Source organism: Mauremys reevesii, linkage group 7 (assembly GCF_016161935.1).
Source record: "Mauremys reevesii isolate NIE-2019 linkage group 7, ASM1616193v1, whole genome shotgun sequence".
Lineage (NCBI taxonomy): Eukaryota > Metazoa > Chordata > Testudines > Geoemydidae > Mauremys > Mauremys reevesii.
Genome location: NC_052629.1, coordinates 84,185,378 through 84,246,325, shown reverse-complemented (window position 1 = coordinate 84,246,325; position 60,948 = coordinate 84,185,378). Strand labels below are relative to the sequence as shown.

Genomic DNA, 60,948 nt, shown 5'->3' with positions numbered 1-60,948 from the left:
AGGACTGGAGGAGCGCTGGTGGTGTTTGCCTTGTCTCCATAGGGGTTAGGGGATCTATATGGATGTTTTCCTTTCCCCCTAAGAGCTCAGGCAAGAGCTGGGTGTGAGTTGGCATCTCTCTTTGAGCAGGGGCGGCTCCAGGCACCAACACGCCAAGCGTGTGCCTGGGGCGGCAAGCCATGGGGGGTGCTCTGCCCATCGAGGTGAGGGCAGCAGACAGGTTGCCTTCGGCGGCATGCCTGTGGAGGGTCCGCTGGTCCTGTGGCTTCGGCGGACCTGCCTGCCGTGCTTGGGGCAGCAAAATACTAGAGCCGCCCCTGCCTTTGAGAGTTAGGAGGTGTGTTGGGGGGTATTTTTACTTGTTCCCTACCAGGGTCACGGGGAGTTGTGCGTAAGGGTTGCCCCCTAATGCAGGGGGGCAGTTGTGTGGCTCCCCTTGCCCCTTCTCACAGTTAGGGCGGGAGCTTGTCTGCCCGTCCCCTGTAAGGGTGTGGGTGGGGAGGGGGTATGTCTCCTTGTCGGGGTTTGGGCTGGAACGGGGAAGTGGCTCAGCGACTCGCCTCGCCTTAGGGTGAGGGAGGCGCTGCGCTCCGGCGGCCTGAGGCAGCGCCCCGGCGTCAGAACCCCGCGCTCCGCCCCCGCTGACGAGATCGATGCGCGACAATGCGGCAGCGCCACTGACTTCCTGATGCTCTGGCGTCCGAGACCGACGCCGGTCTGGGAGCGGGATGGAGCCGGAGCGGAGGCTGCGAGCGGCTCCCACGCGTGGCAGCCGGGGGTCCGGGTGCTGAGTCCCGCCGGCGTGCGGCGATAGCACGTCTCCCCCTGGCGCGTCGGGGGCGGCAGCCATGGGCTCCCAGGACGTGCTGAGCGAGACCACCCGGCTGGCCTCCTCCAGCGCCCTGCTGCAGGTACACCCCGCTCCTCTGCTGGGCGCCCCCCACGCCCGCGGGGTCCCCCTTCAGAGCAGGCAGACGCGGAAGGAGGGAATCTTCTCTCCGGTGTAAGAGCGAACTCCTCCGAGTGTAGGATACCGCTCCGCGTAGGAATGTGCTACTGGTAGCGCTTATTGATACGAGTAGATTGTAAGAAACTGCTATTGTATTAAACTGCTACCTGCTGTAGCAAATGCCTACGGATAGCAGGTTCTTGCACTATAATGTATGTGAAATTGCTACGCGTAGGAATGTGCTATCTGTAGCAGTTAGTGATATGTATAGATTGTAAGAAACAGCTTTTGTAAAAAGATGCTACTTTATTTGTACATGCTTGAAAACTGTTATCATGTTTCAGTCTTCCCTCATAGGTCATGTTTTCTATGGACCTTAAATTTTCATGAACTTTATAAGTGTACTCTCTATGCTATTATCTCAATCGTTAAGATTTTGAATAGAAACATATCCAGAACTGATCCCTGGAGAACCCCACTTGTTATGCCCATCTTATTTATCGTTATGTCCATCTAGGTTTCCTTTCCATAGTTTGTTTATGAGAAGGTCATGGGAGACAGTATCAAAAGCCTTACCAAAGGCAAGATATACCACATCTACCACTTGTAGGCTTGTTACACTGTTAAAGAAAGCTACCAAGTTGGTTTTACATGTGAGACTGCTTGAAATACCTTTTTTTAGCAAACTAGGACCTGTTACTGCTGCAGGTAGCACGGTCCTACAGAAAGCATTTTCACATATACATGTGTATGAAACTGCAAACTATAGGGATGTGCTGCCTGTAACACTGCAATGCGATGAAGCTAATTCCTACAGACAGCAGTTTCTCACACCATTGGTAAGTGAGACTGTCTGTAGGAATTAGCTACATCAGATGGCCTTAGTGAATTCTTAGACGTTAGACGTTCCTGAGAGCTGCGAAGAGCCGTACCTGTTAGCCTTGTGGTGTTCTGAACAACAATTATTAGCTATTATGCTAACAGAAAGTGAGATGGATTGGGTACGAGCTAAAGATATGACAGTCTTAACTCCTTTGCTGACAAAACATGAAAATAACCTTTTCCTTACATATGTTTCTGGATGGTACACAGCTGTGGCCAGCTCAGTTAGGGCCCAGCTAGTCCTGATAAGAGGGCTGAGGGCCAGAAGCTGGATAAGTCTCACTCTAGCCCTGGGGTGAGTGGGAAGGGGACAAGGTACTTGAAGTGGAGCAGTGCTGGGGAAGGGCAAGGGGAACTGGGGAGTTCCAGCCTGTTAAACCCCCAGACTTCAGGCCTTGATGAAGACCTATGTAAAGGTCTTGCATCCGAAGAAGTGGGTATTCACCCACAAAAGCTCAATCTGCAAAACGTCTGTTAGTCTATAAGGTGCCACAGGATTCTTTGCTGCTTTTACGTAAAGGTAGTGGGGCTGCAGAGGGGCAGCCTGGCGATAGGCAAAGGCAGCATTGACCCCTTGCCAATGATGGGTGGTCATGGCAGACTGCAGTCTGCCCCAGTGAGCAGGTGCTAGATGATGACTGGCAGTAGCCCCTGAGGCAAGGTGGGTTTAGAGGGTTGGGGGTTCCTCTGGGAGGGAAACCCGGAATAAGGGGTTACTGTGGAGGCAGCACCCGAAGGTAAACGGCACCGGAGTCCAGCAGGGACACGGGTGCCAGTGTCAGGCGAGACACTGGCTAGTAGGAGGCGCTCAGTACACTGGCCAGTCTGAGGTGCTCTGTACACTGGAGAGCTAATTTCCCGAGACAACCAGCAGGAGGTGATGCGCTGGTGAGTCTTGACCTCGCTACAGTGCCATTGGATTAGAGGAGCTTTTGTGGCAAGAACCACCAGTAGAGCAACATTTGTGTAATATAATATTATAAGCATATTTTCATAAAGAATGTAGAGTATAATGTCACACCCCACATGTATGTTTGCTGATCTGCAAATAGTAAAGGAGCATGCACCTTTGGGTGCAAATGCTCATGACAATAGTGCAGAGCCATGCAGGCTCCATGATTCTGTGTGAGATGGCAGACAGAGAGGAGGGCCAGGCAGGTTAGTGGGTTTAGAAAAAAAGGTGTAAACACTATGTATACATTTATGTATGGGATACTTATAAAATTAGTGGATGATTAATCACATGAATTATAAGAAGTTGGATCCCAAGGCCACAACGACCCCTGTCTGACCTGTTTGGTACCCAGCATACACTGCCAAACCAAAGCTTCCCAAAATACAGTGGGATATCTATTCATGGTGCACCTCACTCTGAATCTATACAAGTGCTTCTGGTGAGTACCCAGACTGCTGAGGCAAGGAGTCCAGGAGGCATGCACACAAGTGACATAGTAACTGTAGTGACTCTGTGGTGACATAACTTGAGTTAACCCAAACTTAAAGTGTACATATGGTCTTAGGTATATTAAATGTTTGGGAGTATGAGGGTAGACTAAGATTCATTCAGGTGTTTAAGCTCAAGGCATTGAAACTGGCCTTACTACACCCTACAGGCTCAGGAACAAAGACACACACAAAAAATATAATTTATTTATTAAAATTTCTTGACTTGAGGGTGTATAACTCATGATTTTAGAATTCTTGTGGTTATAAAGGTATGTTGGGGTTGTAGATGTGTGTTCATTATATTTTGAAAGGAAATATTATGAATGGGTTGAACAAAGAATTAGATCAGTCCCTCAGGATAAGTAGATTGGCTATTAGCCAAGATAATCAGGGATGCAGGCCCATGCTCTGCATGTCCCTAAAATGTTCTTTGACTGCCGCATGCTGGGAGTGAACAATGGGATGGTTCAATGAATCATTGCCTGGTCTGATCATTCCCTTAGAAGCACCTGGCATTGGCCACTGTCACAAGACAGGATACTAGATGAGGCGGACTATTGGTCTGACCTCCAATATTTACCCCATTGGTGGATTGACTCAAAACAAAGTTTTGACAATAGGCCAGAAATTCAGTCAGCGTGGAAGTCAGATGATCCAATGGAATAAACATCTGCTCTAAAAATGAGAAGAAAAAATTAGAATTAAGAATTCAGGGTATCCCAGGAGCAGATAAGACAACTTGACTTGGAGACTCTATGCATTCAGATACAGTGATAAGGGATTCTTGGTTTCTGAGGGGATATATGTAAAATGTTTCACTGAATTAAGTCTTGGGGATTATCTATACTGGCAAGTTAAAGCGCTCTAACTTGCTGGTTCAAGGGTGTGAAAAATCCCCCCCAAGCGCAGCAAGTTTGAGCGCTTTAAAGCGCTAGTGTAGACAGGCTTGGCTGCCTGTGCTTGGAGCTAATTCCCTCATTGAGGTGGATTACCAGGAGCACTGGCACCTGTGACAGCGCTTTGAACTTTGTAGTGTAGACATAGCCTTAGTAGGTTAGATCAGACAAAGAGGAGATTCATTGACTAGGCATTGGGATGCCTGTGCCTTTAAGAACCCAGCCCTGGGAAGCCGATGCTGAGAGGTGCTGTCTGTGAGAGAGGGAAATAAAAAAAAAAAACCTTTGCCCCCCACCATTTTAGCAAACACTGGTGTCTCAGTCCCACTGGGGTAACTGCTACTCCCTCTGCCCCTGCCTGTTCTGGGTTTTGTCCTCTGACACCCTCTGCCAGCGCCTCACTCCTGGGCTTAACTCCGCCCCCTCTCCCCCTCATCCCTGATTTTCCCTTTAGCCCCTCTCCTAATCCTGCCTCCAGCTGCTTGAACCCCCTGACCAGTCAATTTCCGCCCCCTGCTCTGATTCGCCTCCTTTGCCACTTTTTAACCCCCGTAAATAGCAGTCAGCAGGTTTTTATGGCTAATAAGGGCAGGGTGAAGGGCAGTGGCTTCAGCAGATGTTACTGAGCATGCTCAGTTCATGTGACCATACAAAAAAGCCACTTTGCTCAAATAAAAAACCCTCTTTCCCCTGCCCCCCAAACTATTTTGGCAGACACTGGTGTCTCAGTCCCACTGGGGTAACTGCTACCCCCTCTGCCCCTCCCTGTGCTGGGTTTTGCCCTCTGCCAGTGCCTCATTCCTGGGCTTAACTCCGCCCCCCCCCCATCCCTGATTTTCCCGTATCATGACAATTGACAGAGCACGGAGACCAGCTAGGTTAAGTTGTCCCCTCCTATTTCCATCCCTTTCTCTGGCTTGGTTATTTTCATAACTGAGGTTTGTCTTCTTCAGACACTTGAGTTTTGCAGATTCTCTCTTGTGTCATTTGTGCCTGGCTTCCTGCTGTGCTCACTGCCTGCTGTTTTGTGTTCCTACTTATTTCTGGGTCTGCTACAGATGAAAACAAAGCTGGTCTGCAAACAGTGTCAAGGCTTGTACCTTGTCCCATAATAGGTTACTGGTGAGAGAATACAATTAAGCAACATAAGACAAAAGCTAAATAGATAGCATCATGGTTACTGCTCAGGAGTCAGGACAACTAGGGTCTTTTAGCACTGTGACATCTTATGCAATCCACTTCATCTGTGAAGCAGAGAAAATGCTTTCTTCCTTGGTTAGTAAGTTTGTGCTTACAGTATATTTAAGGGGGGACAGAGAGTCCTGTGGCACCTTATAGACCAGGGGTCTCAAATTCAAATGACCACGAGGGCCACATGAGGACTAGTGCATTGAACCGAAGGCCACATCACTGACACCCCCCCTTGATGCCTCTGGCCCTGCTCCCACTCATTAGGCCCCACCCCTTCCCTAACCCAATCCAACCCCTTCCCCGAAGTCCCCACCCCAACGCTGCCCCCAGGGGGTGCAGAAAGTGTGTCTAGGGTGCGGCGGGGGCTCAGGACAGGGAGTTGAGGTGCAGGTGGTGTGCAGATTGCAGCAGGGGGTTCAGGGCAGGGCGTTGGTGGGTGGGGTGCAAGAGGGTGAGGGGTGCAGCAGGAGGCTCAGGGCAGGGAGTGCAGGAGGGGTGCGGGATGCATCAAGGGGCTCAGGGCAGGGAATTGGGGTGTGGGATGTGGCAGGGGGCTCAGGGCAGGGGCTTGGGGTGTGGGAGGAGGCAGGGGGCTCAGGGCAGGGAGTGCAGGAGGGGTGCGGGATGTGGCAGGCGGATCAGGGCAGGGAGTTGGGGTGCAGGGTGCGGGCTTCAGCCTGGCGCCGCTTACCTAGAGCGGTTCTGGGGTGGCAGCGGCGCGCACCGGGATAAGGGCAGGCTCTCTGCCTGCCTGCCCTGGCCCCCGGCCCCACGCTGCTCCGTTCCAGGAAGCAGGTGGAACCCTGTTCCTGCAGCCCATGGAGGAGTGGTGGGGGGGCTCAGGGTTCCGTGCGTGCGCTGCTCTTGCCGCTCCTCTAGGTACCTCCCACGAAGCTCCCATGGGCCACGGTTCCCTGTTCCCAGCCAATGGAAGCTGGTGCCTGGAAGGAGGCAATGCAGGAGCCCTCTGTCTCCTTCCCCCTCCCCCGAAGGGGCGTGCTGCCAGCTGCTTCAGACAGCGGCGCGGGGCTTGCGACGCCACAGGGGGCAATCCTGCGGGTAGGCAGAGGGGCGGGGGCGTGGGGAGCTTGGCGGGTCACATGCCCAAGAGCCCCTTGGGCCGCGTGTTTGAGACCCCTGTTATAGATTAACAGACGTATTGGAGCATAAGCTTTCATGGGTGAATACCCACTTCGTCAGATGCATGACATTACACCTCCATGTAGTTCTTCCCTATAAGTAATTTTTCCTTTCCAGGCTAACAATGCATTTAGCATGTGAGTTGTTTCCAATGTATATTATTTCTAGATTAAATTGATGCTGTGTGGGTGGTTCTCAATCTTCGCAGACTACTGTATAAGCAACAAAGAATCCTGTGGCACCTTATAGACTAACAGACGTTTTGCAGCATGAGCTTTCATGGGTGAATACCCACTTCTTCGGATGCAAGTGGTGGAAATTTCCAGGGGCAGGTTTATATATGCAAGCAAGAAGCAAGCTAGAGATAACGAGGTTAGTTCAATCAAGGAGGATGAGGCCCTGTTCTAGCAGTTGAGGTGTGAAAACCAAGGGAGGAGAAACTGGTTCTGTAATTGGCAAGCCATTCACAGTCTTTGTTTAATCCTGAGCTGATGGTGTCAAATTTGCAGATGAACTGGAGCTCAGCAGTTTCTCTTTGAAGTCTGGTCCTGAAGTTTTTTTGCTGCAGGATGGCCACCTTAAGATCTGCTATTGTGTGGCCAGGGAGGTTGAAGTGTTCTCCTACAGAAACAGTGATGTAGATGAGTTGACGTGTCATACCCTGGTTGAGAACCACTGATTTAGATAGCAAATAATAAAAATTATTGTCAATGGGCTTAATCCTGTGAGATACTGGACACCTCATGTGAGCAGAGCACGTATGCTCATCAACTTCAGTAGGAGCTGAAAGAATTCAGCACCTTTCAGAAGGTGCTTAGCCCTGCACAGGATCTGGTCCCTTGTTAAGATTGATATTGGCCCATATTTGAAAGTAACTAATGCAACTTATTCTGTGTGTTTTCTTCACAGATATTGTTTCGGGTGATTACTTTTGGCTTAAATGCATTTACTCTCCGCTATGTATCAAAAGAAATGATTGGCCTTGTGAATGTAAGGTAATGAAGAATAGAATTGATGGTGAATGATTCCAGTATAGAAGTTTGTCACATTGTTCCTTGTCTAAATACAAATGAAGTACTTGGGCTTTCCCTAATGCAAATTTTTTAAAAAGCGGGTGCATGGTAGCATAATGAAGATGCTGGTGTCAGTACACTTTAAAGGCTTGAAGTAAGATTATATGCCTTGTATTTAAAAACAAATTTTACCCATGTTGCTAGTAACATTTCAGAAAAAAATAAAATCTAACAAAGTACTTCTTGGTATTTTGTGGTGTTTGCTTGTTGGATTTCTCTAAATTGGAGCAAGAAAAGTACACCTCTACCCCGATATAATGCGACCCAATATAAGGCGGGTTCGCATACAAGGTGGTAAAGCTCTGACACGCTGCTCTGAGCAGCATGTTAAGGGTGCCGTGCCAGGCCAGGGCCGAGGGGTTCAATAAGGGGCAGAGGCTCCCCCCCCCAGGGTCTGGGGGGCAGGAGCTGTGGGAGGGCACTTTTGGGGGCAACGCAGTCCCAGAGTGCCCCAGGGGATTAGTGGGGGGCCGGGAGTAGCCTGCTCTGCTTCCCTCGCCCCAGCCCCAGCCGTGTTGCTTAGGGGAAGGGATCCCGTTCACACTCACCGGCGGCGGGAGGCAGGGCAGCCCAGCCCCAGACAGCTCCACTCTGCCAGCTCCCAGCCGTGGGGCTTCACTTCCCGCCGGGCAGGTGAGTGCAGGACCTTTCCCTAGCCGCCCCCCAGCGACATGGCTGGGGCCGGGGCAAGGAAAGTGGAGCGGGCTGGGGCTGCGTCGCTCCGCTGCCAGTGAGTATGGGGGGGGGCATCCTTTCCCCAACCTCCCTGCACTCACCGGCAGCAGGAAGCAGAGTGCTGCAGCTGGGAGGTGGCAGAATGGAGTGGGCTGGGGCCGGGCTGCTCCGCTTCCCGCTGCTGGTGAGTCCCTGTCTGGGGGCAGGGGGAAGGAGGGGGTGGATAGGGGTTGGAGCAGTCAGGGGACAGGTGGGTTGGGTAGCGGGTGGCGTCCTGGGGGTGATTAGGGACAGGGGTCTCTGGAGGGGGCACTCAGGGAACAAGGAACGGGGGCGCAAAGCAAGTTTGATATAACGCGGTCTCACCTATAACGCGGTCTCACCTATAACACGGTGAGATTTTTTGTCTCCTGAGGACTGCGTTGTATTGGGGTAGAGGTGTGTATCAATCCATTTCACTTCCTGCCTCATGGACTAGCAGGATGACTAAGTGAAATGTTTAGAGCTGTTTCCAGTGGCATTAGAAACATTACTGTCTGAATTTTGAACTGTACAATGATGTGCCTGTAATCTTGTGATAAGAGTAGCTTTATAATGTTCAGTTTTGAAGTTATAAATGAGTAACTGTCTAGTAGGTTCTTAATATTCAATATTGAACATACAGGTACCTCGTGTTGGCTTTGGCAAATCTTAAGCAAATTGGGTAGAGTATTCCCTTTCCTCCCAACTTCCCTGGGACTTCCTAAAACCTTGCCTGGTAAAGATTGGAGCATCAATTTGAAAAACACTGCTGTAATCTTATTCCTTTCCTGCCCTTCGGAACTGTATGTTAACAATGTAGCACATGAGGGGGGAAAAATACAATTTGCCTATATTTGTATTAAACCATATATCAGGACACCACATCTTCCCCTATTGGGGGCAAGTTGGTCAACCCTCTGTTATGCACGATTTTTATTATAAGATCATCTATTAGAAATAAGTTTTTGTTCTATGGTATTTAAACTATGTTTATAGGTAAAGTAGCTTTGTCAGATTAGTTTTTAAACGTTCGTTTAGCCGTTGTAGTGCTGTACATGAAGACAAGCCCTCAAATGAATCACTTTCTTTTTATTCCCTTTCTTTAGGCTAACACTGCTTTATTCTACAATTGTTTTCTTAGCCAGAGAGGCATTCCGTAGGGCTTGTTTGAGTGGCAGCACAAAACGAAATTGGACCAAAACTATTAATCTTTTGTGGCTAACGTAAGTTTCCTTTTGAGATTCTTATTTATTCCAGTCTCTGTTTATAAAAGCATTCATTGTCAGATGTCTGAGCACATATAAAGATGAAAATATGTATTTACCTAACTAGACTACTGTTCCAGGATGTAGCATATTATGATCTCCTCGGTTTCAGCCTCAAGACAAAGACTCAAGGCATTAGATTAAATGGGATTAATGAGACTTACTTCCCTCTTTAAAAGTGTTTTGAGATCTACTGATGAAAAGTGCTGTATGCGAGTTAAGTATTATTGTTTATACTGTGCTCTTAGTATCCATGGACTTGGCCTCTTTTGGAGCTATACTGGGGAAGTAAATTCTATAGTCAAGATACACACTAGGGAAAATTTGATTATTTACGAACATGTACTTCAAAAGTATTAGAACTAAATTCCTTCGAGGTTCTTATACAGCATTTCATCACCATAGTACCTGAATGCCTTCTCTTAACGCCTTAAGCTTTGTGACTGGCATCTGTTGTGTGTGTTTGCTTATATTCTCCTCATGGGGAGAAGTGAAACTGAAAATGAAGGTTTTAATTTATGTGGAGGATCCAAGTTTGGATCTAGAGCTTGATCCCAAATCTCTTTGGGGTTTGGAGCACTGCGAAAGCATTGTGGTTGGTCCCTGAGGGCTCGGCTATCTTTGGTTACTTTAGAGGCTAATTAAGTACTGGAGAAAGCAGAGTACAGCTTTTTCTTAGAAGTAATAGTTGGACCAGTACAGGACCTTGGAGTGGAAATGCAAATAGGAGAGTGAGAAATCAGAGAAACACTATGTCCTCCCCTCACCCACAAAATTGCCACATTTAGATAAGATCAGAGGTTTGCTTATGTTTTCAAATGTGGAAGAAGCAAAACTAGGCGCCTAGCCAAAATGCCTAGCAGCCAAAATGTAGTGTGTGTTATTGTCTTATTACTTAGATTCTTCAGGTTTGTCTATGCAAACATTTAGTTCATGGCAAACTGGGGTGCGAATCTAGCCCATTACTAGCCTGCTGTGAACAAAGTATCCATGAAAAGAACAGGAGTACTTGTGGCACCTTAGAAACTAACACATTTATTTGAGCATAAGCTTTCGTGGGCTACAGTCCACTTCATCGGACGCACAGAATGGAACATATAGTGAGGATATATATATAAATATACACACACACACACAGAGAACATGAAAAGGTGGGAGTTGGGATCAGAGGACAATGACCAGTAGAATGTGGTGTTAGAGAACTACCGAGCGGCCTCTTGTTCATATTCCAACTTATTCATGATAACGACAGCACCTCCTTTGTCAGCCTTTTTGATTATGATGTCAGCGTTGTTCCTGAGGCTGTTGATGGTGTTGTGTTCAGCACGGCTGAGGTTATGAGGCAAGTGATGCTGCTATTTCCCCCATGTTAAGTATCGTCACAGCTTCTTGTCAAACTGTCTGAAATGGGCCATCTTGATTATCACTACAAAAGTTTTTTTTCTCCTGCTGACAACAGTTCATCTTAATTAATTAGCCTCTTAGAGTTGGTTGGGCAACTCCCACCTTTTCATGTTCTCTGTATGTATATATATCTCCTCACTATATGTTCCATTCTGTGCGCCCAATGAAGTGGGCTGTAGCCCACGAAAGCTTATGCTCAAATAAATTTGTTAGTCTCTAAGGTGCCACAAGGACTCCTGTTCTTTTTGCGGATTCAGACTAACACGGCTGCTACTCTGAAAAGTATCCATGTGAACCTTGCGGACACGCACTGACAGTTCCTTAGTGTACTTCATGTGCCCTGCTTTGGGGTAGGCCTATAAAAAGAAGTCAAGGAAGTTTATTAGAGATCTTTTTAAAACAACAGCAACGATGGGCAGGGTTGTGGTGTGGTGGGGTTTTTTTGGGGAGCAGTTAAAAAGTGGGTGGTAATGGTTTGAACTTATTCTATTAGAATGTTTAATGTATTTATGTAAATATAATCACTACAAAGAAATGAAATATGAATACTTGTATCCTATAGTATCAATTCAAATATTTTAATTGTATATAGCAAAGTGAAAACTTCATGTTTCCCTCCTCTTTTGCTTGCAATATGTGATCACTTAATTTAATTTGTGTTTTGCCATTTAGATAAGCACCTCTATAACTCAGAAAAACAATTTATTTGACTTTATTTATGTATTTATTTATTTAAAGAGTTCCTTTGGGGCTGTGTTGGTCACTGTTCCTGGGCTGGATCTGGCTACAGTTACTTGAAGTTCCTGATCCTAACTCAGTTCCCTACTATAAGATTGGAGTAGTTGCATTTGGTCTTTCTGCAGTGGTTGAACTTCTAGGAGAACCATTCTGGGTTTTGGCACAAGCACATTTGTTTATAAGGCTTAAGGTCAGTAAAATGAGCACTATACTTGCATATAGTGGATAATGATGGAGAAAGTCTTGATTGAGGTAGTCAAAGATGACTGGGGTATTCAACCACATAACTCTGAATGAAGTTAAAGACTAGTGTGATGAGTTCCCTTTGGTCATGAAAGTCTGATACCTAATATTTAACACATATATTTAAACGTACATATGTAATAAGTGAATATGCAATTTGTGTACACTTCAGGTCTTCTGACTGATGCACTTGGCAGTGAATCTGTGTTTTTTGTTTTTTTTTTTAAACTTAGGTAATTGCTGAAAGTCTTTCAATAATCTCCAAATGCATTTTGACAGTTATTTTAGTAGTGCTGTATCCACAATGGGGACTTTACATTTTTTCTTTGGCCCAGGTAAGTGTTCTCTACTGTATATTTGTGACTCACCAAACTTCTGTTTGCTGCTGCCTCTTGGATTTAGCCAATTAACTAATTCTGAAGGTAAGAGGAAGATGCTTCTGCAATATTGTACAGAATACTATTCTTGTATATCTATGTCCACTACACATTTAGCATTGTGACTGATCCAGTTTAGTGCTAACAGAAACACGCACCATGTTTTATGTATGCATGCACATTCTCCAAATATGGACACTTATTATTCGCTTCTTATTTCTAATTCACTTATACATGCTAGTGATTGGTAGGCTTAATCTTTGAATTTGTTACTTTGAATTCCTACTGTTTGCAGCAGGAGATGACAATGTGTGTACCAGTTCAACAAATATGTTTTGATTTTTCCCCCCTTATTGTAGATGACTTTGTGTATGAGAAATAAGATCTTGAGTTCTTTAGCAAAGAATTTCAATGATAAATGACTAAATAGATCAGTGTTTATATGTAACAACTTTGATAACTGGCATTTAAGATTTGAGTTTTTATTCCAAACTAAGAGAGCCTTTGTGCAGACTAAATACTTCTGTTATTTTTCTGTGGTGTGATAGCACTTAAAGGCCTGATCCCTATTGTGCTAGGCATTGTAGGAACATAACAGACCTGCCCCCAAGACTTCATCAGACTGATTTATAATCATAGCAGTTGTATGGATGGTGAAATAATCTATGGACTGAATCAGGATTTGAAAGATAGCTGTTCCTCTGTTAAATACATGCATGAACACCTTACTTTAAGGCATAACAAACTGAATCAATTACATATTTTTATCTTTGAGTAACCCTTTCCAGTTTAGTGTCTAATCCTGCAAATTCTACTTCACAGTAAGAATTTGTAAGATCAGGCCCTTAGATTGCAAATACCCTGCCTTTAATTTTTCTGCAAAATGTAGTGCATACCTGTGGTGTTATATAATATTAATGCAGTCTGTCACTGTAGTTGCTATCAATCCTTCCATTTAGGTCCCCCATTTACAGAGATTACTATAATTTGGCTGCAAATTTCAACTGTTTTGAATAATTTATAAACCTCTTCTCCATATGTAATTACTTGTGGCACAGATCAATACAATAAAATAGTCTATGAATTAATTAGAGCTTTATAATAGGATATCTACAAACTAGGACAAATGAATTGGACAACACAAGAGGAAAACAGTGCAGTGAAAGACTTGTGTGGTCTCAGAGCTTTGGCTCCAAACATCTACACTGCACTTTTTAGCTCTTCAGCCTGAGCCCTGTGAGCCTGAATCAATTGACGTGGACCAGCTGCAGCCATGCTGCAAATCTTTTATTGCAGTGCAAACATAACCAATTTTAGGGTGGAGTGACACAGATCGAGGCCAGTAATGTTAAAATGTGCTGATTTAAAAAAAAAAGTTATGGGATTTTTGTGTTAGGTTGACTAGTGATAGTAATTTTGGTTTAGAACATTTGTTTGTAAACTATTCCTTCACTCACTCTACTATTTGACATTTCAGAATAACTGTGAGGTATCCAATTATTATTTAGCTGAATCCTAGTATGTAGTTTTAAATCTGTAGTTTATATTATGTTTCATATCTTTTCTTTCAGCTTTTATACACAAGTATTCTGGTGCTATGCTATGTAATGTATTTCGTGAAGTTTTTGGGTTCTCCTGAAGCAACAAAGAAATCTTTTCCAGTTTCTAGAATGACAGATCTGTTACCCAACCTGATTGAAGACCAGGTAAATTGCAAAGCTTAAAGTTTTTAATATTGTAGTCTTTCATGAATGAGGGAATTTCAAAGTTGGTTTTGCTGAATAAGGAGAAACTATTTGAGTAATACCCATCTTAAGTGTGAGTTTGCAGGATGTAGCCTCCTTGCAGAGGATACAGTTGAGCAAGAACAAACAAGTTGAGTAAATTATCCTTGTAATGGTTCTCTTTGTATTAATAAAGCTTTTATTACTATTTAAAACATGGCCACCACCTCACTTTGGTCAACACTCAGGTTCCCCCAAGCTTCTCAAGAACTCTTTTTATTGCATCCGAAGAAGTGGGTATTCACCCACGAAAGCTCATGCTGCAAAACGTCTGTTAGTCTATAAGGTGCCACAGGATTCTTTGTTGCTTTTACAGATCCAGACTAACACGGCTACCCCTCTGATACTTTTTATTGAAGTGAGAAATGAAATCAGTTATTAACTAGCTAATTTCTTCGATGCAGGATTGTTTCACTGAAATATATTTTCTAGTGTTTTTGCATAGACCTTTAAGAATGTAGCTGCATGTAATAATGAATAGAATGAGCATTAGTGATTGAATTCCAAGCAGGTTAGTTTCTCTCCTAAAGGAATGATAATCTCACTGTTGTGCCAGGGAGTTTTCTACCCAATGTTTTTGGAAAATACTGAACTCTGAAATATTCAGAATCCGTATTCAGCAAAACATGTTCCATTCTCTTCATAGATAGGGCTCTGAGGAAAATCGTTATTTAATGGACTGGGTAAAATTAGCCCAATACCTGAATTTTTCCAACAGCAGGGAGGTAGAAGTGGGCACCTGTGTGCACTGGTCTGGGGCTCAGTGTGGCTTGTAGCATGTGACAGTTTCATGTTGGAGCAGCAAAAACTGCAATTTACTCTGGCTCTGCAGACTTCTTCCACGCTCTCTCCCTGTCTGCTGCTTCGTGTCCACCTCCTTGCCAAGCTGGCTTACCTGCTGCAGGCTCAGTAGCCTTTTTTATGTGAGGTGGCACTACTGTTCTTTGGTGCACATGAGCAGCTGCAGCCTCAGCAGAGAGGCAGAAGTTGCACCAGCTGCCGAGTCTCTTCCCCCTCCACCTCAAAGCTGCTGTCCAAAATGATGATGCTGTCCATTACTAGCCACACCGAGTATGAGACCTGCATGCACAGATGCCTGCTTCTATCTTCCTGCTGTCAGAAAAATTGCAACAATTTAGAGGTGGACTCAGCGGTTGGTGTGTGCTCCTGTCTCCCCAGTGAGGCTGCAGGTGCTCATATTCCAAGTGGTGGTGGCAGCACTGCCTTGCATAAAAGCAGCAGCTGAGTCTGAAGCAGATGAGCCAACTTGGCAGGCACTAAGCAGGAGAAAGGAAGACAAGGAGGAAAAAGTCTGCAGCTGCCAGAGTAAGTTGTAGTGGTTTGGGGGGTTTTGGCATCCGGTTTTATGCAAAAGGGTGAAGTAGTGACCTTTTGCTGACTGCACTTTGTGCATATCCTGTGAGAAATTTTGTAGAAAGCCTTGTTTGCTTTAAGCCCTGCATATGTATTCAAGAAGTCAATGGAATGTAAAATAACACTCATTAACTTTTAGCCTAAAATGGTACTGAGAGTAAATCTGAGCTGAAATATGAGTTATAGACATTAACTAAACTTTTCATGTCAGTCACGATTATTACAAACCATTTCATGCTGCTTCACCTGATGAGCTCTAAGGCACAGCTAAATCTGTTATTACTAATAAAAAGTGCTTGCGAACAATATAGAACGCTGTTCGCAGTGTTCATGTAGCTGTGTTGGTCCCAGGATATTAGAGAGACAAGGTGGATGAGGTAATATCTTTTATTGGACCAACTTCAGTTCAGCTCTGGGCTGAAAAAGAGCTCTATGTAAGCTTCAAAGCTTGGCTCGTTCATCAACAGAAGTTGGTCCAGTAAAAGATATTACTTCACCCATTGTATCTCTTTAACCTAGAGCATTAACAGAAATAGTGTTACTCCTCTCAATAATTAAATAAACCACTATGTTAAAAAATGCATTCACAGTTAAGCAAAAGGGAACCAAAGCAGGGTTTGTCTGCTCTGTCAACACAAGGCCTCAGAGTGGGAATCTTTGCTCCAACTTGCCCTTTGGCTGTGATTTAGTTAATTGGGGATGATTTGGCCACAAATCTCAGTATATTAAACCTTTCATTGTTCACAATTACTGCACTAGACACCCCCTTCTTAACTAAAGAGGCATTTAAATATTAATAGTTTGCTTCCGAGGACTTGGAGCACTTGCATGGAGTTCCAATTAGATGTAGACCTTATTCGCTCATTCTCCTAAATATGGGACGCATGATTATTTGATCGCTTTCTCCATGCTTACTAATGCTCTTACAGCAGCACTGTGTTCTTTCTTCTTTCAGCCTTTCCTAGTTGTATCCAAGGTAGAACTTTATTGAGAACAACTTACTCCAGGGGTGGACAAACTACAGCCTGCGGGCCAGATTTGTCCTGCCACCTGTCTTAAGCTGGCCCTCAAGCTCCTGCGGGGGAGTGAGGTCTGGGGCTTGCCCTGCTCTGGTGCTCCAGCTGGGAGCAGGGTCAGGGGTTGCTCCATACAGCTCCCAGAAGCTGCGGCATGGCCCCCCTCCGGTGCTCCAATGGGAGCTGCAGGGGCGGTGCCTGCGGACGAGGCAGAGTGCAGAGCCGCCCGGCTGCGCCTCCATGTAGGAGCTGGAGAAGGGACATGCCGCTGCTTCCAGGAGCCACTTGAGGTAAGTGCTGCCTGGATCCTGCACCCCTGAGCCTCTTCCCACACCCCAACCCCCTGCCCCAGCCCTAATCCCCCTCCCACCCTCCAAACCCCTCGATCCCACCCTGGAGCACCCTCCTGCACCCCAAACCCCTCATCCCCAGCCAGAGCCTGCACACCTGCCCCAGCCCTGATTCTCCCCTCCCCCCCCGTCCTCTGAACCCCTTGGTCCCAGCCCAGAGCACCCTCCTACAACCCAAACTCCTCATCCCAGAGCCCATACCCCTAGCTGGAGCCCTCACCGCCCAGCACCCCACTCTCTGCCCCAGCCTGGAGCCCCCTCCCTCACCCTGAAGTCCTCATTTCTGGCCTCACCTCGGAGCCCGCACCCCCAACCAGAGCTCTCATCTCCTCCCATACCCCAACCCCAATTTTGTGAGCATTCATGGCCCACCATACAATTTCTATTTCCAGATGTGTCCCTCAGGCCAAAAAGTTTGCTCACCCCTGACTTACTCAGTCTACTCAGGTTTAGCATACAATTCAAGAACAACACTCAATAACTGAGCTTGAGGCAGAAAGAAAGCTGAACCTTCCTAATGTTTCAGCTGGCCTCATGGGAGAGGCTTAGCAGACTAAGGGTACATCTATACTACCCACCGGATTGGTGGGTAGTGTTCGATGTATCGGGGATCGATTTATTGCGTCTCATCTGGATGCGATAAATCGATCCGCTAATCGACACCCGTACTCCTCCTTGGCAGGAGGAGTAAGCGCAGTTGACTCGCCGCCGTGAGGACGGCCAGGTAAGTCGAACTAAGATACTTCAACTTCGCGTAGCTGAAGTTGCGTATCTTAGTTCAAACCCCCCCACTAGTGTAGCCCAGGCCTAAGTGATAACAGAAATCTCTTTCGCAGACATTATACTGCAGACTATTATGTTGCATATGTGCTTACTGCATATCAAGGAATCAGCTGCAATATACTTCTCCCTGGTCCCTGTGCTGCGCAATGCTTCCTGGTAGAAACTCTCAGCTATTCTTGTTCTTTTTGTTTCTATAGGGTGCGATGCAGTGGAGACTGATCTTAGTCTGTCACCTTGTAGTCATAAGTCTGTGCTTGTATTCCAGAATATTTTATGTTCGTCATTAGTTGCAATAAGAGAGATGGTTTTTCTGGTTAGTACAGGGGGTTAGAATAGATGGAGTTGGCCTTGATGATAAGAGCTCACATACTATCTTGCAATTCTGATTCTCAAAATCAACTCCAATGATTAAATCACAGTACGTATTTCTTTCTTGCAGACAGTGGTTGACTGGAAAGAGGCTAGGTTGACTTGGAGCTTCTTTAAACAATCTTTCTTGAAACAGATGCTGACAGAAGGTGAGTATTATGTGCCCTCTTCATGCCTGTCCATGGTTGGAAAGACCTTGGTATTGCTTGTTTGGCTGTCAATTCAATAACAAGAAACCACAGATAACATTTGGTTGAAAAGAATCACAAAAGACTAGTAGTAGTGTGGTTGTGATACTGATACCCGCAATAGGAAAGGAGTTCTCAGCATATTGGTGGCCCAGCCTTATTTTCTGTGCTTTTTCCAGTAGAGCTGGGCAGAATATTTTTGACTACATGAAATTTGTAAGAGTAAGTGTGACTGAATATATGTACGTATACATCCCTACACTATTGTGATAATGTTTGCGCAAGGTATGCCTTATGAGGTATTATTTAAAATGCATAATTTGCTGATCAGTAATATATCAAAATGCATATAGCAACATTATATGTGAAGTTATGAACATAAGCTGAAATCATGACTGAAGTATGGGAAGTGGTTAAACCAGTACCTCGGAGACAAAGGGAAGCTGATTCCTCAGTCGGGTGTCAAGAAGGCTGATGAGCCATTACCTGCTTAGTGGCCTTTCTTTGGTGAGGAAGGGGGTAAAGACAAAAATCTGCATCTTAGCAAAAAAGCATGGAGTTACTCTTCTTCAGTGGATTGCCTGTCACCTTGCTCCCATCTGGAAATGTTTCTCCAAGGAGGAACAGGCCTATAAAAGAAGGGGCAAATGCTCCAAGACACCTTCCTCTCTCTCCCTGTTTGTCTTTGGCACCACACCTAAAAAGGCAAAAGAAAACAGCTGTTGGACTCTGAAGGGTGAGGGGTGTGGTGGTAGTGGTGGTCCTGACCTGAAGAGTTTGGTCAGTAATCTTGTTGGAAGCATGTGGTTAGAAAGTTTTGCTTTGCAACTAGGTTAGTTTCTTAAGTAGAAGCAAGTAAGTATTTTATCTTCTTGTAACCATTCCTGACTTTTATGCCTCATTACTTCTTTGTATCAGAGGGGTAGCCGTGTTAGTCTGGATTATTGGCACCTTATAGACTAACAGACATATTGGAGCATGAGCTTTATAAGAACATAAGAAAGGCCGTACCGGGTCAGACCAAAGGTCCATCTAGCCCAGTATCTGTCTACCGACAGTGGCCAATGCCAGGTGCCCCAGAGGGAGTGAACCTAACAGGCAATGATCAAGTGATCTCTCTCCTGCCATCCATCTCCATCCTCTTGACGAACAGAGGCTAGGGACACCATTCTTACCCATCCTAGCTAATAGCCATTTATGGACTTAGCCACCATGAATTTATCCAGTCCCCTTTTAAACCTTGTTATAGTCCTATACCTATAGCTACATTGTTATAGCTTTCGTGGGTGAATACCCACTTCGTCGGATGCATGTAGTGGAAATTTCCAGAGGCAGGTGTGTATATATATATGCAGGCAAGAATCAGGCTGGAGATAACGAGGTTAGTTCAGTCAGGGAGGATGAGGCCCTCTTCTAGCAGTTGAGGTGTGAACACCAAGGGAGGAGCAACGTCTTTTGTAGTTGGCTAGCCATTCACAGTCTTTGTTTAATCCTGAGCTGATGGTGTCAAATTTGCAGATGAACTGAAGCTCAGCAGTTTCTCTTTGAAGTCTGGTCCTGAAGTTTTTTTGCTGCAGGATGGTTACCTTTAAACCTGTTATTGTGTGTCCAGGGAGACTGAAGTGTTCTCCTACAGGTTTTTGTATATTGCCATTCCTAATATCTGATTTGTGTCCATTTATCCTTTTATGTAGGGACTGTCCAGTTTGGCCGATGTACATAGCAGAGGGGCATTGCTGGCATATGATGGCGTATATTACATTGGTGGATGTGCAGGTGAATGAACCGGTGATGGTGTGGCTGATCTGATTATGTCCTGTGATGGTGTCGCTGGTGTAGATGTGTGTAGAGTTGGCATCGAGGTTTGTTGCATGGATTGGTTCCTGAGTTAGTTACTATGGTGCAGTGTGTAGTTACTGGTGAGAATATGCTTCAGGTTGGCGGGTTGTCTGTGGGCGAGGACTGGCCTGCCACCTAAAGTCTGTGAAAGTGTGGGATCATTGTCCAGGATGCTTTGTAGATCCCTGATGATGCGTTGGAGGGGTTTTAGCTGGGGACTATATGTGATGGCCAGTGGAGTCCTGTTGGTTTCTTTCCTGGGCTTGTCTTGCAGCAGGAAGCTTCTGGGTACACGTCGGGTCTGTTGATCTGTTTCCTTATTTCCTTGTGCGGGTGTCATAGTTTTGAGAATGCTTGGTGAAGATTTTGTAGGTGTTGGTCTCTGTCTGAGGGGTTGGAGCAGATGCGGTTGTACCTCAGTGCTTGGCTGTAGACAACGGATCGTGTGGTGTGTCCGGGATGGAAGCTGGAGGCATGAAGGTAGGCATAGCAGTCAGTGGGTTTTCGGTATAGGGTGGTGTTAACGTGACCATCACTTATTTGCACCGTGGTGTCTAGGAAGTGGACCTCCTGTGTAGATTGGTCCAGGCTGAGGTTGATGGTGGGATGGAAGCTGTTGAAATCGTGGTGGAATTTTTCCAGAGTCTCATTCCCATGGGTCCAGATGATGAAGATGTCCTCAATGTAGCATAGGTAGAGAAGGGGTGTGAGTGGATGAGAGCTGAGGAAGCATTGTTCCAGGTCAGCCATAAAAATATTGGCATATTGTGGGGCCATGCGGGTGCCCATAGTGGTGCCACTGATCTGGAGGTATATATTGTCATCAAATTTGAAATAGCTGTGTGTGAGGATAAAGGCACAGAGCTCAGCAACCAGTTGTGGTGTGGCATCATCAGGGATACTGTTCCTGACAGCTTGTATTCCATCGGTATGTGGGATGTTTGTGTAGAGAGCCTCTACATCCATGGTGGCTAGGATGGTGTTTTCTGGAAGGTCACCAATGCATTGTAGTTTCCTCAGGAAATCAGTGGTGTCACGGAGATAGCTGGGAGTGCTGGTGGCATAGTGTTTGAGTAGAGAGTCCACATATCCAGACAGTCCTTCAGTGAGAGTACCAATGCCCAAGATGATGGGGCATCCAGGATTTCCGGGTTTGTGGATCTTGGGTAGTAGATAGAATAACCCTGGTTGGGGCTCTAAGGGCATGTTGATTTGGTCCGGTGCTAGTGTAGGGAGTGTCCTGAATAGATGGTGCAGTTTCTTAGTGTATTCCTCAGTGGGATCTGAGGGAAATGGCCTGTAGAATTTGGTATTGGAGAATTGTCTGGTGGCCTCCTTTTGGTAGTTGGACCTGTTCATGATGACAACAGCACCTCCTTTATCAGCCTCTTTGATTATAATGTCAGGGTGGTTTCTGAGGCTGTGGATGGCATTGTGTTCTGCACGACTTAGGTTATGAGGCAAGCGATGTTGTTTTTCCACAATTTCTGCCTGTGCACATCGGCGGAAGCATTCTATGTATAGGTCCAAACTGTCATTTCGACCCTCAGGAGGAGTCCATATGGAGTTCTTCTTGTGCTGTTGGTGGGAGGGTATCTGTGTATCAATGCACTGTTCAGTGTTATCTTGAAAGTATTCTTTAATGAACATGAGTTTGGCCATCAGTTGTAGCTGATATTTGCCCACTCCACATTTTGTCTTTTTAAAAACAAACACACAGAAAACCCAGATGCTTTATGTAAGAAAATAAACTCAACAAATCATGAAGATTGGCTTGTATGGAACAGAATCAATTTAAGGATTATTTTCTCACACACTCTTAAATGTTGCATCTTAACAGTGTTCACAAATTAAGTGTCGATATGAGATTTGAGGATGTGTATGCCACAAAGTAAGCCCAGTGTTAGTAGAAGTCAAATTAGCAGACCTTGGGTTTGTTAACCTGGGGCTTACATATTCGTGTAGATGCTCAGACCTTAGGTTAACAAACACTGCATTATACTGGCCCAAGTCCAACTATGCATATCCTAGATTTCCTAGTGCCCTCCGAACATGTGGCTGCTTTCTCCCTTTGTTCATAGTGCAGTATTGATAAACTTGACTGCCTAGAGGACAAAGAAAGTCAGCCTATGGGACTGTGGGATACTTTTGGCAGACTCCCAGAGCACAAGTCCACTGTGGCTGTGTCTACACTGTAAAGCAATGGGGCTTGAAGCCTGGGTCCTGGCTTGACTTAGGCTCGGACCTTCCAGCTTGGTGGGGTCTTTGGACTCTGAGTCTGAGCTCTAGTTTTAGCATGATTGGTGTGTGGATGAAAGGGGAGTTAGGCTTGAGCCTGAGTTTGAACCCTGGGTTTACATTGCAGTGCAGACATACCTTTAGGGTTTTCTGTTGCAGTAGAAATTTAAACATTGAGCAAGTCTGGAACATCATTTACATTGTCCCAGTTTAGGTCACTCTTTATTCATCATTTCCTTGCCTTTTTCCTATTTAAAGTCTCCTGTGTATACAATAATATGAGTGTCCAGCATCTCCTGCACTGAGAAGAGGAAGTAAGTTTTAAAAGATTAATGGATGATTGGAAAATACAGATGCTGGTGATACATACTAATTATATTTTATGGTTAATCTGTAGCTTGAGAAAGCTGGGTCATGTTTGATCCATTTTGGAACTGTTCTGAAAGTTTTATATTAATCACATTGGTGTTGATTTCTGGGATGTGTTAAACATGATAGATTTAATTCAAGAACAGTTAGGTTTCTTTACTGATCAGTGAGGACAAAATGTTCTTAAAGCGTCCGCAGATTTTGCTGTTTCTATTTCTAGCTGTCCAACTCAACACTTTGTGCCTGACTTTCAGAGCTGCTTGCACCTTCAATTGACTTCAATTCATGCCAGACTTACAGTGTAATTAATAGATTTTTTTTTAACCTTTTTCTTTTGGCTTCCTCACAATATTGCCTGCTAGAAGTAGATGAATAAAAAGTGGAAAAGGATATGGGTACTAACATTCATTGTTTGTTAATTTCTTTGTTTTGAATTTACAGGTGAAAGATACGTGATGACGTTTTTGAATGTGCTAAATTTTGGAGACCAGGGTAAGCATGATATTACCAAGTGGTAACAGAGTTATTGGTTTTTGCTTTTACATAAACTTTGAAATTAAGACACCACATTGAAAAAGTATTTTGAAACTTCGGAGATGATCTCAAAGTCTTAATGACTTTGTACTGAAATGATGGGGAAGTGCAATATGTAGACAGAGAAGATGTTGGTAGTTTATGATCAAAGGCTTTAATTTTATGTTTCTCTTGATGAAAATTTTCCCCATAATAATTGAGAAGGCAAGAACATTGTACATTTTGTTAAACTGTCTTTGCTTCCTTTTGAGGCTTTTGCTGCCGTCACTTCTCTCTTTGAATGTGTGCATTTATTGCATTTGATTTTTTTTTTCTGCTTGGTATTCCAAGGCACTAGCAACTGAAATTTACACTAATGCAACAGCATGGATTTTTTTAACACTGTATTTTTCCCAGGGTTGGGAAACTAACTAGGACCATTATTTCATTCATAGGTCATGGTCCTGAAAAGAGTTATGTATGTACTTAATACACTGTGAGTAGTCACATTGTAGTAATGAACAGTAGGTTTTGCAAGATTGGACCCTAGTCAAGTTCTTATTGGAGGTAGAATTGTTAGAGTGCTGTAGAGTGTCATTCTGGTAGCTTATATAAAATTCTTTCATTTGAATGCAAACAAAAAAAGGGCCTTGCATTTTAAGATGGCTATTCCCCTTTTTTTGAGTTATTGAAGTCTAGATCTTGTACCCATTCAGTGAAACAACATTTGTTCTGCGGTGTCTACTGATCTTATCTCAACGAGTTTTTTCCTACAGTCATCCCCTGCTAATTTTAATGTAATTTGAGGGGCATTACACATTTGTACATAAAGTAAGTTTCACTCAAACTTGTCTTTCTGTCCAAAAATGAGATTTGCAATTCCAGCGGCTTATTGTTATCAATATGTTTAGGTCCAAAATCCTTATGGATAGGAATACTGCTTCTTTTAAAAGTGCTCTACTCTATATTGTGAGACAAAGTGCTGTTTTATTTATGACCATTCATCAGAAATGCTAGCTCAAAAGGAGTTTGTATGCACATAACTCTAAGATCTAGAACTAGGAAGCTGAAAATAAAGTATTTCATAAAATTTAATATATTGTTTCTCTGGTTTTTGTTTTGTTTAAGGTGTGTATGACATAGTGAATAACCTTGGTTCTCTGGTGGCTAGATTTATCTTTTTGCCAATAGAGGAGAGTTTTTACATTTTCTTTGCTAAGGTGCTGGAAAGAGGGACGGATGTAAAGCTACAGAAACAAGTAGGTTGAGTGTAATTCTAAATTAGTAAACATCTGCTATAGAACTGTGCTTTAAAATAAGTAAAGAACTAATCATAAAAATCTACTAGCGCCTAAAGGGAGTAAGTATTTCCTTTAATATTTAGGGGAAGGGATAGGGTGGGAAAGTCATTGCAAAAGTGTGTTCCTCAAAGATGGTAGAAGTAAGAACACAGACATCCGCACTGTCTAATTTCTTAATTCATTTTGGTTAATTAGGGTGCCAAATCTAATCTCAAGTTTTTTTGGAGGATTAGAGTTGTAAAAAGAAGTGAAATAGAAAATAAAGAAGGATTGGGGAGAGGTGAAAGAGTATTAAAATAAACCAACTGGTAAAATGCTAATAGGTCATCCCATCTCAAAAAAGATATATTAGAATTTTTGGAAAAGTTACAGAGGAGGGCAACAAAAATGATTATGGGTATGGAACAGCTTCCATGTGAGGAGAGATTAAAAAGACTGGGACTCTTCATCTTAGAAAAGAGATGGGGGTGGCGGGTGGGGGCGACGAATGTGACAGAGGTCTATAAAATCACAAATGGAGAAAGTGAATAAGGAAGTGTTATTTACCTCTTCATTTACCACAAGAACTAGGGGTCACCCGATGAAATTAATAGGCAGCAGGTTTAAAACACAAGTATTTCTTCACACAATGCTCAATCAAACTGTTAAACTCATTGCCAGGGGATGTTGTGAAGGCCAAAAGTATAACTGGGCCCAAAAAATAATTAGGTCCATCAATGGCTATTATGGTCAGGAATGCCAACCCTATGCTTCTAGGTGTTTCAGAAGCTGGCACTGGATGAAGGGGATGGATCATTCAATTATTGCCCTGCTCTGTTCATTCCCTCTTAAGCATCTGGCACTGGCCATTATGGGAAGACAGGATACGGGGATAGATGGACCATTGGTCTGGCCCAGAATGGCCACTCTTACATCCTTAAGTAAAAATGAATAAAGGGAACAAAACTCCATAGTATGGTATTTTCCAGAATCTTAGCTTCAATGTTAATATACTGCGAAATAGTTTTACATAAACCTCACTCAACTCACTTGCACACACACCATTCAGGTTGTCTTATTCTAGGTTAACTGAGAAAAATGCTCCTAGTTACTTTGTGCAATGCTTTGAAAATACATGGAACTCAACAAGTACTATGTAGTCGTATTGCCACTTAACTACACTAAAAAATAGGTTTTTTTCCAGCTTTGAAGAGAGAATAATCAGATGAGACTGTAACTGAGCTTTTTGAGATTATGAAGTGCATAGTAAAAACTGCCTTGTACTGCCTTTTCATGGTGGTAAATAACAATAGAACAAGGGAAGTGAATTATAGATGCAAGTCTATGTAAGGAATACTTCATAAAACATAAAGTTCAGCCTCTGGAATTTACAAATAATATAATTGGCTATTTTATTTTCAGTAGTACTTGTTGGTACACATGATAAAACAGGGTTAATAAAATCTCTTGCTTCAGGGCATTGTTTGATTGGTGCACGGGGTAACGTATATTTTCTCATGTTCATGTTGTATAATTGGCCAAGTGCCTTATAAATTTTCACATTTCTGTCACCTATCTAGTATAGGCCGCTGCTATGGAAGGGACACTAGAGTTAACAGACTGTTCTGGTATGCAAATACTGTGTTCCTGCACAGCAGTAAAAATTCAGCCTCTGCCACTCAATCACTGTGGCCTTGGGGAAAATACGTTGCCATTCTCAGTTTACCACTGCTTCAGTGAGGCATAATGTAGTGGACAGAGCTTTGAACATATAAAACGCTAGGTAAATGACCAGTATGTTAACTGCCTGTACTGGGCTATCTTGATTATCACTGCAAAAGTTTTTTTGTTTTTTTTTCCCCTTACTTAATTGGCCTCTTAGAGTTGGTAGGGCAACTCCCACCTTTTCATGCTCTCTGTATGTATATATATCTCCTCAATATATGTTCCATTCCATGAATCCGAAGAAGTGAGCTGTAACCCATGAAAGCTTATGCTCAAATAAATTTGTTAGTCTCTAAGGTGCCACAAGTACTCCTGTTCTTTTTGTGGATACAGACTAACACGGCTGCTACTCTGAAATATGTTAAGATTGAAAGTGAATATGTTTGTACACAAAATGTATAAGGATAACTCAAAACTTAATGAAAACTTTACGATCTCTCTAAAGCAATAGAAAAATGCTGTTCTTTTTTAAAGTAATTCTTTGTGAAAATGTCCATCAAAATAAACTGCAGAATTCTGTAGCTTCTGATTCATGTAGATCATGAAATTCTTTTCCCAGGATGATATTGCAATGGCTGCAGCAGTGTTGGAGTCACTGTTAAAACTCGTGCTTCTGGTTGGCCTGAGCATTACAGTTTTTGGCTATGCCTATTCTCAACTGGCTCTGGATATTTATGGAGGTTCAATGCTCAGTTCGGGATCAGGTAACTAGTCACTTTTTGCCAGTTTTAGAAATCTTTCTGAACAGAAGATATCGATTTATTGAGTTATTTTACAAATCACATGTCAGTCAAGAGCAAAATTATTTGATAAGTAGAAAAGCACTTCTATCTGCTTGTACATGAGAAACTGAAGTACTTAAAATCCCGTGGAGTTTCTATATTACTGTCTACAGTATCATGCACTGACCTCACTTTGGATAATCCGCTGCATCTGTTTGTTCAGTTATGCACACCTAATTTCAGAATTTAATGGCACTAGGGAACCAACTTTCCAGGTAGCTGTTGAGAACTGCCATGGAAGATAGACCATTGCTTAGAAGCACCGTGTAATTACATTTGGCTCTAGACACATTTGAAGCTAATAATTTGTAGGGTTCTATTTTATTCTTTTTGCAGGGTAATCCTTTGGGAGGGGGGCATTCCATATGTGGCATTTTCAGATTTATGTAGCAATTGGTATATTTATAATGATATCTTTAAGAGAATGGTGTTACAGATGCATTTTATATACAATTTTGTCTGTGTGCAGTTCATCAGTGCAGCTATAAATTTCCATTATAACCTATTGTTGTGGGTTTTGATCTCCTTCATTTCAAATCACATTTGACAGGGATTTAGAGCCAAATTCCTCCCTTGTGCATATATATCCAGCTCCTATGGAGGCCTGTAGGTTAGTTTGTCTATTTGAGTCCAATAATTTGGTTTTTAGTATTCAAGCTCTTTATATATAAGTAGTTATCTTCAGTTTTAATCTGCTGGAGAGTTTAATTAGTGATCACATAATTTTTTTCAAGATTTCCCATTGTTGAAAGTTACTTTCAAAGATATTGTGTGTTTGGTTATTCCATAATGCAGTATTACCAGCCCCAAGAGATTAAGTCCTTAAATCAGTCCTCCCCAATCCCAACAAAAAAGATATTGTGTGTTCTTTTTATTGGTTTTCAAGCTTCTGAATCTGTAGGGTCATGTTCTTAAACCTTTCTTTGTAATTATGAGGGCTACAAATGTACTTATTTTTAAACATGGAAAGCTGAGATGCTTGCTTAATTACATGATTCCAGTAGCCAATGGTTGAAGAAAACGCCAAGTATCCTGAAACTCATGATAAAAATACCAGAGTTGTTAACAATACAAAGAGGGGTGTGTTTGTCTTGTGTGTGTGGCATTTTTTTTATTTTAATTTTTTTTAAGACTAGCAAAAACATTTGTTTAAAAACTGCTTCTGTACTGAGCATACCATTATTTGTAAATCTATAAAATTATGATTCAGGTCTGTGGCTATCATAAGTATTATTCAAAGCTGTTAGATTAGTCAAAACAGTAATCACTGTCTCAGTAGTAATCACTGAGGGTGATTTGGGTTTAAAATTGATCCTTTGGTGGTTTAACACTGTCAGTGCAGCTTTAAAGGGTAAAACGTACAACTGGAAAATAATTTCTATAGGCTGTTGACCTCTCTTCCTAGCCCTGGAAGAATTGACATTACCCCTAGAGACTGGTACAGGTCCTTTTTCTCCTGTCTTTCTTCTACCTAACACAAAATCAACACATCAATTGTCCCTGCCCCTAATCTGGGATCTGCTGCAGGAGCCTATGCATTCCCTACGTATTAGCAATCTATTGGCCACTTGCCTGAGAGTCACCCTGCTCCAGTGCCTGATATAGGTGCCAACCTGCTTCCTGTAACTTTCCTTCCCCCACCATACCCATGAGTTTACTGCCAGGGCCTCTCCACTCCTGGCAGGTCTCTTCCCAACTGAGCTACTTGCTAGGTTTTATAATTGCCTGATCCCTAGCTGATCTCTCTCAGTTGGGAAGTAGCTGATCTGTCAGTTGAGGCTGGGCGCAATTCCAATTAAAAGGTAGCCATCCTGAGACATTTCACTTCAATATGGAGACACTGACAGTGCCACAATGGGATATTAATATTCTGACTGACAAATGCTTATGTCTTTAATACTGAAAAATTACAAGGAAAATGGAAAGCCTTATAAGGCAATTTATTACATGGAATATATAGGAGCTTTATAGTGTGAAACGTTGTCCTTGGAATACCACTAATTGAATAACAGGGAGAAAGTTGCAATTACCTTATTCAATTTCAAGATAATTAATTTGAGAGACATTGTAGCTCCATGAAGAACCTTGTTACTTTTATCTTTAAGGAGATTGGTCGGACACAGGCTTGTGACAATTGCTGTTGCTTCTGTTGTCCCTTAATCTGAAATTTGATAGTATGGTGCAAAATGTAGTCAAAGAGGAATGAGCAATAAATATAAGCACTTAAATATTATCACCTGTTCCTCAAGAACTTTGGGCTCTTGACAGGTTAAGATGCATGTCTGGAAGCCCGCATTGGTTTTTATGAAGAATTTTTAGCAATAAAGAAACATGACTTGCATCAGTTGTCAATACATCTGTTCTGAGTACGTGTTTTATCACTAATCCACTTAGATTTTTATTAATCTCAGGAAAATGAAAAGTCTGAAAGTGGGTGGTTATAGAATAGCAGCAGTTAGCCCTCTTTATCAAGAGAGCATTTTCTATCCCCTTGCTTGCATCACATTTAGCGTCAGTTAAGGGGAAATGAAAAAGGGCCCAATCTATCAAACATTAACTGTACTTAAGGTATTAGCCTCTTCACTTCAGGAGGACTACTCATGTGCATTAAGTCACTCTCAAGTATATTCACAGGATTGGGTCCTATGAAAGTGAATTCTTAAATGTGACACACGGGCATTTGTTTCTACCCTGATTTTCCTTGAGTATTTTATTTCATTTCCCTTTTTTCTCATGTGCTTGTAGCCTGACTTTGATTGCCTTTATGTGCATCTTCATAGAGTTGAAGACTTTCTCTTCACCTCAAAGAAATGTGTTGTACCGTGGCTGCTCAGGAAATTACTCCTCAGAACTGAGATAGAGGGAGAGTGCACAATGTAATAACCGTGATCAATTAAGTCCGTTTTTGGGAGACGAGTTCATTTGTCAGCATTAATTTTTTGCTACCAGAACAAACTGAAATGGTAGCTGCCATTTTGTAATTTTCTCACCTTTACAAGTTCACATGGGAATCTTTTAAAGGACAGTAAACCAATTTCCAAAACTGGTGCAGAATTTTTAACTCATTTATAGATTACCTATGTCCCATTAAAAATATTAATGTAACTCCCAGTTTAGCACAATTGCTATCTGTTTCCTATGACAATATATCCTGGCTGGAGTGTGTATATATTCTCACTTGCTTCCAGCTCTTGAGGATTGGCCTCAGACTTATTCCTCAAGTCCTCTACAATACACAATGCTGGATTCTTTATTAAAGAAATCTCAACTATTACAATATCCTTTTGGCTATGGGGAAAAAAAGATCTGAGCTACAAGTGGTGTCCTTGGCTTTTTGGTTAGTCTACTCATTGTCTTATAGTGGTATTGATAGGAACATGCCTGTGTAATTTAGATTACAGATTGAATTTGAAAGTAGCTGTAATGGTAAAATCATCATTGAAAACATTTGAAGGATTGATCTTTGAGTACCAGTAGATAAGAGAAGTATATACATGAGCCTTCATTATAGGAATATTGGTTCATTTATTGTTTTACTGTTTTTTAGGTCCCAGTCTCCTGCGCTGCTATTCTTTATATGTCCTGCTTCTTGCTGTCAATGGAGTAACAGAATGTTTTACATTTGCTTCTATGTGCAAAGAGGAGGTAGACAGGTAGGCAAGAAGGCTTGTGGATCCATTAATAGCCCCTAAAGTGTTCCTGAAAAACAAATTTACTGCAGGTCGACTCTGTCAGTCTACAGTGCATCTGTACCTAGAGGGGGAGGGATTGCGGGGTGGTGGGGGAGGAGAACGACACTTTGGAAATTCAGGTTCCTTTTTACATACTGTTGTTTCACCACTTAAGCTTCAGTTTTGAATTTAACATCTTCAGTGCCAGTTCTAAAGTAGCGATACATTCTTAACTAACATAAATATGGTCAAAATGTTCAGACTCTGGTTCCTAAGATTACACACCTAAATCCATATGTAGGGGGTCCGCTGTCGGGAGAGGGGGCTCTTCGTCCTCCAGGGCGCCTGGGAACCAGGCCGCCTCACTACACCGAGCAAGCAGTTCAGTCCCTAAAGCCCAGGCCCTGGGTTTAGGGCGGGGCAACAAACACAGCAGGTCAAATAGGCTCAGGCCTTTAGGCAGGGCTGGGCAGTAACAGTTCTCGGCCCTGCCCTTAGGTCAGGGCCAGCAGCAAACACAGCAAGTCAAGTAGGCTCAGGCCTTTAGGCAGGGGTGAGCAAACAGTTCAGTACTTTAGCCCAGGCCCTGGGGCAGGGCGGGGCAGCAACAATAGTCCAGGGGCTCAGACCCTCAGGCAGGGGCTGAGCAAACAGTTCAGTATATAAGCCCAGGCCCTTGGTCAGGGTGGGGCAGCAAACAATAGTTCAGTATATTAAGCCCAGGCTCCTAGGCCTGAGTGTCGGGGCGAGGGGGAGACTGCCACCCATGAGTGGGGTGGCGGGGACGCAGGCCCACCCACTCCTCTGTGTCACAGCCTGCTGCTGTGTCAGTGGGGATCCTGGCCGCAACACACTGACATTAGCTCTGGCAGTGTTGCAGCCAGACTGGGGTTGGCTACCCCCGGGCTACTTCCACTCTCCCCCTCACCGAGTACCTGAGTCATCGTGGTGTCAGCGCAGGGGTCAACCACCATCGGCTCCTCAAGGTGAGTGTCCCCGGGCGGGTTCAGCAGGTCCTCTGGGTAGGTGGCGAAAGGTAGGTTCGGCTCCTTGTCGGGGTAGCTGGAGCAGGGCGGTCCCGGCCAGTCCTCCTCCGGGCAGCCGGAGCGGGGCAGGCTCGGCTCCTCCTCCGGGCAGCCGGAGCGGGGCAGGCTCGGCCAGGCCTCCTCGGGATAGTGAGCGAGGGGAAAGCTAGGCCGGCCGCTGCCTTCTGCTGCCTCCCCAGCGGGAGCTCGGTCGCAGACGTCCGGTCCCTCTGACGGCTGGTGCCTTATTGAGCTCGGAGGGCCTGCCTTTATACTTCCAGGTCGGCGCTTGACCCGTTGTGGAGTGGGCTCAGAGCTCCATAGCTCCGCCCAGTCCAGCCTTCTGCTGGGCTCTTCATCCTCCGGGGCGCCTGGGAACCAGGCCGCCTCCCTACACCATATATAGGTGTTTCAGTAAGTAACTTGATTTATGCTTTGCAGTCAGCATCCACTCCTCCCTTTGAGGTTTAGCAGTCTAAATATAGATTAGATGGATAATCTTGGGCATGTATAAGTTTGAACGTTATATACACAGAATACATATCTGGTCAAAGTATGAAATGGAAGAAAATAATGGGGGGGAAAAAATCCTAAACCTTAGTTTCCATATGTGTGCACATTGAGTAGTTTTAAAAATAACTTTCCATAATAGCAATATTTTTTATTATAAAGTATACTGCTTTAGTAATACATCTCATTTAAAAATTTCAGTTATAAAAATATTCCATCTCAAGTATTTTTCTGAATGAATGAAATTCCTGTTTATATCTTCCCCATATTTCCTTGACTATTTTAATTGATAATTATTTCCTATTTTTCTGAAATCTGTGCTGATGTGTAGCAGAGGCTGCTTTTGTTGACAGGGAGAAGGGTTGATGCATAATGCTTATGACTACCAGCTTTGGTCACTGTTAAGTGGCGCTACAAACATTTTTTTGGTTCCAAACTTTTTCAAGGAGAGGGTTTGACTGTACAAAATTTGCCAATCTCAATTATAGATTTGACGCTCCTGTAAAGAAAAAAATATAAGCGCTAAATACTGTATTGTACAGCATGTCTTATTACCTTATTAATTCTAGGCAAGTGAACAGAAATATTTGCCAGCACAGAAGACTGTGTATTCGGCAGTATATCAATTAATTAGGTGCAGGGATTTTACGATACATCATGAAATAGCTGTCTTATTAAATAATATACATAAGACTCATTAAACTTCAAGTTTTTTTTCAAACTTTTGACAAAGAACTCTTTCATGGAAAAACCTAGTTCCCTCCCCTCCCCCCTCCCCCCAATTTCCCTAATTCTGTGGCATATTGGTGAGTTTTAAAAAGTGAAATGGTTATCAATATAAGAGGACTGTCAAAATAGTGCAATACTATAAGAATATTAATGAGACTATTTTTGGATTGGCAAACATCCTGGCTTGAGGAAATAAGTTTGTGTCTCATGTGACTTGGCACAGAGAGAATCTTCACATTATATTTTAAACATATATACTGTTTTGACCAAAGTCTTTATTAAATTAATTATCAGACTTTACAGGTTTGAATGTCTGAGCCACTGATCCATTTTAAATGTCAATTTAATTAAAAGTTTAATTTTCCAACTGTGAACTTTTAATTTCACTTCATCAAAATAATCCCCAAAATTGAAATTTTAAAATTAGCTTTAAAATCTAATATCAACTAACTTTTAACACGTTGGGATAATTGCCTGCTTTAGTGAGACTGTATGCCTATCATGTCTTTTTGGCAATCTAGGCATCTTACTGAGATGTCAAATTTCAAACTGAATTTCACTGCTGAGCATCAAGAGCAGAACAATAAAAATATGGCAGCATACACTGCATTTTAACCACAACCTTATGGCAGAATAATTGCTGTTACACTATAATAATTTTATGTTGATTTGCAAAAGTGCTATCTTAATTGCATCTCATTTTAAATCTGCAGTTTTTGTCAGATGTACAATATGCATTTTAAGGCTGCTGATTTGTGATCTGTGCTTAATTGGGGAATACAACAGCTGCAGAATGCTCATCTAATGGAAGACAGCAGGACTTGTCATTATCAGCTGTACCAATGCTGTCTTTAAGTTATTCACTCTAGTCTTTTAGACTAGGGCTGTAATGTTGAATTAATCCCTATTTTCATGAGTTAGTTATTAGTTCACATCTATTTTAGCTGTCTTTATGGATGTGACTTTGTGAACTAATGAACTTGTTGCAATTCAGGATGATCATGTATCAACTGGATATTTTTCTATGGATACTATAAAGAAATAGAAGTTGGATCAAGTGAAGTGAATTTTCATCTAAGTTTCTGTTGGGGTAAAATGGTTGGTATAGCTCTCTGCACACTAATTGCACGTATACTTCATGTTGGAGTAACCACATGTCCAGCAATCTGGGAGACTGTTCCAATGCATGCGTGCTTGCTGAAAATTAGCAGATGTTACACACCTGCAGAGAGTGGTGTGTGTGTGTGTGTGTGTGTGTGTGTGTAACATCACTACTGCACTTTAGTTCAAATTAAAATAGATTAATATTGCTTGCCAAAAAATGTTTTTATTTAGACTATAGCCCTTTCCCAATATTGGCTATTTTAAAAAACGATGTTGTCTCAGAAATTAAGTAGGCTATAACTATCCACTTAATATATTAAGTTTTAATGACCACCTGGCTTTGATTTTTTTAAGCCAGAATCTTGTTCTGTTAAGAGGTGGGCTTCATATCCCAACTTCCTTCACCCTCTCTGTTTATAAAAGCTAACACACTGCTGGCCTTGCTAAAACTAGCAACAGCCCTTTATTCAGCAGTGTGCAACAACTCCCTGTTACAAGACTTTTCCACTCTTGCTTTTCATACACAGAGAGAGATTTTAAACTGAACCAGCTGACTTGTGTGATCTTTTCAAAGTGCTGATTTGTAAGTGAAGTAAAATTTTTAACCAAGGTTTGCAGAAGTTTATGAATGTGCCATCTTATTTAAGAATTTTGAATATATGATAGAAATCTTCAGATTTTGCAAGCTTAATTAGTCTGTCAAATCTGGTAAGAGAAATCAGAAATGTATGGTTCACTGTTAAAAATAAACATCTCACACTTAATGTGGCTCTTTCTTTGTTTTCCTCCACTCCTTTCAATAAGCCTTCTTTATTAGCACATCTTAATTTGATCCCTACTCTACTGTTTATGTTCAAAATTAACCATAATTTGATTTCTTCTTTTAGGGGAAAAAATTGTGGGACTCTTGCTGACGTAGGTGTTAATGGATAAATATTTTCACTGCATACATTGCTTAACTTGTTTCTCTTTTTTCCTTTAGATTCAATTTTGTTATGCTGGCCTTGTCCTTCACATTCTTGTGCGTCTCTTATTTCTTGACTCAGTGGCAAGGCAGTGTAGGCTTTATCCTTGCAAACTGCTTCAATATGAGTATTCGAATAGCACACAGCATTCACTACATCTACAATTACTTCAAAGAGAGCTCTTACAGACCTTTGAAAGGGCTGCTACTCTCGCCATCACTAATTTTTGTTTATATTATAAGTGGAGTAGTCACTGTTTTTTCAGAGGTGAGTGTGTTTTTCAGATTTCACTATCATGTAAAAGTCTGCTCATATCAAGTAATTAGAAAATATAATTAGCTTTTTCATTATCAGAATCTCACTAAAGGGCATGCAAGTAGATTATGAGCATAGGCTAATAAAATGTTATTACAGTTTTGCAAGGCTGATTATATTGTTTATATGTATATGAGACAAAGGTGCATGATGATAAATGCAGTTTATCACATGGGTATTTCCATACATTGTGGAGTGAGTGTGTGTGTGTGTATGTACAGAATATCTATCAATGCCACATGGCCGGGGTCTGATAGATTAATGAATGATGCTGTTTTTTACCATAGCATCTGTTTTCTGCCTACTAATCAGTCTTCATGGATCTTATTTCAATATCTCCAATCTCCCAACAGCTTCAAACAGCAATCAATAAAAAAACAACTTGCCACAAAAATGTTCCCTCTTTTTTCCACTGCCCCCCTGGCATCCCCTCCCCAGTATGTGGTATTCCTCCCCCATTCACACCTACCTAGTGTAGAAGATGGGAAAGGTTCAGTCTTGCACCAGCTGCCGATTTTCTGTGGTAACGATTACATGAATTAAGTCAAATATCCCATGGCTCTGAGGGGTAGAAACTAGAGATTGTATTGGAAAGGGAGATTCTTCTTCAAGTGCTTGCTCATGTCGATTCCTCTCTACGTGTGTGTGCACTCATGTGCATAGTCGTCAGAGATTTTTGCCGACCAGAGGGTTGGCTGTGGTGCCCCCTTGAGTGCCGCGCTCATGCGTTGGTATATCAGGCACCGCCAGCCCTGCACCCTTCTCAGTTCTTTCTTACTGCCCTTGACGGTTGGAGCACCTTGTCTTGCATAGCAAGAGCGTTAGCAGTTCTCAACAGCCCATTGTTATTCCCTTTCTATATAGTTTGTAGGTACGTTTTAAGTAAGTGTTAGTTTAGTGGTTACAGTCCTGGCTGGAACTTTACCCTGGAGCTGTGTGCGTTGTGCAACAGGCTGATGCCTCTCAGTGATCCTCCCAGCAGCTCTTTGAAGTGCTTGGGGGAATCCCATATAAAGAGTAAGTGCAGGATTTGCAAAATCTTTCATCCCAGAACCCAAAAGGACGTTCGTCTTTTAAACATAGGTGGATATATGGTTGTAGAAATGAAGGAATGATGTGTAGCCTTAATCTCAATGCATAACAAGAAAATAGTTTTCCTAGGTATATCAATTAACTTCATGTGTGCATACTGAATGATATATTATGGCATATAACTTCTACAATGATCAGATATATACCAAATGCTTATTTATTTTCATAGAAATTGTATTATAAAAATATTAATATGGCCAATATTAGCTATAATATTTTGTTGGTTCAAATTATGCTAGCCAAATCTATCTGACTGCCTTGCCTGAGACTGGCAGCCTGATGACCACCTCAGTAGTACCGGTATTGTGGTCAAGAGAAGTATTAGTCTACTTGACATTGATGCAGAGCATCCACCTCTCTACCAGTAATCTTTCTACAACTGCTTGCTTACTTTTTCTTTGTAGATATTCTTGTGCTGTGATAAAGGCTGGCTGGCAAGGCTGATTCACATCATTGTGGGAGCTCTGTGCTTCGCAGCAACACTTATCACTGTATTCTTCACAGAGACCAAGCTGATTAACTTTGTTAGAACGCAGTTCCTGTCACGATATACCAAGAAAGAAACTTAAAATGATCATGTACGGAATAATTATGTATGTATATGTTTGCTACAAAGGTATATTTTATATATAAAATATGCATAGGATAAGTTTTAATGGCACCTTGTAAGGTTTCTTTAAAAAAAAACAAAAAAAACCCCCAAACTCCCATAGAATATTTTTAACACTGTGTAGCTGAAATGGAAATATTTGGCAACCAGATACTATTTCCATTTTCAAATCATTTAAACTCATAACAGGTTCCAACACAAATTGTACCAACCCTGAGCCAGGTAATTCTCCTTGTCATTCTTATCAAAGCGTTTTCCTTCATAACAGTATTGCCTAACTTTGTGTTTTAGCAGAATGAAATAACTAGGACTTACACTGATGCAAATCTTCCTTTTGGGATGCACCTATTGTTACAAATGGGACTGCCAAGTGTGACAGTGTCAAAGAGTTAGACTTGACCCACTTTTACACAACTATCAAATATTGAACTGGATGAATGACCCTTCAGAGAAAGTGAGGCCACTTAATTATTAAGAAAATATATTTACTTACCAGAGTATTGACTAGTATGCCAAAAATATACTACTTCAGTGTTCACTAAACTACACAATATTGTGTTTTGAAAGGAAGTTCTGCAAATTGTAAGCCCTCTCTGTTCTTTCTCATGGGTGCAAGTCACAGCTGAAATTTCCCAAAGTCCAGAAGCTCAATAGAGTTAAACTTAAATTCTGTAACTTTTTTTATCTCTATTTTTAGTCAATTTATAAATACCAGTGCAAACAAAAATTTAAATAAAAATATTCTCTCATAATTCACATGTGTAAAATATGTCCCAAATGCCTGGATGACCAAAATGGTGTGTGTGTGTGTGTAAGCTTCATTGTTGGATGGAAGCATCTTTTAACTTGCTCAGAAGTTTCTGAATAGTTTCCATGGATAGACTCATATGCGACTTTTTTGTTGTTGGAAACTGGAGGCTTTAGAATTAGATAAATACTAACGAAGCTTAAACAATTAGCTGTACTTCTAAGAACTGGACTCCGAAATTTCAGATTTCATAAATGGCAGGTTTTTAATGATTAACATTCATTTTGCTAAGTTTGGACAGACGAAAAGTCAAGTGATGAAAAAATGTGCTGGTGCATGTACAGTGTTGTTATTGAATTTTTAATTGTTAGTTGTCTGAGGCACTGTGGAGTTGTGTAAAATCCAGTATGATAATGTTATGAACTTAACTCAAAACTGCAAAAACACAAGCTCAGAACTAAGCTATAGAGTCCAAATTGTCAACTCCACTTCTAGAGAAAGTTACGTTAAAATATCGTCATTAACTCTCAATTAGAGCACACATTTTTGGCTAATTGTGCTTTGGAAGATTTGGCCAAGCTTGGGGCAGAGCAGGGGGATACACTTTGACATGCATGTTATTCCAGGTTAGGTTAAAATTAAAGTTAAAGCTGAGCCTGTCACGGTTTACACTCTGATTAAGCAAAGCATTATTAAGCACCATGCTTAAACATGTGCTTGAAGTTATGTCCTTTGTTGGAAATCCAGCCGCTGTTCAGCACATGCTTTGAACTGGGGCCTAAATATCACAAGTACCTGGCCCTCCATCCCTTGAGGGTGATATGGTAGTCTTATGGTGTGGGTAAGAGGCAGTGGGAGTAGGCCTGCTGTGCTGCCAGTAGGAAGAAGTCTAGGGAGCAATGTGTGGATTTCTTGGTCCTCCATTTAGTTGTTCCAAAATCCTTGATGCTTCCCAATGATTCATTGGAATAGCAGAGGGTTTGAAGGCAATGGGCCTCATCCCAGTCCCTCTTCAGGAAAGGAACTCCTTCAGACACTATCTCCAGCTGCACCAGTTTGAACTCTCAGGGTTTACTAAATTATTTTGCTTTCCTTTGGGGGATTTTCTGTAAGAGGGCAGGATTTGGCTTGTAATATAGTAACGTATACCATAAAAATACTTCAGCAAAATGTCATGGGGTTGAGAGAGAGACCTTTACAAGCCTAAAAATATGTTTTTGAAGATACTTGGGCCCATAGGGTCTTTCCTTGTGTTGGTGGTGGTGTTTTCAATTCTTAGCTGGGAGGTGGTAGAAGTCTGGTGCCCTGCTTCTTCTGTCTGTCTGAGTACAAAGTTCTTCTGATTAAAATGAACGCAACAGTTTCATTTAAATGTTTTGTGTCCCTTTGAATAGGTTTGACTTTTTAAGTTCCCCTCTATATTCTCTTACAACTTTTTTCCTGGCTTCTAGCTTATTACGAATGCATTGTGGAGTACCGGGCCTTGGATTGCAGAATGTCTAGACCAGTGGTCCCCAACCTTTTTGTGGCCAGTAGCACATTCATGTTTACAGAAGAGTGTGGCGAGCGCCAGCAATTACTCACATACAGGGCCGGCTCCAGGCACCAGTGGAACAAGCACGTGCCTGGGGCAGCACATGCTACGGGGCGGCATTCCGTCCATTCTGCAGAGTCAGAGTGGGTTATTTTTTGTTTTTGTTTTTTGGCGCCAGTTCTGGGCAGTGCAGAGAGAAGCCGGGAGGACAGAGAACACTGGCACCCGCAGTCTGCAGCCCCGGAGAAGCCAGAGAGAAGCCACAGCCCCGTGCCTGCCAGGGACCGAGAACACCGGCGCCTGCAGCCCTGGAGTTCTCTTTCCTCAGTAGGCGTGGGGCTGCGGCTTCTCTTCCCTGCTGGGCACTAGGCGGGTGCACATAAATGCCCCAGTGGGTGCCATTGCGCCCGCAGGCACCACGTTGGGGACCACTGGTCTAGACTTTTTCCATTTTGTTATATATTTGCAGAGTTTTATTACCTTTGGATGTTACTTCATCTAAAAGCACAAGACAGGAGTCAGACTAGGATTCTATTCCAGGCACTGTCATTTTATTGTTGTATGACTTGTTACTTCACTGTGTTTTCAGCATCCTAGTCTGTAAAAGCAGCAAAGAGTCCTGTGGCACCTTATAGACTAACAGACATTTTGGAGCATGAGCTTTCGTGGGTGAATACCCACTTCGTCGGATGCATGTCTGTAAAGTGAACTATAACTACATCATGGAGTATTGTGAAGTTTGAAAAAATTGTGTTTATGCAAAGTGTTCTGAGTACCTCTGATATAAGATGCTTTAAGTGTATGAATATGTTTTTTACCCTAATCTTGCCTGCCTTCTCCAGTATGCCACAAAAGCTTTTCTTCACATCTGGCATTTTACCTTTGCTACTAACCATTTTCCCATTGATGAGACGAGGGTGGGAGACCCTAACGTTGTTCGAGAGATGTGCTGTTTCTAATAATTGTGTCTAAAATAAGTGGTATACAGTTTGTAGTTGAAATTCTGAGTAATTTTCTTAAAAAGAATCGTTGCTTTGATTTCCTACTGGACAGGCTTTGGAAGGGTCTCTTTTTAACAACTGAACATGTCTTGCCTCCCAGTTAAGTGGTTCAGGTCCTGACTGTAAATAATTACTGCAGGTTTAACTGCTATTGATGACCAGATCAGAGGGTCCCTAATTTAATTTTGTGAATCAGCATTGGTCAGTTATTCTTGTCTTTTTTTATAATGCTGTATCTATTTCATAGATTTTCAAAAATTAAAAAAATTAGGTCATCTGGTCCATACCCTGGCCAAAGAACATTTGATTTGCAACTCTTTAATTCTTTGTTCAGTCTTTTTTAAATAACACTAATCTTCATAGATTCTGATGTGGGGAAAAAATATTGTGGTGTGTAGATGGGGATAGGATAGAGTAGAATAGATTAATATTAATCAGCCAGTTGCCTTCAGGAAAATATTAATGTGGTTCAATAAACTGTTGCTCATTTACAGGCTTGGAATACATTCCTTTTTAAGTTAAAATTGTGAGAAAATTGTGAGAAACTGTGAAAGACTGAGAGATAGGCAGTGTAGGCCTTTGAAGCTGCCTGTTTCAGTCCCTTAATTTTTGCAGGCTTTAACATGAATGCTGTTCATAGCTTTCCTATATGGAGTAAATTATAAATTTTTGTTGTAAAAATAGTCATTAAAATCCCCCCCCCAACATCTGCAACTTATTTTCAGTCACCCCCACCCCCCACCCCCCTGTGGATCCCTGGTGCCTCAGATGCTCATAAAGCCTATGTCTTTGGTTCCGTGACTTTAGAGAGGCTCAGATTATTTTGCAGATATGCTGCAAAGACCTGAGGCTGAGCCTGGAGGAGGGTTAGTTTGCCTCTTTCTCTTCTGAAAATAGAATAATTATGTTGTGTGCTGATGTCAGATTGCACTGAGAGGAATGAAGTTGAAGCAATTGTTGCATTCTAAGGGTGTAAAATAAGGATACTATGACATTTTTGTTACTGTTTGTCTTTTTTTAAGATCGTGCATATCCTAAAGAGCTTACAGTTTCTTATATGTATGTACAATACTTAACACAAAGACGACCTGAATGTAGTTGAGATATCTAGGTGCTGTTATACAGATGAATCCATGTTCACACATGGTCACCCCACAGACCTGGAAACCTGCATAACTTTTCCCATTGAATTCAATGGGAAAATACATTTTGTAATATTTCTGTGAGATGCATGTTTAGCATATTGGCTCAATTTCCCCCTGTGCTTCTGCCTAACTTCATGGATTTGTAACTTGGACTTATTTTTAATTATGAAAATATTAGAATTTTTTTAAAAATTGAATCCTTGCTTAATGTTTTTAGCAAGAGTCTTATGTAAAGTCACCTTGATTTATATAACTCATAATGAGTTACATACTCTAAGGAATTTGAGGTTGCTGACATGTTTCAATTGGATTATACAGAAATCTGTTATGTGTAGAACCCAAGCCTGTTCCTGATGACTAAAGGAGCGGAACTGGTTCCCAAATTTGAAACTCTGTTTTCTAGTGTTCTCTTCTGTATTTTACCCTTAGTAGGTTAGATCCTGCTTGTCTTGCTCCCAATGAAATCATGTATTGTGATGAAAGTGATCAAGATTTGTCCTTATATAAATAACATGCGAAAGCCCGAAACTGTTGGGTATTAGCCTTCTGAGCCAGTCAGATGCAGGCTAAATATTATTCCTATTGCTATGCACATAGTTAAATTGCCAGACTCTCTTTTCTTTCTGACATATGTATGCAGATGAATTAGTCCTTAATATTATAAATATCTCATTTGCTAATTAAATCTCAAGGATAGCAGGAAATATGTTGTTTACAAGAATGTGAAATTAAGGCGGAAAAATTCATAATATTGAATTGCATCATCAGTCAGTGCTCAATTACTTCAGTGCAATCAGTTCCACTACTTAGTATTCATTTTTAACTGAAAAATCATGGTATATCAGAGCTGTATAACCTTAATGGAATAAATGGATTCATTAATGAAGCGCTACCTCATTTTTGTACCTAATCAGCAATATTACGGAAGTCACATTAAGGCTTTTAATAATCTTCAAGATAAATGGACAGAAATTGTCTTTAAATTTTGTATCAAATGCTGCCCACTTTTTGTATCAGTTTCTTACACAGTGCATTGTATTGACATTTAAATTTCACTGAAATAGCTGCCATTAGTGCACAGATTGGTTGGCTTTCAGGGTGGGGAATAGGGCTGTGTGATCCAAAGAGATTCCTGCTGGTTGTTCATACAGGGCTGCCAGGCACACTGCATTCTTTTTTGAAAAAAAAAAAAACAAAAAACAACCCCCCCCCCCCCAAATACCATTGATTTAGACAATTACATCTGTTTAGTGTTTGCTTTTCTTGACTGGACAGCAAGTGCCTTTGTGAACATAATGTCCTATTTCTACAGTGTTAAGCACACTTGGTGATCAAATAATAAATTATAATGATGATTCAAGTACAGTAGGAATACCTAAAAAGTAATATAGAGCTGTGCTTGTCATGAAAAATGTATGTCCTGAAGGCAGGGTAGGTTCATAATATTTAATATATTTTTATACTGTGTGTTTTAAGTGATATTTTCTGGTAGGTACACATCCAAATTTATGATTTGGTATGGAGATTGATGAACATGACACAAGGAGATATGTATATAGATGAATGTTGCATCAAAAGAAGTAGTGCAACTACTTAACTTATAAATATATGCAGTTAAGAACAGGTGATTAGTATTGAAATATCTTTTCAGGAAAGTAGGCTTTTGGTGTAGAATAGGTATAAATCACAATTAAAAGAGGCCCTTTTTAATAATTTTTTTCTACAGATTGATCGTATGTTCCAGAATGCATGTTGCAGTGTGAAAAAATAGAGCTGCTCGTGTGTGAGTATTATCTGGTATGGGTCTTCGTGCTATTGCTCTTATTTTTGTACATTGTAAATAGAATATTAGCTAAAGCCCAGTGGTGTTTGAACTGATCTTGGAACTGTCAGATTCAGTGATTAGTTCCATGTTATTTCATCGCATCTGTCACATGGGTAGGAAGGGAGATGGTGGCACACAGATAAAGTGACTCTCCCAGGATCATAAAGAAGGCCAGTAGCAGAGTTGGGGAGTAGACCTTCTCTCCCGTTTCCTAGTCCAATGTCCTGTTCACTAGATCATGCTGCCGCTACTCCAGATAGTATTTGAACAGTTTGTTTCCAGATCATGATTCAAGGGATCATGAGACACATTGACCCTTCTGTTAAGGGTGTTGGTGTAATGACCACAGAATATTCAAGGAATCAGGTTCATTTTACACCTCAAAAGCTTATTCTTCTTGCCTTTATCATTTACATTTCTGTGGATATCTACTGAGAGTATAAAGGGCAGGCATTACTGGGCTAAGGATGCACTTTCTTTCTGAACTGCTGTAGACCTAGCAAAAGCTTTAATTCAGGTGCTTGGGGAGAATGGCCTAATACAATTTCAGGAATGTGATTTCTATAAATGTAAAATCCTTCACTATTTAAGACAATGTTCTTTAGATAATCCAGGAGCCATAGGAGATAAAGTATCAGAGGGGTAGCCGTGTTAGTCTGGTTCTGTAAGAAGTGGGTATTCACCCACGAAAGCTCATGCTACAAAACGTCTGTTAGTCTATAAGGTGCCACAGGATTCTTTGCTGCTTTTATAGGAGATAAAGTTTAAGGTTTTGCTGAACTCAAGCTTCAGAAAGGTTGAATGAAATATATAGTTAAAATGTCATTCATATACTCTGGCATAAGTGGTTGTCAGTACCTTGTTTATAATGGCAGATGGTGCCAATGGAGATACAGTAGCGATAAAGTTGTGAGTTTTAAGAAATGACTGAAGTAGTAACAGTTCTTATAGTTGCATTGCTAAATATGAAGTCCATCCAGAAAAAGCTCGCTCAGCAGTTGGGGAGTAGTAATGCAAACCACACACCTGTGCGCACTCACTTTCTCTGCCTTTCCACTTTTCCTACACTCCATGTAGTCATTTAGACTTGTGCAGCTGGTGTAAAACCCTGCAGTTCTGATTTTGGAAGTTGCATACCTACTTTGCATTCACTTTGCATTGGAATAATTTACTCTACCATGTACAAGGAAGACCCACTACTACCTCAGTCCCTTTTTCTTTAGAAAGGTTCTTGTTCTGTTTGGTTTGTAAGTTATTCTGTTGAGCAGACCCTGTACATTTGTTGCACTTTGCAGCTAGGAAAGGAAACATTAGAATATGCTAAGTCTGGGCCTCTGGTGCTAAGGAAGGGTGCAGTCCAGAGAAGATAGGAAGTGCCTCAGGTAGCATGCAGCTCCATGGGGTCTCAGTGCCCCTACTCACTGTGGAAAGCCCTGGCATCCAGGCTGAACTCTCTCTCTCCTGCTGCCCTGCCTACGGCCTCCGCTCCCAGGCTGCAGTGCTAGGACTCTGGCAAGGGCTCCTTATTTGGTGGGGACGTGGGGGCCCCAGCCCCTTACCTTCTGTGTGGGAAGTGGGTTCCTGGTCACAGGTAGGTTTGCAGCAGGGCTGCAGCCAGGGAAAACATGTTCCAGCACTTCCTTGCACAAGTGCAGCCTTGAAAAGCTGCCTGTGGCCAAGGCCTTTCTTCCAAAAATAAGTTACTATGAAGTATCACTCCTGTTGCCAATATCAGAGTTCCATTAACTTTAAAGTCAAGGGGATGGGTCATTTCTAGGCAAAGTGCTGCTATTAAGTGAAGGCTGTTAACATCAGGATTGCTATTAAGTGGTAATGGACTGTACCTAAGATAGATAGAAACCAGAAAACACACACATCCAAAGCTTATTTTAAATCATAATTAATCTTAAACCAGTCTCAGGAATCAGGCTCCTCCACAGCATCATGAGTGGTGAACACGTGGGGTTAGACATACCGGGAGAGATCTATGGGGCCGAGTTGCAATGTGCAGCACTTCAGTCAGTGGTTGGTAGAAGGAGGCCTATGCCTACAGAAAGCAGTAGGGGGTGCTGCCTCCTCTGCTCACTGGCACAGCTGGCATTGGAATTTTCAACCCTGCATTTCCTGCCTCCCACCAGCAGAGGGAGTCGAGCTGTGGGCTTGGCTCCTAAGCGCCCAGTGGCGAGCTGCACGCTCTGCTCTTGGTCTCGGGGGAACAGTCCCAAGGAGCCGCGACCCCTCAGCCATGGGAGGGTACGTGAGGCACGGGGCGGGGACAGAGGGTGTGAGCAGGTGGAATGTGGGGGGGGGGCAAAGGGCAGCGGGGCTCAGGGAGGAGGTGGGGGCTGAAGGGCAGTGGGGTGCAGAGAGAAGCTGGAAGGTGGAGGTGGGGGTGGAATGGCTGGAGGGGTGAAGGGTGGTGGGGCAGAGAGGAGCTGGAGGCTGAAATGGCTGGGTGGGGGCTGAAGGGCAGTGGGGTGCAGAGGAGCTGGGGGTGGTGGTGGAATGGCTGGGTGGGGCTGAAGGGCAGTGGGGTGCAGAGAGAAGCTGGAAGGTGGGGGTGGGGTGGAATGGCTGGAGGGGTGAAGGGTGGTGGGGCAAAGAGGAGCTGGAGGCTGGAATGGCTGGGTGGGGGCTGAATGGCAGTGGGGTGCAGAGAGAAGCTGGAAGGTGGGGGTGGGGGTGGAATGACTGGAGGGCTAAAGGGTGGTGGGGGGCAGAGAGGAGCTGGAGGGTGGAATGGCTGTGGGGGCTGAAGGGCAGTGGGGTGCAGAGCTGGAGGGCAATGGTGGGGTCATGGCTGGGGGTGGTGGGATGCAGACGAGCTAGAGGCCCCTAGGAGGGGAGGGCAGTGCAGTGCAGAGGAGGCTTGAGAGCAATGAGTTGTTCAGATTTAAGTGCAGGTGGTAGCAGGAATGGGGAGAGATGGGTAGGAAGCAGAGGCCTCAAGAGTGGGACAGAAGTGAAGTGAAACCCAAGTGGAAAGAGATGGGAGTAGATCTGAAGAGCTCTTCTCCCAGAGTGAAGGGGAGATGGCCCCAAGAGAGAGAAGGTTACAGATATAAGGATGGGGGAAGATATTGAGAGCTCTGGGACGGGAAGGAGGGCAGGTTGTGAAGGGAGCAGGCCCAGAGGAGGATGCTGTGAGGGAAGGGATCTCAGGAAAGAGAGTGGCAAATTTGGAGAGTGAAAGATCGAACCCCAAGGAGGGAGGATCCCAACAAAGCAGGAGAAGTGGGAGTCAGAGGAAATAACTCTGGATGAGTAGAGGGAGAGATTCAGGAATGGAAGAGAGTGGGGCAGTGAGGGATGGAGCTAGGTTAGGAAGACTACAAGGAGGATGTAGATGTTAACTGGAGGAGAGAGAGAGAGAGAGAGAGAAGAAGAAAGGTAAGTGAAGAGAGCTAAGCAAAACCTGAGGCAGGCAGAGTTGATTATTGTATTTTATGGAAAATTAAGGGCCAAAACATTTACAAACAATGCACACCCACCTGATTTAATTTTTAAATATCACTGGACAACAGGGGGCATGATTCTTTAAGATGGGGGTGGAAGGGCAAAGGGGAGAGCTGGTAGAACTTGGTTGTGAATGGAAGGTGGGCAGGAGCATAGTGTCCCTATGTTCAAGCTGTGTTGTCTTTGAATTTTGTCCATGTTGATTCCGTATTTGTGAATATGTATATATTTCTGTAACTGCATTTGGAGGTTGTGTGTATAATATATATGTATACACACAGCTTTGCATCTACATCTGATGCAAGCTACATGAAGGTGCTTGGGAGATGCTAGCTATGTTGGGTCCATGAGTGCACTTGTGTCATGAATGGAACCTAGCTTGCCACGTGCTAGCTATCCTCGTACTATAGTGGAGTCAAATACTAGATGGGCTTTTATACTTTTTTAGTATCAGCTTTTTGTTTTGAAATGCAATTTCCTGCATTTTAGAAGACTATAACATGAGGTGTTGCAATTCTTTTTTTCTGAAGGAGAGCTCTACATTTTCCTAGCATTTACCCTGATGGTTCATTCTTTCAGTCATGAAGTCTTTCTCTTCACTCCTCCTCCCTCCCCATCCAGCCAGCTACCTTCCTTGTTCTGCATTTAGAAAAGGACTCTCCACCCCCCAAAGCATTCCTCTTTGTTCCTCTCTCCTGCCCAAGTTTCCTCTGTTTCTCTGAGTGTTTTCACTGCAAACAAAGGTGTGTTCTTAACTTGGGCTAGCTAAAATAGCAGCGAAGACATGGCAACTCCAGTTTTAACTTGGGTCAGCCCCTTGAGTTAAACCCTACAGGGGACCTGGAGTTGAACTTGAGCTAGTAAGCTGGTCAAGCACACACTTTCCCAGAGCTCCAATCCTCCCCCCTTGCAGACAGAGAATTTGAAGAAAACTGTCTTCACGTAGGATGCAGTTACTCTTGTTCTCTCCAGGTGAGATCTGTGCAGGTGGTGATAGTCTTTATCGATCAATCTCTTCTTAGATAGACAAGCAAATACCACTCTCATTCTCTTTAGCATAATGAATGTGAGGCAGAACACAGTAAAAGACCATCATAAGACAAGGATACAGACTGTTAATACAATCAAATAGTAATTCATAAGTTTTACATAGATTCTTGAAATCATCACACCATCTTTCTTTGTCTTATTTGTATCTGGGGTGCAACGATGGCCTTTGGGAATGTACTAAAAATTGTGAGTAAGGCAGAGTTGAACAAAGGGAGTGTGACAAGTACTGATTGCACAGTGATAAAAGGCAAATTTACTCTTGAGTGCATCTCCCCTTTCTATTGCAACATGCTCCTTGGGTCAAGTGTAAAGTTGTTCTGCTTCTTTGTTATGTGGACAAAGTCATTTTAATAACCAATTTTTTCCAGAATAATGTCATCCCAGAAAATTGATAACATTAATCTGACAGATGGGGACAGGAACTAAAGCGGCATGACACATGGAACAATTCACTTCAACTCACTTAATGTCAGGCAGTGACCTGGCTAAACCAATGTTTTAGTGGATATTTTAGTTTATGTAACTAGTTCTTCACTAAGTTTTCTGTACTGGTGAATTTCTTTCCTCCCATCTCCCTCTTTCATGAGTTTGGTTAGAAGGTGACGTAGGAGATACGCTCAGTGGTTTGAGCATTGGCCTGCTAAACCCAGGGTTGTGAGTTCAATCCTTGAGGGGGCCATTTACGGATTTGGGGATTGGTCCTGCTTTGAGCAGGGGGTTGGACTAGATGATCTCCTGAGGTCCCTTCCAACCCTAATAATCTATGATTCTATGATTCTAAGTCATTTGATGGATTTCTTTGCTGTTTCTCAATTATTGTTGAAGTCATTCTTTCCCCACCCCATGCTGGACCTTAACACTGTTCATATTTTCCTCCAAGTCCCTTTGTTCTGTGATCCAGGGGGTGAACCTAAGAGGAGTTCCTTTGGTCTGTAGGATGCCATTCTGCACCTTCCCATTTATCGTCTAGCTAATTGGATTATTTGTTTGATAGTTCACGGCCAAGCTTTCAGTTTGCCATAGCCCCTTCCATTTTTGCTAAGGTGACAATGGTTCTAGCTCCCATTTTTCAGAAGGGGGTAGCCTGTTTATCCATTTATAGATAAAATAAAAGCAAAGTCAATTACTTTTTTTTAAAGGTAATTTACCCATTGCTGGTGTAAACTCCAGCTCATGATTTGTGTGACATATTTGTATTTCTCTTCTGATCTCATGCTGAAATATGACCTCTAAAAATGATATAACTTAAAGCTACTAGGTGCTAAGCAAACACACTTTCCCAAAAGCAAGTTGATTCTGTCACCTGGATTGAAATATGATGCTTAACTGTTAGCCTAATATTTTTGGACAATTTTGTAAATTACTTCAGCTGGTTGTTTAGATTTTCCTGCAGCTGTGAATTAGGTGGAAAAATAGTGCAGCTGAATATAATGTTGCTTTGTCAGTAGAGCACTCACTGCTGGCAGGGTGTCCAGCATGGAAAAGTAAAGAGGTCATGACTCCACATCTGTTTTGTAGAGAACATAGTTATTAGCACTAGTAATACAGTGAACACTGGAGTGGAAAAAAATAACTCCAGAGCTGAGCTGCTAGTAATGATACCTTTTAGAGTTGTTCCATAGATCGCATTGGCTAGATTCCTCCTAGCCAAACGCTTTAGGAAACAAGTTTTGGACAAAATGCTCAAACATGAGGTGGAGTTATTTCTGTTACAGAGTCTATTACTCCACCCTTAGGTTTTTCCCCTTTACTCTACTCTGCCACTTTTTTGTCCCTCTCTGGTGGCTAGCCTAGGCTCTTCTTAAGGCCTGCTGCTAGACTACAGCTCTTTAGTTTGTACAGGTTTCTGCCATCTCTTACTGATATTTGCTGAAAGGTTAAATAACCTTGTTTAATGTAACTGGAATTCATTACGTTGCTTGGATTTTTGTTATAATACTATTAAATAAGTTTACCCTAAAGCTTGCCTTTGATACAGTACAAACTGCTAGTCTGAACAGGCTATGTGACTCCTGTATTTTTTTATAGTGTACTATTACCTAGCACTAACAGAAATAATAATGACACATTATATGCTGATTAGGACAGGGACTATCTTTACTATGTGTAAACCACAATGGGGCACCAGTCTCATTTGGGCCTGTAGGCACTACTGTACTGTAATGGAAAACTCATAAATGATCTGGAAAAATGGGTAAACAGTGATGTGGCAAAATTTGCAGATGATACTAAACTATTCAAGATAGTTAAGTCCTAGGCAGAGTTACAAAGGGATCTCACAAAACTGGGTGACTAGGCAACAAAATGGCAGATGAAATTCAGTGTTGATAAATGCAAAGTAATGCACATCGGAAAAGAATCTCACCTATACATACAAAATGAAGGAGTCTGAATTAGCTGTTAACACTCAAGAAAGAAATCTTGGAGTCATTTTGGATAGTTCTCTGAAAACATCCACTCAGTGTGCAGCAGCAGTCAAAAAAGCAAACAGAATGTTGGGAATCATTAAGAAAGGGATAGATAATAAGATGGAAAATATCATATTGCCTCTATATAACTCCATGGTATATGTACACCTTGAATACTGTGTGCAGATCTGGTCACCCCATCCCAAAAAAGATATATTGGAAAAGGTACAGAGATGGGCAACTAAAATGATTACGTGTATGAAACAGGAGGAGAAATTAAAATGACTGGGAATTTTCAGCTTAGAAAAGAGATGACTAAGGGGGGATATGATAGAGGTCTATAAAATCTTGACTGGTGTGAAGAAAGTGAATAAGGAAATGTTATTTAATCCTTCACATAACACAAGAACTAGCAGTCACCCAATGAAATTATTAGGCAGCAGGTTTTAAAAAAATTCAAGGAAGTACTTTTTCACACAACATAAAGTCAACCTGTGGAACCCTTTGCCAGGGGTTACTGTGAAGACCAAAACTATAACAGGATTAAAAAAAAGAACTAGATAAATTCCTGGAGAATAGGTCCATCAGTGGCTATTAGCCAGGATGGGGAAGGACGCAACACCATGCTCTGAGTGTCCCTAGCCTGTTTGCCAGAAGCTGGGAATGGGTAACAGGGGATGGATCACTTGATGATTACCTGTTCTGTTCATTCCCTCTGAAGCACCTGGCCTTGACCACTGTCGGAAGACAGGATAGTGGGCTATATGGACCATTGGTCTGACCCAGTATGACCATTCTTATGTAAAAATTAATAATAATAATAATGTTTAGTACAGAACTCCCCAACATAATGACCTCTCAAGATAGCAACAATGTGAGATGATAACCTTGGCAAATAATGCATTTTAAAAATCTTGGCCTACTAGGAAACATTTATATATGTTTCCATTCCCAGTCAGAAATTTAGCATTCTGGAGCAAAGTCACTAAACTATAGTCCAACAAACAAATGCTTATTTAATGTGCCCCTCACTTTTCTCTGCACCACATCCCACTCACTGGTGTTGTCCTTGGTCAGTGGAGACTCAGAGTTCAGAGGTGCTTTCACATGAGTACATCTCCCAGGTGGGGGGCAAGAAGGCACCTTGCTTGTTCCTCCAGCTGCTCACTGTTTGCTCTGGCCACTGCTGTTCGTTGTGCCACCGTTCACTCCACCACTCTGTTGCCAATGGCCCTGCGCGGTCACCTTCTGCTGCCACCTTCCACTGTGACCTCTGCGAGTTGGTCTCTTGAGGTTTCACCAGCTCTCAGGGTATCAGCTGAGCTCTCAGTGGGGGAACCTCGCTGCTAGTGCAGACTGGGCTGTCTCTTACACAAAAACACTGTCCCCATGGGAACACTGTCCCCACAGCAGGACTAAGCACTTAGACCTGATTATCAATGATTTCAGCTGCAATGGTCACATAACAGAACAAAAGACTATCTATGAAGACTATCTCTGAGGGTGAGCTTTACCTGTATTCAGTTACTTAAATGTATTAGGCTTAGACTTGCATGTTTTGTTTTATTTTGCTTGGTAACTTACTTTGTTCTGTCTGTTATTACTTGAAACCACTTAAATCCTACTTTTTATACTTACCAATAAACAAAAATGATTTTATTAAATCCAGAATAAGTTATTACTACCTGGGGGAGCAAACAGCTGTGCATCTCTCTCTATCAGGTTATAGAGGGTGGACAATTTGTGAGTTTACCCTGTATAGGCTTTATACAGAGTAAAATGGATTTATTTGGGGTTTGGATCCCATTGGGGTCTGGGTGCTGGAGACAGGAGTATTTGCTGAGCTGGTTTCAGTTAAGGCTGCAGCTTTGAGGGAGTGGTTCAGACCCTGGGTCTGTGTTGCAGCAGGCTAGAATGTCTGGCTCAACAAGATAGTTCTGGAGTCCCAGATACGGTTCTCAGAGAAAATGGGCTCAGAGATAGTTTCAGTGCATCATGTGACAGTCCCAAGGGGGGGGAGTCTCTGTGACTAAACCCGTCTAAGTTATAATTCAGTAAGTCTCATTTTTTATAGTTAGATATTGTTCCTTCCCCAGCAAAATAAAAATCCCCCCTCCCCTAATTGGGAAACTTTTATTAACCGTGATGGCTGGCTCGCCTGGGTTTAAATGCTACGACTCTTGCCGTGAGGCAGTGCCAGTCTATGATAGCCACTTGTCGTTTCGGGGAGATGCATATCCCTCAAAAATATGCCCATTGTAGTAACCTGAAAGTCAGGGGACAGCATGATAGAGATCTCCGCCTCAAGATGATTTTAAGGAGAAGTCCCTTTAGCCTACCCCTCAGGAACCACAATCAACACCAGCATGCATGTTCTATATCAATCGCCAAGGAGGAGCTCGCTCCCATTCACTCTGCACTGAGGCCCTGAAATTGTGGAACTGGTGCATTCACCACAACATAACAATCTCAGCATCTTACCTTCTGGGGTGACAGAATACAATGGCGGACACGCTAAGCAGACATTTCTCTGAGGAACTCAGATATATGATAGTGTCCTCCAATTGATTATTCCAGAGATGGGGCTATCCATCCGTAGACGTGTTTGCATCAACAACAAGCCACAAGTGCTCACTTTTCTGTTCCAGGGCAGGACTAGCACCCAAGTCACTAGGGGATACCTTCCCCATTTTGTGGGACACATCACTCCTGTATGGATTCCCATCGATACCTCTAATCTTGCGAGCCATCACAAGGTCCATATCATACTGATTTGTTCCAAAATGGCTCAGACAGACTTGGTTCCCTTACCTGTTGCACCTGGCAGTGTGTGCTCCCCGAGCTCTTTCCTTGCAGGTGGATCTCCTCTTACAGAATGGAGGCCGAACTCTCCACCCAAATCTGGAGAAACTCCATCTCAAAGCATGGTTCCTACGTGATTCCAACATGACAAATTAGCCTGTTTGGAATGAGTGAAACGTATTATTAAATAGCAGGCGATCCACCACTCGCAATATCTACCTCCAAAAATAGAAGAGATTCTCACATTGGTGCCAACAAAAACAGGTACATGCAGTCATGGCACCTCTACCGGCCATACTGGATTACATACTGAAACTCAAAGAATCAGGCTTATCTATAAACTCAATCAAAGTACACCTGTGGCTGTTACAGCCTTTCGCCACAAGGTGGAGGGAACATCAGTCTTTGCTCACCCAATCATTAGACCCTTCCTTACTGGTGTACAAAACATGTACTCGGAAGTTCGATAACCTACACCCCCGCGGGACTTGAACTTTGTACTCAAATTCCTCCCCAGAGCCCTTGAACCTTTAGCAACCTGTTCCTTCATTCATATATCTATGAAGGTGGCGTTTTTGGTAGCAATTACCTCTGCTAGATGGATCAGCGAAATTGGGGCACTGATGGCCGAGCCTCCTTATACCGTGTTCGCTAAAGATAAGGTCACATTGTGGCCACACCCAAAAATTTTGCCTAAAGTATCAACATCCTTCCATTTAAGCCAACCCATATACCTTCCCACCTTTTACCCAAAACCACATGGGAACTCACAAGAGGCCATCCTACATTCCCTTGATGTCAGATGTGCCATAACATTTTATTTAGACTGAATGAAATCCTTCTGGAAATCTCCAAGACTATTTATTTCCACAACAAAACATTCCAAGGGATGTGCAGTATCAACACAGAGACCGACTAAATCAGAGGTTCTCAAACTAGGGGTTGGGACCCCTCAGGGGGCCGCAAGGTTATTACATGGTGGGTTGAGAGCTGTCAGCCCCCACCCTAGACCCTGCTTTGCATCCAGCATTTGTAATGGTGTTAAATATATTAAATATAAGGGGGAGGGGGGGTCACACTCAGAGGTTTGCTATGTGAAAGGGGTAACCAGTACAAAAGTTTGAGAATCACTGATCTAAAAGGATCTCTACTTGTATCCAACTCTATCGAGTGCATAATAAGGAACCCCCACCAGGGATCTGATTCCACTCTACGTCTGCCATTGCTACATCTATAGCCTTCCTGAACAATGTCCCTCTGATAGACACATACAGGGCTGCCACATGGGCCTCCGAGCACACCTTTGCAAAACACTATGCTATCAGTCAATCCTCTGTCAGATGATATATTAGGCCTTACCATGCTCTCTGCAACAACACGCATGACTCCAATGCCCCTACCATACAGTGGGGCACTGCTCTACACACGCTGAAGTGGAGCGCCCCCAGGAACACTACCAAAGAGGAAGAAGTTACTCACCTTGTGCAGTAACAAGGGTTTTTCAAGATGTATGTCCCTGTGGGTGCTCCAATACCCACCCTCCTCCCCTTTACTTTGGAGTTTGTGCATCAAGCTCTGCCGTAGAGAAGGAACTGAATGGGTCGGGGTGTGCGTGCACTACGTGAGGCGCAAATGGCACAGTGAGATGACTACTGTGCATGTGTGCCCTGACCAAGCACTGCTACCGAAACTCTCCGATCTGCAGTGCAGGGATGCGCCAACACCCAAAGTGGAGCATCCACAGCAATGCACATCTCAAAGACCTATTGTTACTGTACAAGGTGAGTAAATTCCTCTTATCCCCATTTACCGGTGAAAAGTGCTATGACTTGGTCAAGGTCATGTGGTAAATGGATGGCAGGGCCATTATTAGGGCTTGGGACTTCTTGATTCCCAAACCTGTACTCATTCCTCCTCCTCCTCCTCACATTGCCTTTTAATATATGTACATACTCTGCCACTTGTTAGGCCTTATCTGAGCTGAATAATTAGACTAGGTATCAGGGGCGGCTCTACAAAGTAGGCTGCCCCAAGCAGCGCGGAGCGCTGCGCCGCCCTTCCCCAGTCCCGCGGCGGGTCCCCTCTTCCCGCGGCTCCGGCTTCCTGGGGAGGGCGGCATTTGGCTCCGGTGGAGCTCCCGCCGGCATGCCTGCGGCAGGTCCACCGGAGCCCCGGATGAGCGGACCTGCCGCAGTCATGCCTGCGGGAGCTCAACCGGAGCCGCGGGAAGACGGGACCCGCCGCAGTCATGCCTGCGGCAGGTCCGCTCGTCCCGGGCTCCGGTGGACCTGCCGCAGGCATGCCGGCGGGAGCTCCACCGGAGCCAAATGCCGCCCTCCCCAGGATGCCGCCCCAAGCGGGCGCTTGGCCCGCTGGTGCCTAGAGCCGCCCCTGCTAGGTATTAGGCTGTATGTTCCAGTGCAGCATAATGGTTTCCCAAAAATGATTTGTTACTCTGTAATCATAATAATCTCTGCTGCCCCTTGCTTAGTAATCCTTAAGGTAAACAGGGCTTTGTAAAGGACTCTGTCCTGTGTATCCTAACTTTTGCCTTTGCTTTTCGAGAACCACACCCTTATTCACCTTGCTAAATGGACAGAAGACTTCAGTGGGTTTTTTTGTTATGTTTTGTTTTTTGGCAGCAATCCTTTAGGTAGGGCTTAGAGACTTTGGTGTTTGCCTCCAGAGACAAAACCAGAGTAAAATTTACCTCTCAGAAATCCAATAGTGTTTGAATAATAAATACATTAATTATTTCTGCTTTGTTGGTATATCAGAAGGAGCAGCTATTACACAGATGCACTATATTCTGGAACCTCTGAGAATAAGTATATGGATACACAACAAACAAATCTGGATCTCTATTTGGAGAGCTGAAAAGTTTAACACAAAGTGGCTTAATGTGCAGTGACAGATTGCAGTATTTATAACTTTACTATAATGGCAGGCTTCTAAAAGTCACACACAGATATTCTAAGGAGAGTTGGTTACCATATTTGTTCACCATTTCAAATGCATAAACAATATCAAGTTATGAATAAAATATAAGAAGCTTGCTAACTTAACTCAAGTACTATAAATTTCACACAAATAATAACTTCTAAAGAATTAAAGAAATTAAGTAACTACAAAAGCATTCATTCCTTAAATGTAATATAAAATGCCATGGTCTGACTTCAATAAAAATTTCTAAAATTGATTAGACAATGTTAACAGTATTTAAAATGATCTGAATATTCATACACTGAAAAAACATTAATTTAAAAAGATGTAAATTATGTAGCAAACAACTAAGGCCCGGATCCTGCAAATATCACACGGGCGAGTCATTTTATACAGGTGAGTTGTCTGATAGAGCAGGGAAGTTTTGAGGACTGCGCCCTGGGACATCACAGCCAGGACAAACATCCTGTGAAAATTTAAATTTAAGTGAAGGACAGAAAGAGATTTGATGTCTATTATAACAGGAATTAATGTATTTTACATGGTTTAAGCAATTTTTATTTTATGCTTTAGTGGTAAAAATTCTGTCTGAATGCTGTGGGTTTTTTTTAATGTATTTAGTTTGTTTAGATTAAAAAATATTAACTGACCGTTTTTGTTAGTAGCATGGGGGAATCTGTCTCCCTTGCAGGATCTAAGGTTTTTTGCAGGTGGGAGAAAGCAAGAAACAATGCAGGGGGGTGTGGGAGTGGGTATTGCAGAGTGGGATGGGAGTGAAATTAAAGAAATAGTCCTGTGCAGGGCTCTATTATAAACCCTCATGCTTCAGAACAAAAGTCAACCATTGTGCCTCCTTGCATTAGCTGGCCTGCACTGAACGTTAACACCAGCATTCCTGTAACTGGCTGCCATTACTGAAATCCATAATTTGTGCGAAGACTGACCGCAGTGCATGCTTGTTTGGCACCTGTCCACAATCTACAAATTATGTGTTTAGAACAGTTAAGTGTACATGTTGTTTTTTCAGTAAAATGAAGTATGTGAAAGAACATGAGAGTTTGCAAAATAAGGGCAAAATTCTAAACTCAGCAGATATAACTGATATTTAGCCTTTTAAAAAGTGTATGGAATAATTGTGATTACTTGATCCTTATGCTTTACCATCACTTCTGATAGTTGAAGCATCCAATATCTGAAATCTTTTAAATCATAAATTTAAATTCATCTAAAGGATTTTATTTTTCTCTCTTTTTTCCTAGTTCATTCTTGTCACATGTTCAGTTTGGAAATTGGAAAATTAACCCCATTAATCCCTGTTTGAAAAGAAATGTACATTGCATTCACTCCTTTCTCTCTTTCCCTTTCAAATTAGTCAAAGTTCCTTTATTTCATTAGTTTACTCCATAAAGCAATTACATAACTGTTACCACAATAGAACTAGAATAGTGAATTACATTTACTGAAAATAACTGCAATTAATTTGAAATGATCTTTATGCAGTCATCTCCTACATATAATAGAATTATTCAAATGTCTCTGAACATTTTACATGCAGTACTGGAGTGAGTTAGATCAATCAAAAATTAATTGCTTCCAAGGCATCAGTGCAGTCTTCTGGGATCAGTTGAATCCCAATATGTCACAATAAAGTCATAATAATTGATGTAGCATAGAATCATGCATTTGCCACTCACTCATAATAGAAGTTTTATTAGCCAAGCAGACTGGGTGGAAAAATGAAAAGAAAAAAGAAATGAAAATAAGTTAAATACTAGATAGTGGCCATTAATATTGATTTGATTCTGTGCTAACACAGTTCATCATCTTGACACTTTCCTTATGCTTAAAATAGCTGCCCTTGTTTTGCACAATTGCTTTTTCAGTGTACTTTGTATATTGACAGTGAACCCTGGTATTCAATTTGTCAGCCCAAAATATTTCTTTTGAAATTTGCTGTAATGGCTTGGACACTTATGTACTATTCAGTGTCTGTGAGAATTTCCTTTTTGTTAATGGCTTGAATGTTGCATGATGTATTTTGTTACACTGGGTACAAAACAGGACTAGGGTACTGAAAGACTAAATATTGTTTTTTTCCCTCAGTTTAAAAGCATTTTCACCCAATAATTTTTTCCTGGTCTTTGTTTGAAGTTATAAGGCATGACTATTGTAGTAGTATAACTATTTGAACATTAATCGTACTGGTATAATACTTTTGATTTTTTTTGGCTTTGTATATTTGTATTAGTGGATGTAAAGTAATTATTTAGATTCAGATTTGATTTCAAAGGGTGAATTCATTTTCATTGATTCTGTGAATTGTACTGTCTTCTTTCCGTAGGTTTCTTTTTTTTTTTAAGATAGAAAAACTGGCTTAAGAAAAGTCCTGTAGATTCAGAAGACGAAATAGGATGCTTTGCCTGTTTAATACCCTTTTGTAATGCTGCAGCAAAGATAACTGCAATTCATCATGTCTCTTATTCTTTCTTGTTTCTGTACCAGATCTATTCTCTCTTGTTACGTTCACTTGCTGCACAATTAACACCTTGTTCAACTGTACCCTTGCAACAGCTTTTGCCTCACTGTATCCATTTTCCCTGTTACTTGTTCATTTTGCACTAAAGTTGGTGCGATCTCTTTGTTGTAGCAGTTGCTGAAATTATTAGTGAATGTTCTGGTCTTACATTTGAGCCGTTACTAGAGGATTGAGACGAAGAGGCAGTCATCTATGAAGAAGCAACAAGAGGATGGGTTTTTAAAATGATCATTCTGGGGAATTATGGGCGGAACATCTGCAGCCAAGTATGGCAGAAGATATAGAGACTTAAAGACCTCTTATTAATCAAGATGGCACATCAAGACTAGGAGGTGGAACATGATGGGTTGAAGAATAAAAAGATGACTTCATATTTTGTCAGAAAATGGCTTGATAAGACTCTGCAGGAGCAGTTGTATGGCAGAGTATTCACTGGACTCAGTAGGAATCACAGGTGAATTATGTAGCTTTTAGTGGAAGGACCAAGGAGACCAGTACATTTTATATCTGTTTGCAAGTTATAGCTGTGACCCTTTAAATGTTTGGTTTTTTTCTCAGCGAGTCAGTGATGTGGGTCAGATAAGCACCCACAACATTGGATAGTTCAAGATAAGCATCAACATTTTTAGCCCATTTCTTCTGAGCAGCGCTCTCTAAGAGAATCTCCAAGCAGGCTTCAGCTGCAGTACATAGCTGGGTCTGTGTGAGACAAACTCAAGGAATCACAGTGCTACACGCCGTAGTATAATGCTGTACCACTATTGCTGGGTGGCCAATCCCTTTCTCAGTATCTTAGAGTAGTAGGGTCATCCCTGCCACTCTGTTCACCATGCACACTCAGTAGGACCAGAATTTTAAAAACCATCCACCCTCATGGTCCCTTCTGTGACCAGCAATGGCTTAAGGAAGAGACCAGAAAGTTTTTACCCCTTCTGAGAGGACATCATTTCTTATATACTTAAGCAAATCTTGTATAAGGATGCTGTCCTCTATGTGTTTGCCATTTCCTACCATTATGAAATGACTTAGCATGCCATTCGTTACTTTTAATATCCTGTGTTCACATTGTTAAGTCTCCCTCTTTAATGTTTATACTGCATGTGATGAATCTCAATTTCAAATGGGGGACAGATGCATTTAAAACAGGATGTGACTTGAATTGGTGCATTTCCTTAATCAAACTAGCTATGAATCCTTGGAAAGCCAAAGCCCACTTTAGCATCTCTGAAGTGCAGAAACTTTTTTTTTCTTTTTGAGATCTATTATGAAGGTAGAAGTGTGATTAGGATAACCTCTGAAAGGAAGAGGCTAGTACGGGAGAAAGCATCCCCCTGCACTATTTGAACTTTCAACAAGTACACATACTCTAAAGAGACTTCAAGCCTCAAGTTATGACTTTTGTTCTATAGAGACATGACTGTCCTGTGTGAGAGTGACTTCAATCCAGATTTATTATTGTCATTAGGTTCATCGTGTGCCATTTTTTGTTTTACAGCTGAATATTATTAAAGCCGTACATACGGCTGATAGGCATGACAAGACTGTCAGGCAGGTCAATCTCTAATATGTAGAACACACCACAATTAGAAAGGGTAATAGACTATTGCTTCCTCAAAGACACATAGGAAGTCTGTGGTGGAGCTGAGTCTTCTGAGTCCCAATACAGTGCCTTAACTACAAGGCCACTCTCCCTCTCAGCCGTAAGTCCCGCTCTTGAGTACAGTGGTGAGGCTGCACCTAGAATTCTGCTTTCAGTTTTGGGCACCTCTTTACCAGAATGATGACAAAATGGGGGAATTCAGAGAAGAGTAGCTAAAATTAATTATGGGGTTAGGGAAAATGACTCAAAAGATTAAAAGAAACTATAATTGTCTCAGGGCTAGAGTTGTCTGTCGCATAATGAGCAAACTAGAAGCAGCAAAGAATCCTGTGGCACCTTATAGACTAACAGACGTTTTGCAGCATGAGCTTTCGTGGGTGAATACCCACTTCTTCGGATGCAACCAGACTAACACAGCTACCCCTTTGATAATGAGCAAACTGGCACTTATAATAAATGATCATTAATACAAAAATGCCAGATTAAATAATTTTGGAACATATTCTCAGTATCTCTTTTTTCTTTGCTTGGAACTTTCACCAGAATATATTTGGCCAGCGTTGTTGATATATTTCATTGTGTGGAGTAAGTCTTATTAGTCACATAATCTTGAGAACATCTCTTCCATTTGTAATCTCATAATATCCTTATGACATCTATCACAACTGCTTATTAGAAAAACAGCTACAAGTATTGATTTTTTTTTTAGTGGCTTTAAGTAATGTATCTAGTTCTCTTTGAAAAAGTTAGTCATGTGGCTACTTTTTTCTTCATCTCCCTTGCCCATCTGTTCTGTTTTCCTTTTCCTTCTTTATAGCCCTTCCCCTCATTCTTCCACACCTCTTTTAGCCTGTCCCCCTTCTCTATTGCTGTATATATTTGCCTGCCTCTTGATTCCCTTATCCCCTGCATGTTTTGCATTGCTTTCTGACCCTGCCAGCAGGTAGGGGATCTTGAGGGACAACTACT

The 60,948-nt window shown here is 42.3% G+C and overlaps 1 protein-coding gene across 2 annotated transcripts; it reads left to right on the top strand.

Moving 5' to 3' along the window:
* Window positions 1–609: 609 nt before the first annotated feature.
* RFT1 (RFT1 homolog) lies at window positions 610–37,008 on the top strand. Of its 2 annotated transcripts, XM_039482192.1 has the most exons (13): window positions 611–911; window positions 7,414–7,499; window positions 9,380–9,496; window positions 11,681–11,870; window positions 12,157–12,258; window positions 13,872–14,006; window positions 18,047–18,125; window positions 23,052–23,102; window positions 24,252–24,382; window positions 26,688–26,832; window positions 30,458–30,563; window positions 34,932–35,181; window positions 36,726–37,008. In XM_039482192.1, the coding sequence occupies exons 1-13, from the start codon at window positions 849–851 to the stop codon at window positions 36,888–36,890; spliced, it is 1,620 nt and encodes a 539-aa protein (XP_039338126.1). In that variant the 5' UTR covers window positions 611–848; the 3' UTR covers window positions 36,891–37,008. The 2 variants fall into 2 exon arrangements, with proteins under 2 accessions (XP_039338127.1, XP_039338126.1); XM_039482193.1 differs by lacking the exon at window positions 12,157–12,258 and having other exon boundaries at window positions 610–911.
* Window positions 37,009–60,948: the final 23,940 nt, after the last annotated feature.

Excerpts from the sequence above, each read along its gene's own strand:
- RFT1 (XM_039482192.1), top strand. The coding sequence starts at position 849 with ATGGGCTCCCAGGACGTGCTGAGCGAGACCACCCGGCTGGCCTCCTCC. Across the intron at positions 9,497-11,680 it reads ATTAATCTTTTGTGGCTAAC|AGTTCCTTTGGGGCTGTGTT; the intron begins GTAAGTTTCCTT and ends ATTTATTTAAAG. Across the intron at positions 30,564-34,931 it reads TGCAAAGAGGAGGTAGACAG|ATTCAATTTTGTTATGCTGG; the intron begins GTAGGCAAGAAG and ends TTTTTCCTTTAG.